This window comes from Mustela erminea, chromosome 12, assembly GCF_009829155.1.
Source record: "Mustela erminea isolate mMusErm1 chromosome 12, mMusErm1.Pri, whole genome shotgun sequence".
Lineage (NCBI taxonomy): Eukaryota > Metazoa > Chordata > Mammalia > Carnivora > Mustelidae > Mustela > Mustela erminea.
Genome location: NC_045625.1, coordinates 63,867,949 through 63,940,037, shown reverse-complemented (window position 1 = coordinate 63,940,037; position 72,089 = coordinate 63,867,949). Strand labels below are relative to the sequence as shown.

The 72,089-nt window shown below is 44.0% G+C and overlaps 1 protein-coding gene and 1 long non-coding RNA gene across 2 annotated transcripts; both read left to right on the top strand.

Annotated features, from left to right (window-relative positions):
- The first annotated feature begins 38,387 nt into the window (after positions 1–38,387).
- Positions 38,388–52,012, top strand: LOC116569994. Its single transcript, XM_032306502.1, has 7 exons — positions 38,388–38,591; positions 38,881–38,954; positions 43,871–43,958; positions 44,039–44,123; positions 44,979–45,092; positions 48,046–48,178; positions 51,796–52,012. Exons 1-7 carry the CDS (start codon positions 38,388–38,390, stop codon positions 52,010–52,012), a joined length of 915 nt encoding a protein of 304 aa, XP_032162393.1.
- A 2,319-nt stretch (positions 52,013–54,331) lies between these two features.
- On the top strand, positions 54,332–67,339 carry LOC116570522. The gene is made up of 3 exons (XR_004277465.1): positions 54,332–54,343; positions 56,167–56,175; positions 67,239–67,339. It is a non-coding gene; the product is annotated as an uncharacterized LOC116570522 (long non-coding RNA).
- The last annotated feature ends 4,750 nt before the right edge of the window (positions 67,340–72,089 follow it).

Genomic DNA, 72,089 nt, shown 5'->3' with positions numbered 1-72,089 from the left:
ACATAGTCAGACTAAAGAATGGTGAAATAAACTTGCTCACAGATGCAAAACTTCAATATTCTACGGAGTAGCAAATTGTAACATCTGGGGGTTGTTTGGGGTTATCTTCTCCATCAGATGGAAACCAAATGTATCTCTACTGGACAGCATTCATCTGTGTTGTAATGAGCTGGAATCATTTGCACTGCTCTCGAACAAGAATCATTTCTCATTGCTATCAGTGCTCTAGAAGTTAAGCTCTCTCCCTACAGAGCTGTAAAATAGTCTGGTCAATAAGAAGCTAGAGGGACATGACCAGCAGCGCTGCATTGATAAAAGCAGCCAGTAATTCCTCTGCTTTTTAAAACATTGTATTATGGGGCATTAATGCAAATGAGGTCAGAACACTCATTTTATGATGATCACCTCAAGTCTGATGGTCAAAAATTCACATCCTGCTACTGCACCAAGATTAAAGAGAAGTATTCATATATCTCATATTAGTAAGAGCTAGAAATTAGCACCAGAAACAGGTAACTAATTTATAATGAATTATTCTCATAGAACCAACTAGAAGGATCACTGCTTTTTGAACCACAATTTATTATCTTTAGTTCTTCTACCCTTGACTTTAAAGTTTCAGTCATAGAAAGTAAAACTTTTGTACTACCTTTAAATTCTTGGTAGTATGAAGGTAGCATCAACCTACTTGCATTTGCTTTCTTTTTGACTAGACAATTTTGTTAGACACGGGTCAGGGTGCAAGAAATAGAGGAAATCTTGGGCTTGTGGCAGGAAGCAGTATCTAAAGATGCCAATTCCAGGACAGGAGGTTCAAAGTAAAAGTCAAGGCTGGGAAGAAGCTTGATGGTCCATGAAAGAAAAATGGAGTGAAGTGCAACCAGAACCTAATGTTTGGGCATCCCAACAGGAAACATCAAAATCTGAGCAGAAGAACACAAGAGCCAGTGTTCAGGGTTGTATCAGCCAGGGCTCAGAGAAGTTGACCATGATGAATGTCACGGAATGAAGAATTTAGTATAGAGACTGGACCTTATGCAATTGTGGGCAGAGATGAGGAAGCATGGATCTGAAAATGGCAGCTGAAGGTTTGGTGAAAAGCCCGGATGCTGGTGAGTGAGTCAGAATTTGCAGGAAATCTTGAAGTGAAGCACATCTAGGTCCTGCATTGAGAATATGAAGAAGAGTCCCTGGCCCTTTGAGGCTACCAGGAATGTGAGCCCTTGGCAGTGTACCTGGGGAAGGGCATAGCATTGCCACTGAACATCCCGGTTGCATTGGGAAGGACAGATAGATATGGAGTGGGGAGGGGTGAGGAGGAATTGGAACCCACTGGCACTGCTCACCCCATACTCAGCAATGACCTTCAGGAAATAACAGTACTATTTCACTTCTATACTCTAAGTCTTGTGCAGTGTCAGTTTTGGTCAACCCTTAATTGGAACCATAAAAGAAAGGGGATTCAGGGACATGTAGTTGACAATAGAACCATCCAGGACACACTGGGCAAATCTGAAATCATCTGTTGGGAATTAAGTCAAACAAAAGGCATAAATGCCAGATAATTTCTAAGAATTCTTTTGGAGGGTGTTTATGGTAGACAGACTTCCTCTAAAAAGATAGACCCCACCAATAAAGAGAAGTCACCAAGAGTACTGAAGGACCCAGCAGTGACATGTATGGACACATGCACATGTGTCTACAGCTTCCTTGTAAACTGAAGAAATGAATATTTTGTGTCCATCAACGTGGGGTAACAGTTTGGACTACTTGAACTATGCATTAGTGGTCTGACGTGAACTATTGTGACCAGATCACAGCAGCTCATTGCTTGAGAGGGAAAACACCAAAGAAAATCAGTCTCCCTTCAGTTGATTTGCTTCCAACTTCCCTCCTCCAAATTGATGCGAAGTTTTCATTTTCCCTTCTCTTTTCTCACTTTTATTCTTCCTTCCTTTCTTTTCTCCCTGTCATTTTTTTTTCTCCTCCACACTTCTGCATTTATCCATAGAACACAAAATGGTGGATGGATTGATGGATAATTAATAATAATAATTAATCTGATGAATAACAAAACAATTTTAGGGTGCAGCATAATACAGTGCCTAGAGCAATGGGCAGAATCAGAAGGTGTGGGCACTGCAGTTAGTATGATGACAGACAGAGCTACTCAACAGCTCTGAGGTTCCAGAGATCAGATTTCCCCAAGAGTAAACAAAACAAAAACAAGAAAATAACTGTGTGTGTGTTCTATGAAAGAATTGCTTTGGAGACCTACAAGGCATCTTAATTTAATAAAAGCTCTGAGAACTCCTACAGTAAAGAACTCTTTCCACCTTTGTTTAATCCGGTGTTTCCCAAATTAATTTGATTGATTCTGGAACCCCTTTTTGTAATGTCTATTAATATTCTGCAGATGATATACACTTCGGGGAATGTTCCAGATGATGTCTAGGGTACTTCTTTCACCTCTGCAAGACCTTGAACATGCCCACTTTTCTCATAAAACTCAAACCACAATATAAATTCCATGGCTAGATGAACATTGATCAGCCTGGAAAGGGACACCACCATCCTTTTTTTTTTTTTTTTTTAATAAAGACTTTGCTGAGGACCAATTCAAGAGACAGTAAGATGTACTTGCTAATGTAAAAAATGGATGATCTGGATTTTTCTGCAGTCAAGAGACCCAAAGTTAGTTAGTTGTCTGTTTTTCAGATACTCACAGAGAGGAATCTCACTTGGGAATGTTTTTGAAGTCCAAGAGCAGCAATATACAGAAAAATATACCCTCCCAGCCTGCATTGGATGACATCAGATCTTCTACTGGGATGGTCGGCTGGGATTCTAATCTTCCAAGTGCTTGAGACCTTGGACAGATCAACTGGCGGAAGGTTGGACGGTTGGTTTATGCTGGGGATCAAAATTCAGCCATCCTGTTATGCAGATCTTTTGGGCTTACCACTAGGGGTCACTAAAGAGAGACGGGAGACTCAATTTTTTTCTAAGTAATTCCAGAATAGCCATGGCCTTTGGACAACTTGCGGATTAGGGCTTCTTCAGCTTTAATGTGCATTTGGATAACCTGGGGATTTTATGCATATTCCAATCCAAGTTTTGGGGTGATGTCTGAGATTCTGCATTTCCATCAAACTGCCAGGTGATGTTGACACTATTGGTGCTGCAGTGTAGGTTGTTTGGGGAGAGCTCAGGATCCAAGATGGAACCTTGCCTCTATTCAGCCCCCTTGTAGGAGACAGAGGTTACATCTCATCCTAGCTGGATCCATATTTCTTCTTATCTTACCCTCCTCTTTCTCCTCTCTCTCCCTCCTACTCCCTTCCCTCTCCCGTCTCCTCTCTACCTCCTACCCTTGCCCCTCCTTCTTCTTATCTCTTCCTTCCTTTACTGCCAGCTGTGTTTTGAGTTCAATCATCTCAAAGGATACGTTCCCAAACACTTGTTATTATAGCTTTTCTTCATGAAATCTAGCTTGGTGGCATTAATATTGATTTATTGAGTAAACATTAGAGAACCAGAGGCATCGCACACAGTTGCATGCATATTTTTTCCTGTAATTTCTCCTCCCCCCCCCTTCTTTTTGCCTAAATTACATTTTGTGTAGTTAGATGAAGATAATCTTGAGTAATTGGTTCTGGCTGAGGCAGGCCAGAATACATGGGGATATTATATGTCTTTGGTGTTTGGCTCTATTTGGTGTTATTCTTCAACCCCAGTTATGAAGTTATTTTCACCAATGGGAAAATCTATTTGGTTCTTTTTTCAGAGCTGAGATGAAAAGACAATTGCCTTTGTAGAATCCAGAGAGTCTCATTTTCCATGCAGTGTAGTAACTTAATGAAAATAAAAGAGAGAATATAGCAAATCCCTTTTGGTTGAGAGATTTGCAAATGGCCCTCTATATGGGTTAAGTGTAAAGATTTTGTTGACTTTTTTGTATAAGATGTCATTTTAAAAAATAGCACCAATGTACAACCATCCAGAGAAAACCACTGGTAATTCTGGGAGATCTTCCAGTCTTCTTTCGTCCTGGGATACTGTTTTATAATCTGATGCCTTTACTTCCCAATATAGAGTAAATGGTATCCTATTTCTGTAAGTATCTTTCTACACATTAATTGCTAACAGTTTTGTGATAACCTATCCTGTATTCTGCAATTTACATAGTTAATGCCCTTTTGTTGGATATTCAGGTCATTCCTAATTTTTTACATGAATGCAAAAAAATTTTTACGAGCAGACTTATATAGACATATTTGCCACATCTTTGGTTGGGTTTGGGAAAGTTCCAAGATGTAGCTCTGCCAGGTCCAAGGCTTTGAAACACGGACCAACGGATCTCCCAGGAAAGCTGCATGACCACAGGCCAGAGCGGCAGGTGGGACCCGCAGGCAGAGTTCCTGTGCTTGAACCGAGCCTGGAAGATTAATCTCTGTGCCTCTGTAGAACTGGATAGTACTAGTTCCTGCCACATGAAGTTGTTTTGCAGAACAAGTGACAGAATATATGTCAACCCTGAAATGAAAATAATTAACAAATGTCAGCTCTTATTATTATTGTTATATTTTTCCTTCATGCTCAGCAATAACTCCAGGGTATTTAAATGGCCAATGATTCAGAACCCTGCCTTCTATGTTTCTGCCAGGGCCACCTGCTGAGGTCAGGAAGACTGGCGAGGGCTAGGGCTAAGTCTCTTCTCCCCCTCACCTGGGAAGGCTCATTGCAAACCTTTCCCAGGAAGAGAGTCTCAAAAACAACTGCAGCAAATGGAGTGCTAACCTCTTACTTCATAACCAGCAGCCTTGGAGGATAAAATATAGTAAGAGACAAGCATTGGAGTTTCTGTGGGAGTGACAATCTCATGCTTTTCTGGAAAGAGGAGGTAGGTCTTTGAGAGGCAGGAAGGAACCTAGAAGGGAAGGAACGTAGGGAGCCAAAGTGCCTCTGGTTTTCAGTTACTGTGGGGAAGCTTTGAGGTGTCACTCAGGGCAGGAGGAGCGAATATTTCCCAGGATAATAAGGTTGTACCTCTGAGATCTGCTGAAGGGAGAAGTAACAAGTTTCACACTGGTTTGTATGGTGGTGGATGGACAGGGTCAGAAGGAACTTAAGTTTCCTGGAGACACCATATGTCTGATTTCAGGAACTTTGGGAGAGGGTGAGTTGCAGGCTAGCTTGGAGATTTGCCCACCCCGTGGCCCGCACTCAGATGCTGGGGCCAGAAGTCACTCCTCTCTGAAGAGGGGGTGGGGATGGAGGACCCCAGCCAGGAGAGCGCTCAGAGGAAATGCATGCTGGGATTGAGGAGAAGGGAGACCCCGGGCAAGAAGGGCACTTCCACGTGAGCCATCCCCCAGGCTGGACGCCTGGCACTTGGGGCCCTCCTGGGAGAGGAGAGGTGGAAAGGCCTCACCCCTACAGGGAAGACAGCAGCCAAGTAGCTGCTGAGGGACTCTGTCCCTGGCAGCATCTTTAAGGGGCAGCTGCACAGCCTTACTCTTCAGCAAAGAACGATTTCCACTTTCGGGGGGAAGCCTGCGTGGATTTAGTCTAGAGGCGGGGTGAGGCTGTTCTTAGGGCAGGTTAGGAGAAGTTTTTCTTCCCTGGGCATCAGCAGCCCCCAAATGGGGAGGGCAGATGGGGAGGACGTAGCTGGAGAAGGACTAAGTCCAACCTCCCTCCGTCTCTGCCGAAGGCGCTAGAGGTGTGCGACAGGCTGCACAGGGGAGGCCCCCACAAGGTAGAGTTCAAAATTACAAAGTGCACACTTAAGAATGGACACAGCAGGCGTGGGTAGGGTCTCACTTAGGAATGTGAAGTGTACTTCGGGGAGAACATTCTGTTTCCTCATAATCAGAGCAACGAAAAAGTACCTGAGAAAAACACGTCCCTATCACACAAACCAGAGGTCGGCAACATTTTTCTGTAAAGTGCCAGGCAGTAAATATTTTTGGCTTTGTGGGCCATACAGTCTGTGTTTCAACTACTTAACATGAAAGTCCCAAAGTAGCCACAGATAATACATAAACAAGTAGGTGTGGTTGTGTTCCAATAAAACTTTATTTACATACAAAGGGAGTTGGCTGGATTTGGTCCATGGGCTGCCATTCGAAGAGCCCTGAGATAACCTTCTCCAGCATGAGTCCCTTTTTTCCTTGGTTTTAGAAATTAATTCAAGAAGGCTGTGGGTGACAACCCTGTAGGCACTCTGTTGTGTTGACTTCAGATCGACCTTAAGGATTTGTCTTTGAGCCAATGTGAGCCTTGCCTCGGACAAAGCCTGTTGCCTCTCTGGATGCCAGCTTCCTCATCAGGGATGTCAGGGTCTTAGTGAGGCATATGATCTGCAGGCGTTCTCTTTGCAAATTCACTGATTCGTATAATGCAGCTATATTTGGAACATAATCCTATATAACATCGATCTGAGAACCTTAACTCACATGCCTTCTGAAAAGCTGGCTCAATAAATTTCGTGACCTAGTTTACAAGCAGATTATGGTAAGAAACAAAGTGAAATTTTAGTTTTTCAAAGAGAGAAAAGAAAAAAAACCTTTGCCAAAGATGTGTGAGACTGTAAAAGATGTTAAACAGATCCCAAACCCATGGCACATGAAAGACTCAGAAGTTCTAAAGACCTAGAACTCTGCCTGTGCTCCCTTTCCTTTCCCCAGAGAATATGGGAGATAAGCTCTGAAGTCACTTTTCTGTAGATATCTGTTCCCTACAGATCAACAGCAACAAAAACAGCTTAAACAAGATGGAAGTGTGATTTCTCCTGTGAAGGGGTTACTGAAATTTGACAGCCTGAGACCCATATGGAAGCCTGGTATGGGACTCAGGTCTTTCTTGCTTTGGCCACATTGTAAGCTTGTGACTTCCATCTCAAGGTCCAAGATGGCCACCCAAGCTTCAGTCATCATCTCCACTCTAGTCACAAAAAACAAGACGGAAGGGGAAGAAAACTTAGTTACCTGGCCACAAGCAGCCAAAGGGGAAAGTGGGAAATGTAGACTTTTCAGGTGGGTTACAATGCACCTAGATAAAAGTCAGAGCTCTTTTACTGAAGAAAAGGATAACGGATATTCGTAGGCCTCCATCGTCCACAGAGAGACCACTATGAATCCAAAATATAAGGAGTAACTGTGAGAAGTTCAGGGAAAGCGATAACTATCAGAGTGGGCCAAAGTCTGTGTTTGGGAGAGTGGAAGGGTTTGAAAAACGCTGCTCTTACAAAGTGACTCTGGGCTGGAGCTTGCTTGGTGAGTAGGCAGCCTCCAGGCCCAGAAGCAGGAGGAAAAGTATTCCCAGGCAGATAGCGTGGCCTTGGCGAGTTCCAGGAGTCTGGGAGAGTTTGGTTCTGCCATGGTCCAGCAGCCGAATACAGGCCTGTGTTGTTGGCCTGGAGTGTGAGCAGGGGAGAGAGGCCCACGGCTAGGCTGGGAAGGCAGGAAGGAACCAGATCACCGGAAGCTTTCGGAGTCATGTTGAAAATTGTGTTTTATTTTTGGAGCAACAGAAGGCCATTAAATGATTCTAAGGTGGGGGTGGGGAGGTGTTGGCTCCATCTGATTTATGTTTCAGACAGATCATCCTGGCTGCCTGCTGCGCAAGGAGTGCTGGCTGTAGGGCCCGAGGGGATGCAGTGAGAGAGGTGGTTCCCAGCGTAGGGGACAGATGGATGGGGACAGACAGTGGGGGTAGAACAGAGGCATGTTGGTAAAAGGCTACAGGTAGGGGATCAGGCAGAGGGGAGACTTCTGGGCAGAACGGCCAGGAAACCCTGTTTCTGGGGATATTACTTGCTGTGGGAGCCTCAACCCTTAAAAGACAAGGGGTTCTGAAAGCCAATGAGGCTCCGATTTTCCTTGGGATCAGAGCGAAGAGTCACAGACAGTAAGATGGGTTTCTCTGACCAGCTTCTTCTAGCATTTGCCCCTTTATCAAGTGAGCAAAGCCATAGGCCAGTTTATCAGCCACCCTGCCACCAGGTGGGAGGTGGGAAATGACGGAGTGAAAGGCCTGGCATTGTAAAGGTGAGAGAGGAGACTTGTTTCTCAAGTCCACACCTGTCTGAGGTGCTGTGCAGTCTTGGGGCAGGTGAGTGACTTACTTACACCAAACTTATTCCAACGTAATGAACCACCTTGGCCTTCAAACCTCCAGCCTGGGAATTTGGGAAGCTCAGGCTCATCTAAACTTCCTGCATTACAACTTGGACATGAAGCCTGTTTCTCTGAGTCACTGACCCACCCCTGATCACAAGAGTTGGCCTGTGCCTTTGAGGTCACTGCTGGACTCAAGTGAAAATTACAAGCTTAAGACAGAAACAAACTGTCACTTCCTTGTAAATCAAACAACACCAATGGAGCAAAGCCCAAGTTCAAAGGTCAACATGGGTATTACCGAAATATTTTCTTTGTTATATATTTTAATTATGCAAGTATAGCTGGAGACAAACCGTAAACACGCGGTAGTGAAGAGTTTTGTTTCTAGAGAGTTCTGGACGGTGAAATGAGTGACCCCATCCTATTCCTTGCAAACCTTGTCAAGACCTGCTGTTCGGGTCAAGGATGCTGAAGAACTGGACCGGAGCACACCGTACAGATGGAGCGTTTGAAAAGTCCAGATCTGTTACTGATGTCCGCTTGTCCCCTCTGGCCTGTGTGCACAGCCAGATTTAACTTCTTGCAACAGACATACACAAATATCGCATTCCTTTACCACTGAGATGTTACAACAGTCATCAGTGAACTCCTTGGGGGGCCTGGTTATCTTGGCTGAGGAATCTCTGACAGCCAGCTCAGAGCTACAAGGTTGAGGGGATGTCATTGTCCCATGATAACCCGGACGACTTCGTTCTCTGGCTGTCTCTAATCTCGGGCGTGTTTTCTGGCTGCCTTCCTTCTCCCTGAAAGCATTGATGTCCATAGAAATGCTTCTCGAAGTCACCAGGGCTCTAAAAATTAAAGGGAATGAAGGCAAAACCGCAGCTATTTTACCTACTTCTGAGAAACAAAAAATAAAAGCTGACATCTGGTAAGTAAGAAACTTCCCCGGGATCCCAAGCAACTAACTTTTATTTCCTCATCATGAAAGGGACGGCTCTCCATCGGTGGCCTTTCTTATTTACACCACACACATGGCGATGGCTCCGACATCCAGTCCCTTTAGTATAAACAGAAAGGGTGGCCTTTTTCTGTGGAAGTGAATGAATTGAAAAACAAAGCTGTTCTGTATACCCACTCCTTCCAAACGAATGAAAGAACTACAGTGCTCTGAGGCTTGTGCAAAATAGTTGCATTCAAATTAATTTTGCCCCCTTCTTCTTCCCTCTCCCCACTTCCCACCACTCCCCCCCCCTTTTAAGGAGAAAAAGGACCATTTAATCACCTTATAAGGGCAGAGAGCATTCAGGGAATAGAGCAAGAGTCAGGAGGCCCAGATCTTATTCTTGGCTCAGACAGGGGCTCTCTGGGCGATCCCGGGGCTGTCCCTTACCCGTGTGCCTCTGTTGATGCAGCTGTGATATGGGGACACGGATGTGTGTGTGTGGTGCCCATGTGGGGCCTTGGACGAAAGGTCCAAAGCGAAATGTGGGGTCCATTTTGCTGGTTGTGGGCTGTCTCCAATTTGAAATGGCTGTTTGCCATTCAGGAAGAGGAAAGGGACCCGGTAGGTCTCAGATCAGATGACAGGTGTTATAAAGGCACTAAAAACACAAGCACACAAATAAGCCCTGGGGGTTCCTGATCTCTTGTGTTTAGATTGCCATGGCAACAACAGCCACCAGAATCTGACATTATAAAGAGTTTATCACAATGTTGGGCCATTTTTATTAGTGAAGCATGGTGCCATTTGCCTCCAAAAAATTCGTGTGTTGTTTCCTGTGGTATATTCAAAGAATGAGGAAGGAGAGGAGTGGGCATGTTCAAGTTCCTCTGGGTGGCATCCAGGGACCCCTTTTGTGACAGAGATCTGGTCAAACTCTACATGTGGGCTTTGATTGTGTTCACCTGCCAGAGCCACTGAAAGCCAGTTGTGGTTCCTGTTGGCTTGTTACCTAGTGAGCAGAGCTGAGGCTGCTTCCAAGAACAAACGTGCTGATCCTAGCTTCTTCTGACTTCAGGGAATCCCAGGAGAGTTGCCCTTCTCATGGCTTTTCCTCCGGCCCTGAAGCTTTCCCACTCTTCTTCATGGTTGCCCAGACCTCAGTTGACCTGGAAATTCTCGAAAATGTCTGTTGGGAGCGGTGGAGAAGATTTGCAGGAATCCAGAGCATACACCTGAGAAAGGAGGTCCAAGAATTTGTCATCTTTACTATGATGGCAGTGGGTGTCTCTGAACTTGTCTTAAGTTAATCACCCTGATGGCAAAATGCTTGAAAGTCAAGTGTGATAACAGAGCTTCTGGCCAGAGTGAGACCATGGAATGGAGACCTTGCCCATCCTTGTCCCTCCTCCTCCTTCAGATGCATGGCTTAACTCCATCTGTGCAAAGTGGATTCACTCCTGTGACACAGTGAGAGACTTCATACTGGATTGGCTCCAGACACTCTGTGGAAAAGTCCTGTGCTTTTCAACTTTCCCACATTTGCATTTCAGGTGTGCCGGGGTTGGGTCATTTTTGTACCCAGTCCCTTATCCACCATACTTACTGCCAGAGGGAAATAAGAAAGTGGTCACATGGTCTTTATAAACATCTGACCTCCTCTCCATGCTTGCAGATGGGCTCCAAATTCACTTGCACTCCGAGGAGGCCCTTCTTGATTTGACTCTGACACAATTCCATCTCCTTCCCTCTCCACGTCTCCCTCTCCTTCTTCCTGGACCGCTTCAGATCTGTGGACACGTTCTTTCTCCTGCAACGTATTTCCTTCACTTCCAAGCATCCTTTTTCTTTCTGGTCAGCTCCTATGCATCCTTTGTGACCCAATTCAAAGGTGATATGTTAAGATTTCCTTGAGGCCCTTCCCACCTCTGCCTGCAGGCAGGGTTGACTACCCCTTCCCTTGGAGCTATCATTACCGCTTGGTGAGTGTCTCCTTCAGAGGCAGGGACCCATTGCACGGGAACTATAGGCTCATGTGCCCACCTCCCTCCCTAAACTATGGACTCCTTATGGTCAGGGGTAAGAGCTTATTCATCTTTATAATACTAGATCCAGGGTCAAGCCTAACAGATGCTCAAAACACAGGACAGGAACACATGCTTTCAACTCTAGGGGCTGATAAGTATATTTAATTATTTCGATTTTGAAGACACCTAGAAATTGACATTGCCAATAACTTGCACAGGTTTTCTATATTTTGGAAGATCAGTATTAATGTAAGCTCACTTTTAGAACCAAGCGAAGATACGCCTTGGGCTGAAGAGCTCCCCGTGACTGAAAGAGTCCTGTTTCAGACAGCCGGCTTTAACGGACAGGGGTTCTCACACTCTGGAGCAGGAACAACACTTCAGCTTTCCTCAGTGTTTTCTGTGCACCAGGCCCTGTTAAATCCTTCCTGTGCATTGTCCCTTGGGCCCCTCCAACTACCTTTCTAGGTGGGTGTTATTATGATTTCAATTTTGCAGGTGGGGAAATGGAAAACGATGTAAGTTGCAAAGTCATGCCCCTGTTAATAGGGATGAGAACCCGCTGGCAGATGCTGAAGCTTCCACATTCCACCCTTGCTAAACCCATTGCCCCTGACCGCCCCCAAACCCTCCTCTCCCAGCCGCTGCTGAACACCACTGCTCGCTTGCCCATCCCAACCCATCCCCCAGGCCCTGGTCCCAGCCACTGGCGACCATCTAATGAATGAGGGGAATCGGGGTTGGGCAAGTGATACTAAAAACAGTTTAAGGAAACACCATGACTTCATCACTGTTCTGTGTATTAACTTATTTAATCCTGATACTGACTCGGTGAGAAGGGTACAGTTATTATCCTCATTTCGCAGATGAGAAGACAGACAGAGAAGTTAGCAGTTTGCCCAGAGGCGACCCAGCTAAGTGGCAGACCTGGGATAGAGACCCAGACAGGCCGGCTCCACAGACCATGCTCTTAATGACCCTGCTCGGCAATCTCCCAGGAACCTCGTCCCCAGGGAACCGGGACAGCTGTTCAGACAGGATCCAGAGCTGCTGGAGCCTGAGGACCCTACCCAGGGCCCACTGGGAAGCCCAGCAGCTCCTCTGAAGTCACTCCCAATCAACAAAAACATCTAGGTAAGAACAGTGTTTTCGTGAGACAGGTTGCCGAGGAGCCGTGGGGAAGGCCAGCACTGCTTCTTCTTGAGGAACATTCTGAAATGGCTCACAAGTCTCTTTTCAAGGTCTCTGCTATCACCCTGCTCAGCAGAGTCCCTCTGTGGCCTCCAACTCCCCACTGCACTCCCCCTCAACCATCTGTGTATCCTGCTCCTGCTTCCCTCAGAATCTCCAGGTGGCAGGACCCCAGGCAGTTCCCCTTCCCTGAGGGCTTCCTCCCCCCGCCCCCCACTTACTCTGCCCACCTCTCTCCACTTCAGGGGCAGCTACCGATCATTTAACACTTCCTCAGATTTGTCAGGAAGGAAGACACTGACAGGTTTGGTTTGACTTCTTTTTTTCTTTTTTTTTTTTTTTTAAGATTTTATTTATTTATTTGAGAGAGCGAGAGAGAGCCGGAGAGGGGAGAAGGTCAGAGGGGGAAACAGACTCCCCATGGAGCTAAGAGCCCGATGTGGGACTCAGTCCTGGGACTCCGGGATCATGACCTGAGCCAAAGGCAGTTGCTTAACCAACTGAGCCACCCAGGTGGCCCCTGGTTTGACTTCTTGAACCAAGCGTGGCACAGGGTGCTGCCAGCCTAAGAACTCATTGTCCTTGTCCCAGGTATGAGGTTTTGAGTCAGCTTTGGGGAGACAGATGGGTACAAAAAAAAAAAAAAAAAGAAAAAGAGCAGAAACACATGGGGAAAGCAATGGCCACCCGGGGCTGCCTCTTCCTCAGGGGCTGAGGACAGGGTGGTCCCCTTTGAAGGGGCTATAAATATGACAGTGAGGGCGACGGATGTGTTGGGTATAATACCATGGGGCGTGAGTAGTCATTCTGTTCCACCTCGTAACCTGTCCCACTGCAGATCCAGGAAGTGTTACTCTAACTGCAGAAAGCAGGGCCCTCCCACCGGCGAGTATCTGTAAACCTAACTGATTCTGTCAGGTTCCAGCGGAAAACAGATGGCACAGGCAAGCAGGGGAACTAGAGAGAGTTCAGCAGAGGAACTATTTACAAAGCCGTGGGTGGGCCGGAAGAAGGGAAGCCAGCAAGGGGTGGGGACGCGCTGGAGACCCCAGGGCCAGCTTTAGGCTGAAAAGGCCAAGGAGGGCAGGGAGTGGTCCTGGGGTGCAGAGACAGAGACATCACTGTGACGGTAGGAGACCCTGCCACCAACAATTCTGCAGTTTTCAGGAAAGGAGCCTCTGCCCACCTATGACTCAGAAGGAAAGGAGTGGGCACATCAGTCCCTCCCTCTCCCCCGCCCCCTGCCCTTTGATCTGCTGCCAGGAACTACACTGCAGCCAGGGGGCAGAGGCCCGAGGGGAGACGTGTGGTGTCCCCCGGTGTCCCCCTGTGTCCCCGAGAGCCTGAACATGGTGGGGAAGACCCCAAAGGGAGCCAAGCAGAGCCCACGCAGCACACTGACTTTCTTCATCCTGCAATACTTATTTTCCAGAAGTAACCACACTGACTTGGGCCCAAGAAAGTAGCATATTCCCCTCTTATTCCATTTCACTTATCTTCAAGTGAAAGGAAATCAGACTATTGAAGTTTCCCATCCTGGAGCTTCAAATGTGTTTTTCTGGGATCTTAGGAGAATTTCCACTTCAGTGGAGAGTCACTGAGTATTCCTGAAACACCAAAAAAGAAGAGGTGTTGGGGAAAGGGGAACACACAGACTTGGGAAGGACAGTTGTTCCGCTGAGGGTTTGCAGCAGGAGGCACGAGGGGCCTGTCCAGCTGGAGGTGGGTGGGTGTGTGGCCCCTCAGGGAATGGCAGGATAACCTCAACCACAGCCAGGAACCCAGCAGAAGGCCTCCAGAATGGAAGCGACAAGCCAAGAGAAAAATGGGAAGCTGGAAAAGGCTGAAAAGAACTTATCCTGAATTGACAAGCGTTAAGCTTCTGCTGGGTAGTAGAATGAGGACTTTGAATAAAAATAAAGTTCTATGTAAAAAATAAAATAAAATAAGGGGGGCGTGCGTGTGTGTGTGTGTGTGTGTGTGTGTGTGTGTGTGTGTGTGTTTGTGTGTGGTGCACCTGCCTTTGGCAGTGGCATATTCTAAACTCACAGCAAATTCTACTGTTGCTGTTTGGGATAGAGGATAATGCTTAAATCCTCCACTATAGCCCAGCTTTGGCCCTTCTCATATCTGCATTTCCTTTAGGACAGAACTATTCCCAGAAGAGGAGTTTATCCTGAGTTAAAAGGTGTTAATTGATGTAGTGTGCAAGTCTATAAAAAAGTTGCTGATAGAATAAGATATGGCGCTCAGGGAAAGTGGCTTCATTATATCATCTTTGAAGGCCCAAATGAAGGCATGTTTAGATTAAAAAAAATACCTCCCAGGGAGTTAAAAATGTTCTGGCCTGAAGTATATCTCTTTCCCATCACTCATGCATGTTCACACAAAGAGGAAACCACTAAGGGATGCTTGATGTTTAGTTGTTCTAGATGTTAGTGGGAGGCGGGGAGGTTGAAGGTCCTGGCATGTGCCTCTAATTTATTTCCTTCTCCTTTCCCAAGAGTGGGAGAAAAAATATTTTGAACTTGGCGTTATTAAAAAGTTCATGCTGTCTGCTTTGCTCCTACCTATAATCCTCTCTTCTCTTGACGAAGAAGGAATTTTGATCTCCAGATTCACTCAACTAGCAGATTCTGATTTTGTGTGCTTAACACAAAGAGGAGTATGAGTAATTTCTTCTTTAGAAAGATTCTTTTGACATTCTGCTGCTTCCTCCCTGTCTTCCTCCTGCAGCAACTACCACTCCACTCACGACAGCCCAAGGAGGGCAAAGGCATGAAGGTTTTGAAAGGGCCTTTTCTCTCTCTCTCTCTCTCTCTCAATCTCTCCGTCTCTTTCCAACACACAGCTAATACTTAACAGATTCTGAGCACTGTTTTCCTAACAAGTGAGGACTCTGAGTCTTCATCACTTACTTAACGTTAATGGTGATGGGACACATGACAGTTGTCCATGGTTAACAACCTCCTATTTGGCTGTGAAACACTCCTCATCTCATGAAATGAAGATACTGTTTTTCTTCCATTGTCCTTGGGCGGTGATTTTCACACTGCAGGTCCTGAAATCAATGCAAGGAGTCATGACCAGCATTAAAAATAATAATAGGATAGAAAAGAACTGAAAATGTCAAACTATGTTGCATATAAGAAAATAAATAGGAGAGCTTGGTTTTAGTCATGCCTATTTGTGTATGTTTGGTTTGGCTTGTGGCATAAAATGTATTATTTGCTGTGGATCACTGCAAAGTTCTGAAGTCACTGAACTAAATTACTGCAGTGCAAAGTCTTTAGCTCACAGTGGAGTTTTGCCATGAAGGTTTAGCCTTCTGGACTGGAGGGTCTGTCTTCCTGTCTATCTCCATGTTTCTAGTTCCTCAAGACACTTCCATTCCAAAGTGCTACTGTCCCCCAACCAGCACCACACTCCTATCCCCTGACAAGACACCAGGCCTCAGAAATGGCATGACCTTCATACCCATGATGGTCCATTCTAGAGTCGACTTTGGGTTCTATTGTCCTGGAAACTGTTGCAGATGTGGTCCTGGAACTGGTCTCATAGAAAGACTTCTGTTTTTTCTTTTTCCTTCCAGCACACTCTCTCATTTTCTAGCCTGACCCACCAAATCATGGCTAGGGGATCTCTGAGATGGCCTTCCAACACTCTAGGCGGTCAGAAAAGGATGGTTACTGGTATTACAGCTTATTTACTCTTGGATAATAGTCTACTCACATCTACAAAGGGCCCAGCCCAAGAGAGAATTTAAACTTCAGTTGGAAAGATCAGTGAATCAATGAAACCCCATTAAATAATCATACATTACCTCCACAGGCATTTATTGAGCAACTATTTTGCCGTGTCAGGCCCTGTGCTAGGTGCTGGGCACTAGGCTGGCTATAGAACAGGAAAGGAAACCCAGTTGTTGGCCTCAGAACCTGGACTCCGGGCAAGAGAACTATCTTGAAAAAAAATCCTGAGACCTGTTTTCATTGATGTGGGAATAAAAAACTACGGTTCCTCAGAGTAAGGAAACAACACTTGACCTGGGAAAAGGTGGGAGAAGTTTTACAAAGGAAGGGACACCTGAGCTGAGTCTGGAGCTGCTGAGGGCATAGAGCCTGGTTGGAGAGGACACTCTCAAGTGAATGGGGGCTGAATTATGAAAAGCTTCATATGCCAGGTCGAAGGGGATGGCTTATCCCAACAGCATTGGTCCTGGCCAATAATGGTTTTATTATTTTGTTAAAGATTTTTAAAAAATCTATTTATTTGAGAGAGAGAGTACAAGCTGGGTGGGGAGGAGCAGAGGGAGAGGGACAAGCAGATTACCCCTGAGTGGGGAGACTGACTCAGGGCTCGATCCCAGATCCCGACCTGAGCCAAAGGCAGCCGCTTAACTGACTGAGCCACCCAGTCACCGCCCCGCATTACTGGTTTTAAAGCAATTCATTGATATGATTCATCTTATAAACAAAATTGTTCAATCCAGATTTGTTTGCAATAGCAAAAAATGAGAAAAAAAATTACTCTCCATAATGAGAGGACATCTTTGAATTATCTATACAATCAGATAATACATGGCTAGGGAAAAAAATGACATATTTGATATATATTAGCACAAAAAGAACACTCACTGGAATTTTATTGAGATGTTTGTTTTATATTTATTACTGTTAATACTTTCTCTTAGATGCATTTTAAATTCTGACTTTGAGTCTGGATATTTTGAAGATTGCCTAGTAAAAGTCCTGTGCAAAAGAAAAGAGTCTAACATAAAAGGACTAAAAGTAACTCCAGATCCGAATAAGACTCAGAATTTCTTCCAAGTCCACCATACTTAGGGCCTCATGGTGATGGTCACGGAAAGACACAACGTTTTCCTTGCATTTCCTAAATTTCAGTCCCAAATGATGTGCGTGGGATCTTGTATCTAGGTTGCTGTCCTATCGTTCTAGTTCTTTGCTCTTCCGTCCTCAGTACCGTGTCCCCTGCTCACACAGACCTCCTTCTCAGCCCGACCTGTCGTCTTGCTGTGAGCCTACGTGGTTCTGGCAGCCAGGCATGTGGGACCAGCATCCCTTGCTCTCCTCAGAGCAGCATGGTAAAGAGGAACAAAGAGTGCCCCTCTGCTCTCACCTCACAAGTCAGGTGTCATTTCCTGCATTTCTCAGACAGCCTTTTACTGGAGGTTAGATTCTACTATAATTTAGACGTCTCAGTCATGATGGACAGAGTCCCCTCATGGATTGGATTATGAAAAGTTAAAAATGATGCGAATTCACGTGCTAGTTCAAGTAGGCACAAAGTAGTACAGAGTGTAATCCACAGAGAGAGATCTAGTATGTTCAAGAATAAGTAATACATCCCGAGTAAAAGAATACAAAATCATGCATTTGTAAGGGAGGTACCATTCCAGATGTAACCCAAATATGTGTCCCATGTGGTCCAACGTTTGCAGTCACATTCAAATAAGATGTTTTCAACTTCATAAGCTTTGAAGAATGATAGACATTTTCCTATACCTTTTCTTAACAAAATTCATCTTTAAAGAAGTTTCCATGGGTTTCTAGAAATTTCGTATCTTCCAGAGCTCAATACTCAACCTCCTGAATCTCCCTCCTTCCTCTCATCCATGCAGCTTGATCACAGCTCCCCCACTCTCTCTCTCCTTCAGAAGCTCTCCCCCCTTCCATCCTATATTCCTGGGTATTACTCTCCGCTAGTGTTCCTTCTCCCAGATCTCTCTAGGATGGTCAGAGAATCCAGAATTTCTGTACTTCCTGATCATCCCTTGGTCCTTGTGAACAAAAGCACATGGCAATTCCTTGGAAACAGAGCTAGTTTCTTACTTCAATGAAGAACTCATGGAGCATTTTGAGGAATAAAATTCTCCACCTTGTTAACAAATCAGTAGCTCATGCCTTATGCTACTAGTTAACTGTTTGGGGGGAAAAAAAGTTAAATTTCCTAGCTCACACCAAAATGTGCTCCAGATGGCCTGAAGAGTAAAAAAGAGTAAAAATAAAAGCACCAATGAACTAGAAAAATACAGGTGGATATTTACCTAGTCACATAAGAGTGAAGAAAGGAATCATAAAACTAAAGACCTTGGCTATCACTTCATAAAAATGTAAAATTCTGCGTGTCATAAAATGCCACAGCACTTTTTAGAAATGAAAAGCTAAAGAAATATTTGCAACAGTTAGGACAGTTGGACATTTCTTTTTTGCTAACGTAGAAAAGCTCTTACACATCAAAATGAAAAAGACACAAGTTTTCACCGAAAACAGGCTAAAGTTGTAAACAGACAATTTACACAAGTCTGGAAAGCCAGTAGATAAGGAAAACAAAACATTCTGCCTTCCTGAAGGCCACATCCCTTTGAACGCTTGTCTAGCTCCAGGAGAAGGGGCGGCCTGAGGAAGCAAGGGAGGCAGTGGCTGTGGCTGTGACCGTGGTCTGCAGGTGGGGGAGGGCAGCTCTGCTCCCGCCTCTGCACTGGACGCTGGCTTGGACGCAGAAAGACGGAAGCGCAGGTTGCTAGAGGTGCATGGCCCAGGCTTGTCTCTCAGAAGGCCCTGGAGGCCTGCCATGCAGCCGAATGATCACCTTGTCCGTCACAGCTGGTGCAAAAGCTTCTCTTTGAGCAGTCCAAGTGGCTCCTCCAAGTATCCCTTGATTAAAAGGGGTAATCTTTTTTATGGAAAAAAAAGTTTTTAAATTAACTGTACATTCTTTAAGCTGAAAATCTTTTTTTTTTTTTAAATCAAAATGTGTGTGTGTGTGTGTGTGTGTATGTGCGTGCGTGTGCGCGCACTAATTACCTAGTTAAGCCTCAGAAGTGGCAAAGCTTGGTCGGCACCCGTAACAAAGGATGGTGGCCCATATCTAAACTAAAAATAATACTATGTTTGGGGAACGCTACTTTTCCTCTCATTATCCACTAACTTCATACTGAGGACTGAATGAAACATTTAAGCATAAGCAACTGAAAGGTGCTCCTACCATGTTTCCTATCATTGCTTTCTCTTTGGACATCTTTTTCATGACAACCTTTTATGGACCAAGGAGTTTTGTTTTCCCTAAATCACTGCATATTTTATACACTTCTAACTGTCAGGAAAAAATGGAAATCTTTGAAAGATCCAGATAATTCAACAGAAAAGTTAAGCTACTTATAGTTCTAAGACCAGAACTTGGTAGGCTTTCAACAACTTATTTGGCATTCAGAGCCACTGGGTCATAAGGGAAGAACCCTATAGTGATATCCAATACTCTGAACACTTCTGTCTTCCAGATATGTGTCCACCCTCCAACACCAGCCAATTCTACAACACCAGCTGGGTGTCCTACAATTGATCGTAATTCATACACTGTCTACCTGGACATGGACGTGGCGTCAGATCTTGCTGGGTAAGGGCTCCGTCCCACAAGACTACCTCCCCACTGCCCCCTCACACTCACACTTCAGATGCCAATCCCCTGTCCAGGTTGTCACCTGTGTCTTTGCCTGACTAGCTCTAAATTCCACAAGGCCCTTCTCAGATCCGCTTGATTTCCTGGAGATGCTCACGGAACCCAGGAAAACATTTATTTACCAGATTGCCAGTTTCTTACAAAAGGATAGAACTCAGAGACAGCTAGATGGACCAGATCCATTGGGCAAGGTCTGTGGGGAGGGACTGGGAGCTTCTCTGCCCTTTCCAGGCACGTCACTCTCCCCAGACTGCCATGTGCTCACACAACCTGGAAGCTCACCAAACCTTACCATCCTTTTGGATTTGTGCAGAGGCTTCATTACATAAGCGCGATTGATGAAATCGCTGACCATTGCTGACTGAGCTCAATCTCCAGCCCCTCTCCCCTCCCAGGAGGTTCCAGTAGGGGTCGGTGGGGAAACGGAAATTTCTAACCCTCTAAGCACTACTGGTTCTCTGGGCAACCCGCCCCCCATCCTCACCTTACCGGAGAGGCTTTCCAAAAGTCACTTCATCAATGTAAACTCAGTTTGGTTGAAAGGGGCTCATTTTGAATAACAGGACACTATTTTCATGTTTATGATCTGAAACTATTTCAGGAACTGAGGACAACAGACAAAACAACATAACAAAAGATGTTCCCATTGCACCTAATTAGGAAATTCCAAGAGTTTTAGGAGCTCTTTGTCAGAAACAGGATAAAGACCAAATATATATTTATTATAAATCACAGTATCACAATTCTGCAAGTGAACTTCTGTGTCTGTGAGTGTGCCTGTGAGAGTGTGCATGAGGCTGTGAGTGTGTGTGCCTGTGTGCCCTGCTCATTGGCCCACATGATTCTGGGGTTCACATTTACTTGTTCACCCCTCCATGTGGACAGGGTGTTTGTCACTTCCCTTATATCTAACTGCAGGCAGATCTGAATAATTTCTAGAAACACCAGGAAGCATGAGTTTATGGAATTTGCTCAGTCTTTCAGATATTTATAAATTAAAGTCAAACGTCCGTGAAATGTGCTTCTACCGCGAAAAGTGTTTTTTGCCAGCAAAATCCTCTTATCACTTCATGGCAGTTCGGTTCCATCCACTGGCCTGCTCCGAATGGTTTTTAGCTGATTAGCACACATGTAGTCATTCTAGCCTCTGGTAAACATCCTGGAAGATTCTGCCATTGTCCGCAGCAAACGAGCTAATGCTCTTTTCAAGAGACGGACAGAAAACACGTGCTGTTCTCAGTTAAACAGATGTTGAAGCAATAGGACTAAAAATGCTTGTGGTAGTTTAGGAAGGGCACCTTTTAGCTCTGGTCACAAAAGGATCTCAAATGGAGTCTTGGATGGCCAGCAAATGGCGACAATTCCTTGGGTCTTCAAAAAGTCCCCCTGGTCTTGAGAACATTCCTTGGCTGTGGGTGGAAATAGGTCCTCGGATAAAGCAAGTTTCCTGAAGGCTCTACGTATCCCAGCGGATGCTCCCGGAGGCCTGTGTTACTGTGAAGGTCACATGCGATCTGGGACTTTGGAGAGCTCTCTGGCAGCCCACATCCTCTCAGTGCTCCACTTGCTCCGCGGCCACAGGGGCTCCTGTGCGTCTGCCCGAGGCTTTCTTGGGGCAGGATCATGCTGAATCCCAGGTGGGACAGGGTAGAAGGGCCAGGGAACCAAGAGCCCCTTGGAGTCACCCTCTGCCAATCACAGAGAGGTTGGAAAATGACAACTCTGAGGCACTTGTAGTCCAGTTCCTGCGGGTCCCCGGCAGGCTAGACACCTGTGGCCAGGAACGGTGACCTGCTCCCCATCGACCTTCCTCTCCTCTCTGCCTCACTCCTCCTCTACTCCCCTGGGTTTCCAACCTTATCTTCTAAATGAACTCTGACACATCAATCCCGTGTCTCAAAATCACCTTCTGGGGAAGCTCAGACTAATAATGCCACCTTGCGCAGTTGCTGGCTTTTATTTTACTGACATGCCTTTGAGCATTGCCTCCCATAGGACGTCTCTCAGGTTAGCCTGAGTCTCTTGGTCTCTCTGACGTACAGGTGACTTTGAATTCCGCATCAGTGAGCAGGAGGACCTCATCATTACAGCTAGTCTTTTATGTTAGAGCCCCCCAGCTAACAGAGCCGAATTCAGTGAATGTGAAAAAGAACACACAAAGGTCACTACCAAGACAGGACCTTGACTCACGGAACTCTTGTTTCCTCCCCCACAAGATCCTCCTCTCCCTCTAGCTGCCTCATCTTTGTCAAAAGCAACCCCAGTGCGCATGGCAGAAGCCCCTTCCTGGGTGTCAGCCTGGACTCCTTCTTTCCCTCACACGCCCTGTTGGATCTGTCACTGAATTCTGCTGCTTCTACCATCAAAACACAGCCCCAGTTCTGCCAGCTCCCCTCGTCACCTCTGCTGGACGCTGGCCCAAGCCATCATCGTCTCTAGCTGGTTGGAGCAAGAACCCCTCCTTGGTCTCCCCACTTCCACACTCTGTGGTCCATTCCAGATGTTGACAATCTTTCTCTACAAAGTATTTACCAGATGGTAAATACTTTAGGTTTTACGGGTCTTATGGTTCTGTCATAATTACCCACCTTTGCCTTGGAGCACGTAAACAGCCACAAGTAGATGGATGGTGAAATTCAAATGTGTCATAATATTCACAAGTCACAAAAAAGCACTTTGGGGGGACATTTTAAAACTACCTAAAAATATAGAAACCATCCTTACCTCTGAGGCTGTACGAAACCAGGCAGAAGACTACATTTGGCTCCCAGGTTTGCATACTTCCCGTGATCTGATCATGTACGTACCAACAGCCCAGTCCCTGTGACATATGCCAGATCATGTCCTTTCTCAGCTCATCTCCCGGAGCTTAATAGGAAGAGGCCCTCAGTGGCATGTGGCCCACACACCTGACCCTATTCCTTCTCCGGCATTCTTCCCTGCCTCTTGCCCAGCTGTCCCTCCTCACCTCCCAGGAGGACCTCCACTGTTCTCAAGTACCACCAGTGCCATGGCACACGCAGGCCCACTGACTGAATTCCTCTTCCCTAGGCTTCAGGCTCTCTGAAGTCTTTTTTCTTCCCCTCCTTTGAGTGCCTGCTTCAGTTTCGCCTTTTTAGGGTGAGTCCTTCTCCAGCCCCAGTAATTAAACATGCATACCCACTCCCACCCAGATAGGTCCCACCTATGACCTAATATGTATTTTACCTGGTTGTGACTGTCTGATTCTCAGTACCCCTTCCCGGAACACTGGAATGGAAGCTTCACTAGGCTAGAGATGTTATGCTCCCAGCTTCCAGAACAGTGTCGGATATACAGTGGGAAGCCCTCCATGAAGATGTGTTAAATGAATGAGTGAGTGAATGAATGAATGAATGAATGACTAGTACCCATTCTTTGGCTGTTTGATGGGAAATGAGCACCTGAGTTACAATATGTCTCCGGAGAAACAGCATGTAAATGTTCAATTCAGCCAGGTAGCCCTCCATTGGGGTGCACACCACTTTGAGACCTGAAGGAGGAGACTGGCCATTTCCTACGATCTGAAATTCCAGATGTGATTAGTCGTGGTGATGGAGAGAATAAGCCTCGTTCCCATCCTTGGTGCTGAATTTGACTCCAGGTGCAGCATTAAAATTTTTAACCCTCCCCTCTGCACAGGGATATTATTTTAGGTGCTAATAATTCATAATCATGGTTGTCCTGATTTGTATATTAGTTCTAAGATAAGAAGAATATTAAGTTGCAATTTACAGATATGATTCATGTTCAGTATAAGAGTTCACAGATGGAGCAAAATCCATGCTTAATGAAAAGATATTACTCCTTGCAATCGGTGCCAAAGTTTTTAATTTCAAACATCAAAACCCCAAGTGATCACTAGGACTAACCAAACCGAAGAACGAAAACTGGGCTCCTTCATCTTCCCCACTGCTGGGCCAACAGTGTGTGCGGCAAAGCTGCTGCTCCCTTGAGGCGTATGGGGTGGCACGGGGACTGCTCCTGTGCTCTGGCCAGGACTCCAGCCCCAAGGACTCCAAAGCCCTCTGAACTTCATCTTGAACCGACAGTGTAGAGCTGGGCCAGTGTGTGCTGGAGGTCGGCTCTATCAAGGGAGGCACTCCCGAGTAACCTCATTTACAGTATAATGTTATTAAAGGATAAGTTCGAAAATGTGCTGACGGGAAGCTTCCATCTACACTATTAAAACCTCTATGATAATCATGGCAATTGTTTAGAAAGACCAACAGAATCTCTCCCCCTCCCCCGCCCTCCCAGGAGGACTGTTCAGAATACTCACCCTGGTGAAAATAAAAGCCAGCGGGACCCTGGGTGGGTTTTATGGTCGTTTTTAAACTTCTCTCAAACAAACCATCCCATTATGCACTTGGCCCGACCGTTCCTGTTGCCATGCCCTCGATAGGCTATTGCTTATCATTTCTCCCCGTTTGAGAAAATCTCGAATCCCTGGGAGTTGCAAGCTGCTTCTATACACACCTCACCTTCAAACTGCGTGGTCTAGCCATCCTGCAAATCTAGTAAATTACAGTGGAAAGGACCCGGGAGAATCTATTTAAAATGCTTCATTTTATGAAGAAAACTTTTATTTGTCATTTTTAAGATTTGCAAATGCTTTGGCTAGCATCATTTGATTTCTTTCTTGGGCAGGATAGACTCACTATCCTTATGCCTACCTGAAGACAGGCATGGGACTCTGGAAGTAATCTGATGTGTTCAAGGTCACACAACTCAACACTCCCAAAGTCTAGCCTTGAAGTCTCAAGGGCACATAAGGCTTATGTTTGCTTTTTACAATTATTAGAACTCAAAGCCGTTTGTATACACAACCAGGCTTAGACACCTTTCCTTTAGGAAACTCTGAGCTACAGTTTCAAAATCCATACATTAACTGAGGAAACAGCAGTTTCTTTCAGGTCAGGAAGAAGCCAGATCTGATTCCTCTTCGTGTTTCCGGGGTATGCAAGGGCACTAGGTAAGCGTGTTCAGTGAATAAATGGAATCTTGAGAGGCTGGTGCTGACCAGCACACACTGAACCCTAATGGGGTCAGTAGTCATAATGCAAGGACTCAGAGACCACGTCAACAAAAAGCAGTGTAAAGACCCGTGTGCTTTTAAAGAAGAAAAACCTGAAAACAGTCTCTAAAACTTTTCGTGATCATGAGAATTGCCATTTTCGAATACCTTCTATGGCATGCACTTTCATCACCAGCACGCTGCAGAAAACCCCACGGGGTTTTGATAATATATGCAAACGTCTTGTACCTACAATCCAGGCTAAGTGTGCCTTGTTCCGATGACGTCCGGAGGCCAGGATGTTAAGTTAGGCTGGTTGGGCGAAGAAGGGGAGGGTGAAGGGCACCTTTGGAGTGACTTTTCGAGTGGGACGTAAGGCGAAGCCTAGCCAGGAAAGGCGGTGTGTTCACTAGGACACACCAAAAGGGTAAGTATGGAAAACAGAGCTGTCAGGGTGGTGAAGAGGGCCACTGTGATGCCAACATGAGGGCAAGGGAAGCCAAGGGAAGACTGTATTAATTATGATTACAAGTTATCTTTCCAACTTTCCAAATTGTATCTTTTTAAAAACTGCTAACTTGTTAATCCTTTTGGATGTGCCAAAAAAAAAAAAAATTATAGTCTTCAAAATCCGTTCCTGTTTGAGAATGATGTTGTTGGGGCTTACACACACGTTATTTGTGATTCTTGGAATATTTTTTAAATGGATGCCCACCTTATAGATAAGAATATCTGCTCTTGTGGGTTTAAGAGCCTACCTCGACTCACGTTGTGGGTAACTGGGAGTTGTATTGAGTTTGGGTCAGATTCCAAAGCCACACACAGCTGGCTTCTTTGGTGGTCCATGCACTGGACCACCAAAGAAGGGCGCCAGGACCTCAAGACTGGAGAAGTCAAGCATGGGATCCTGCAGGAGCGGTTTTCCCCCAAGAGGGAACTTAGAGAGTGACCAGTCCTATCAGTCAGCCTCTGGATGGAAAGTCACAATCCGCAAGAGCTAGGCGCACAGAGATCGGTAGGGTTACTAGCGAGAGAACATTCTTCCCGTGCCCTTTCAGGGAAGACCTGTGCAAGTAGGCTGCTTTGGCTGCCCCTAGAGGAGATTTCAGTCATACACTCTGGCCTCTCAATCCCTATCAGGCCTGATGACACTGACCAAAGGATGGTGACTCCTTAGTGCCCTTACCAGTGAGACAAGCCTGAAACAGAAAAGGGAGGAGGGAAATAGGGGACAAGGAAGAAGAGTGCCATGGGAATGGTGGGGCAGTGACATGGGGTCCGACCATGAAGACCCTTGGCCCTAAATTAGGCTAAGGAGGAGTCAGAGGGACCACAGGGCATCTTGGGCTGAGACGGGCAGTGCTATTACCTGTCACCTAAGATGGGCTCAGGAAGCACTTTGCTGTGTGGTGGCAGATATTACTGGAGCAGAAGCATCCGGATTTTGGGTGCTTGGAAAACATTAAAGAACATTCTGGAAAGTACTTTGGGAACAGTCTTTCTGGAGCCTGAAGGGCTGCGTTGATTATGGCTCTGCTGACCTCTAGAAAGTCCCTTAACCTCTTGTGTTCCTTGCCTCTGAAAGTGGTCCTGCCTCCCTCAAATGATTGAGGGTTTAAGATAGAATGCTTGCAACACAATTAGCATGTGGTCTGCCTCCTAAAGGTAGCTGTTCTTATTATTTTTATTATTACTTTTTTTGAGGTTAGGATTTTTCTAAAAGCCTATCCCATAGTGCCCATTATCCATATACATTCAAACTCTTCAGCTCATTTTTGGATTCAGGGAAGAACAAATGATTTGGAGTTGAAGACCATTCTGGAAAGCACTTTGAGAACAGTCTTCCTGGACCAGGCTGATATCCTCATCTATAAAATTGCCATGAAAACAAGACTTAGCTCCTTTATGGCAGGTGGGATTAAAGAAAATAGTGTATATTTTATTTAGCACAGTGCCCCTGTTCCATAGAAAATCCTCAAAAATGTTAGCAATTAACTTTATTATTTTAACAAATCACCTCATCACCAGAGTCACTTTTTCAATTTGGGAGCATGAAGTTAGTTTTTTTGGTTTTTTTTTTTTCTGTATTTTGTTTTCAAATTTTATTACCAAGAATTATCTAGTTTTTGGTTCGCTAGCTGGTTACCATTTTTGGTTCGCTAGCTGGTTACCATTTTTTGTCAAGAGACAACATCATCAAATTTTATTGGTTAATTAATAAATATTTTCTGAGAGTCTATTTTGCACTGCTCTAGTACACTGCTCTAGTATTATTAAATCTCTCCTATCTTATCAGGGTAGTTCAGGCTGACTTACATTTTATCACGGACTTAACCCAGTGGGTCTTTATAATGTTGCCGAACTCAGTAGGCAATATGTGGAGGCATTTTTGTTTGTCAAAATTGAAAGGGGGGCGTCTGGGTGGTTCAGTCAGTTAAGCATCCGTCTTCGTCTGGGGTCATGATCCCAGCGTGCTGGGATCAAGCCCTGCATTAGGCTCCCTGCTCAACCGGGAACCTGCTTCTCCTTCTCCTTCTGCCTGCTGCTCCCCTACTTGGGCTCTCTCCCTCTCTCTGTCAAATAAATACCTAAAATCTTAAGATTTTTTAAAAAAGATTTTGTTCATTTATTTGATAAAGAGAGAGATCACAAGTAGGCAGAGAGGCAGGCAGAGAGAGAGGGGGAAGCAGGCCCCCCCAGGCCCCACCCCCCCCAGTCCCCTCCCCACCCTGAGCAGAGAGCCTGATGAGGGGCTCCATCCCAAGACCCTGAGATCATGACCTGAGCTGAAGGCAGAAGCTCAACCTACTGAACCACCCAGGCGCCCCAAATAAATACATAAAATTTTAACCCCCCCAATGCCCCCCAAAACTGAAGTGGGGGTTGTTACTGACACGTCTCGGCTGAAGGTCAGAGGTACTATGAAATATCCTGAAATGCATGAGAGCCCCGCCCAACAAGGATGGACCTAGCCCCAGACCTCGGTAGTACCGAGGTACCGAGTACCAAGTACCAAGTAAAGCCCGGTCTAACACCTCTCCTTCCTGCCCTCAGTGCCTGAGAGCTGCGGGGGTGGGGGAACCAGGGCCTGCTGACTGTGGTCTCTGGCATTGGGCACAGTTTTTGAGAAAAGCATGTTGCGCAGCCTTGCCAAACTTCTTTAAACCAAAGAAGACAATCACAGAAAGCCAGAGCCCTGCGAGCAACCCCTCCTTCTGACCGGGCACAGCCCTCTGGCGACCATGTCCTCGGCCAGGCTGTGGACCTCTCTTCAGCTAGGGCAACACTTTCCGTTAGAACCAAACCTCTTAAGGAATCCGTGGAACACGAGCACTGAGGTCTGTTTGACCAAGGCAGGAGGGGGAAGGGCTTGGGTTTGGGGGGCTGGTGCTGAACTTTCCACCCTCCTTAGCAATGTTCGCTGGCCAGAAAGCAAAGTCAGCTGTACTTGGACGGCCCTTTACACAAACAGACAACACAGACTGTTATCTTCCAAATTGGAGGCTTTCTACAATGTCTTCTCATGTGGGCACTGAGCTCAGGCAGGAAGACCACCCACAGGCAAGCGCACAACATCGCCCTGGGAGGCCCCGTAATCACCCACCGCTCTCGCCACCTGCTCGGGGCTGGGTTATCAGATGCAAAGGAGCCGGCTAATAACCGTTTATAAGCTATAAATGGAAGTGGCCATGGCAGGGAGCTGACAAACACTTGGGGGGCAAATTGTTTGTGTAGCTGACTGTCATTCGCGCCCCCTCTCACCTGCTTGAAAGTATGTGTTTCAGGTTACAGGATGTCCAAATGGCTGTTTGCGGGGAGGGCAGCTCTGCGGAGGGGCCGAGTCTGTGGCTAAAGACGGCAGCCCTCAGCAGCCCTGGGTCCTTTCAGCCTCCCTGGGCGTCAGATCTTTGTCCTTAACTGCTGGGTGGTCAGAAGGAAATTCCAAAGCTGGAACTTCCTCAGGCTCTCATGTGCTTTGGGGTCTGCGATCTAAGTTTGCCTAAAAAGTGAGCTTTTACAAACCCTGCTAGTTTGGCTTGTTTTCCTTTTTCCCCTACCTGCAAGAAAGGGAGGGTAGGGATGCTTCCTTTAGACGGACAGGGGACGGTGGGAGGTGGTTGCTGATCTAGACCGGAGCTTGCTTACAGGGGCCAGGGCTAAACATTTCAGGAAATGCCATCTGGTTATGGATGAACCACGGTCTTGCCCCAGGTTTGCAGCTATCAGATTGAAAGGCTAAAAAAAGGGGAGTTTCAGAAATGAAAATGGTGTGGGGAAGGGGGAAGAAGGGCCCTGGAGATTTAAATAACAAAAGTGACACCTGTCCTTTCACCAGCGGTGTGAGGGAGCAGCCGAGCCAGCTGACCCAGCTGGTTTCTGATTTCTCCCTTGAACTTCCAGGCAAGCCAAAGTTGGGAACTGGGCATGAAACCCAGCCACCACGGAGGTGCCTGGGGATGGCTACTTTCCGGCCATGTTAGGGTGCTGGGCAGGTACCCACAGAGCTGTGTTCTAGACCCCTCTGCCATCCCTTCCATATCTTAACTTCTCTGTAGCTACTTCCTTATTTGCCAAGATAAATCTTATGGTCCCAGGTAGTGCTGGAAGCTAAGGAATCTGACTAGAAACCGTCCTCATGGAATCCATCATCGGGCTGGAGGGTAGACCTCTCATGGACAAGCTCACCAGCCATTGGAGGCCATAGAGAATTGGCAAGCAATGGCCCTGAGAATAAATGTTGCCAATTGTATCAAGGGAGGGATAAGGAGCCCAAGAGCAGGAAGATTTGAAAAAGATTTGACTTGATTTGGCCTCCAAAGGTGGTCAAATTCAGATTCAAGAAGGGACTGATAGGAATTCCAGCAGACAGCAGAGGATGTCTACAGTGGCTTTCAGAGAGATAGTCAGATTATCTGTCCGGACAGAGCAGAAAGGAGCCCCATAAATTAACAGCAGAGGAAGGAAGTCCTGGTCAGAGGGTGAAGGGCTTGAGTCCTCTGTGAAGAGGCCAGTTTTCCCCTCGTAAGGCCTGAGCAGGAGAGGCTGGAAAAGGTCAGTCAGGCAAAAAGGTCAGACACTATGAAAAGGGAGGTTGCCTGAAGAAGAGGTAGGTGCCAGTCCAGGCAGCAGGAGTGGGTAGCTCGGAGGCGGCTGGAGAGCGGGATAGCCAGGACCCTGGAGAGACAGTCTAGGGGACCCCCTGAAGAGAATCAGCCAAGACCGGGGCTAGAGGTGAGGCCTGAGCCCTAGGGACTGAGTGACAGGAAACAGAAATACCTCTGACAGAAACCAACCAGGTCCTGAAGAACGAGCCAAAGGACAGCATTTCCTACTTTGAATTTGGAGGCAAAGCACCCAAATAGAAATCCCAGCTAGTACTTGGAAGTACAGAACTGGAACTTGGAAGGGGTCCATTTGGTTCTCTACATCCCTAAGGAGGCTGTGATCGCTTTGAGGGCAGCAGTGATGGCTCTGGGCAGAGTGGACATTATAATGAGGCAACAATTACGTAGTAAGTCATGAGCTATTGCTTTCTGAAAGACACCCTCTGGTGAGGCCACAGCCCTGAAGAAGTGGGGTTACAATGACCACAATGCGAAATTGTCAGAAACTCAGGTTCAAGAAGTTAGGCCATTTTTCCAAGGTCAAACACCTTGTAAATGGTTGAATCAGAATTCAAATTTCGGTCTGGTGGGGGGAAAACACCATGCCTTTCTCATTTTCTCCCTCATATCCTCTCTCGATTTCATAATGTATAATTCTTTCACGCAAGGTTTTTGCTTTTTTTCTACAAAACTGTGCCTTGAGCACAGAAGTGTTTTGATATATGTTAAATATTAATCTTTTTGCTCCCAAATTTCTCACAAACAAGTATCAAAATTCTATTAGTTCATTACTTCAAAAAGTAAAACAAAAACAAGAACAAAAAATCTCATCCTCTTTTTCTTAAAAGCATCCAAATTGATTACAATCATTTCCTAAGTTAAAAATTATACCCCCCCTTATTTTTTTGCAAAGCAAAGGGAATTTCTGCGATAAAGGAGATAACATACAAGGATTTCTTGTCTTTACTACAAAGTATTTCTCCAGAAGTTTTTGTTAACTGAATTCTTTGACAAAACTTCCATAATTTTCTAAAAGTGAAGTGTATAATCCTGTCTTCCAAGTAGCTCTCAGGCCAGATTCATCCCTGTACTTGTTAAAATATCATTTACCTGTTTGGGGAAGGAAAGTACATGGATCATACAAGGTCTCACAGTAACTAGAAGTTAGAATTTAAGATTAGTATTTACTGCTTCTGCTCTTAGAGGCATGCCAGAGCTGGGCTACCTCCCATATAGTTTCAGGGAAAAATGAAATCAGAAACCTAGCTATGGTGATTTTTACTGCGTTGAAGTTTTTGCCAAATTTGGGTTCTGGAAGGAATTTCTCTCCAGGGCATTTTGGCAGGGACTTTACTTTTTTTTTTTTTTTTTTTTTTTTTCAATTTTCACCTGGAGCTCTTAGCTGGGATCTTCTATTGTAGAATCAGTTTGCCTCAACTCTTCTTGCCCTTTTCTATAATTTCCATCATGAAACAGTGATCTCATGTGGATAGAGAAAATAATATTTAAGAGTACATTACAGCCTACCTTTGTTACCGATGTATATTTTTGTTCCTTCCTCCATAACAAGTTGGCAGGCATGAAAGGGAAAATCTCATTAATATACTTGGGAATTAGTATTTTTTATCCAGTAATGCTGCTCTTTTACCCAAAGAATTTCTCTTCACCAGAGAAATCCTAGGTAAAAGTTGCCCATAGGTGGTTTGATGAAGCCACTGTTTCTGTTTTAGTGATCCCTATACTCCAGGAGCCCAACATAAAAATCAGTATGTCCACAGAGGTTGAAAGCAAATTAGGTTAGGATGTAAAGAAACGGAAAGACATGACTTTTTAATTTTGTTTAATTTCGTTTTTAAATGAAAATGATAAAACTTTTAAATATGGTTGTTACAGACAGGGCTTTATGCCTCAGAGGGCCAGGAATGGGGAGGGGGGGAATGAAAAAGGAAGAGAAAAACAATGAAAAATGTTGGTTTGGATAATAAAAGTTGCAACCTAACTCAGAAAGTTGTGGGATTTCTTTTTTTTTCAGCCTACATATTAAAACTATAGCAGAGGAGTCACACACACTGTTTTTTAGACAACAAAAGATATCAGTTCTTATTGATAATGTTGCTGATATCTACTTTGCTATGCTCAATCCCAGAATGATGGGGAAACGGAAAAACTGAGCATGTGCAGGCCAACATCCCCACACTGCCCTCTGGTGGTGGTCTGCCTCGTGGCATTTTTGCATTGATAATAGAGGTCAGACCGCTGGGAGCCTTCTAGGGCCATCTGAATCTGATGGCCGCAAAGAAGGAGGTTACTGCGAATGCTTTACAGTTGTATCTCTTTGCGTGTACTTCACCTTTATCACACAACCTGGTTTTCAGGCACTTCCTGCCCACTTCCCCACTGGCCTGCTAGGATCCTGTCATCTTCGTTTGGTGTACACAGGGCCCACCCTTAATAGATGCCTAGTGCCTGTTGAATTGGCGTCAAATGTGTGAAGGAAGAGAAGCCTTATTAAAGTAGAGTGTGGCTGGGGTGAGTAGCTGGCTCGGTCAGTGGAGCATGCAACTCTTGATCTTGGGGTTGTGGCTTTGAGCCCCACGTTGGGTGTGGATATTACATTAAAATAAAATAAAATAAAATAAAATAAAAAAAGAAAAGGAGAGTATGGCTGAGTGATCGTCCCCACTTCCTCCAAAATAAGGGAACTGTGTGGGCACCTGCATGGGGGGCCTGGAGAGGGGCGTGTACATCGTGGCACCCACTTTAGACTCAGCCCCAGCTGCTGTGGCCTGACCGTGTGGCTGACATCGCTCTCCATCACTGATGTAGCTGAGATGACTGAGCCAGCAGGAATCAAACACAGCATTTGAAAAAATATTTGGAACATCGATGTTCTCTATACATTTTGAATGCAAGGATATTGAAAATCAAACGTACACAGGAAATAGCGGGCGATAGCTACTGTTCGACCTCCAGCACCTGTGCACAGCTGCACTGACCTCTAAAAGTGTTTCCGGTTGGGGTGACTTCTGTTCTTGTTCTGCGCATGCCTCTTCTGCGCATGCGCATATCACTCCACAGGACCACATCTGGGAAATTAGAGTGCTGATTACCGACCCAACTGGGGCATTCCTTGACCCTAAAGCAAGTCTCTTATGTATTTATCTTTTTATCTTATAGGAATTCACTAAAATTTTGTTTTTAAAAGGAGATGCTGTAGACATGGTCCGTGCTCTGCCCTGCTGGTCCTTTGTCCCCACCAGCATCTCTAAGAAGTCTGTCCTTGACTCTTGCCTTTACTGGAGATGGCCTTTGTGGAGATGGGCTTCCACGGTTAGTCTTTTTAAAGAAAGCTCCCATGTAGAAAAATATTCATAGTAACAGTGTTCCTAATTGCTCAAAGCTGTAAACAACCCAGATGTACCCTGTGGTGTGGCCATGTTCTGGAATATTATACTGCAGTGACAATGAATGGGTCTACCTATATGTGTGAAGTGTATGGTGTGATGATTGGCCTGTCCCAACACCAGAGGTGAGGGAGTTGCACAAAATGTACATCAAAGAGAAAATAGGGGAAACCCTTCACATTTTTGATTTCCATTTCTTTCCAAATGGAAGATTTGAAGAAAGCACCTTTTGAGACAAACCTTAATTGACATCTCAGTGCAGAGTTTCTCACAGTGAGACTGCAAAACCCATCAGAAGCATCTGGGGAGCTTGCTAAAAATGAAGAGGCCTGGGCCCACTCTGGGGTTCCTGCCTCAGAATCTCCAGGTGTGGCAGAGAGAATTGTGATCAAGTCCCTGGCAGGTACCTCTGCAGAGCAAACTCAGAAACTTGCTGTAAAGTTTGGTCAACTCCTAAAGAGGGTGGTTCTTCGTTAATCTCCCAGCTTTCTTGCTGTCTCAAACATCACAAATACCCTCCTGACAGTTGAGGGCAAGAGCAGAGCTCAGGAGCACTCAGAATTGAGGGGGACTCATCCCTTCCCCATTTTCCTGGGCAATTCAAAAATCAGATTTATGAAGGGCAGTTGGCTGAAAGGAGAGTGCCATCAGCCCAAGACCCCCGAGTAGATTTTAGAGTAGATTTTTTTAGGTCAGAGAGAGTTCAAGAATGCCCTGTTCACCTTAAGGAAAAAGGCTGTAAGCCAGGGGATGTGGCTGCATGTTCGCGATGAGCTTAATACGTGCTGAGTAAAAAAAACAAAAAACAAATAACAACAATCAAGATACGCTGATTGGTTTTCTGGTCCTTTCTAAAGACAGATTTCAACTCTGTCCAATGGCTGACCTTCAGGTCCCTATTTTATTACTGTAAGCCATATCCCCAGCCGTAGGAAATGGTGCTGTTGGCTGGAGGCGAACTCTCAGCAGAGGTCTTGTTAGTTTCTGCCAGGTACACAGGGCAGGGCAGAAACAAGTTAGGTGTGGTCTGTGTTCACTTAATCTCAACACTTGAGATCACTGATTCATCCTCTTAGACATGGGGACATCTTCTGGATCAAGACCATAAAATGAGTGACTAGGTCTTCATGGTCAAGGACAAGGGGGGGAAATTGAGGCAAACACTGGATCATTTTAGCAAAGGGTTAAAATCAACTTTATTTCCTCTGCAAGCCTCCAGTTTTAGTAGACCCACTTTGTTTTGTTTTGTTTTGTTTTTTGGTCATGTCCTTTGCTGTGTAAGATGCTTATAAAACCAGCCTTTGGTGTCTTCCATGCAGTGACAGTCATGACACTGGGGCTTGGATAACCCCTATGCTTCCCAGGGTGACTGTAACTCCACCTCCTGGTAGGGTAACCACAGACTCACCTGTGAGCCACGGAAGTGGGAGGGTATGGCTGTTTTGGAAAACAGGTAAGAGGGTCGTCACTGCCTGGGGCCTGGATAGACATGGGTAGAGAGAAGACCTGAGGGGATGGTCAGGGCTGAGGGAAGGGGAAGTCAAGCATAGATTTAGACCCTTGAGCTAGTGTAAAAACCATCTTGGCATAGGAGTCCCATCAGAGAAGGAAAAGGGAACAGATTTGTTCTTTGATCCTCCAAAGTTCATGGTGTAAAAAGAGAAAAGTATGATGGGAAGAGCATTCAATACTGAAAGGCAAACTGAGGCAATATGTTTGGCCAGTTTACAATAAATTCCCAGTTCATTCAATGCATCCAATAAATGAGCAGACATAGTTATTGAACATCTACTACGTGCCACATGCTAAGTGCTGCCTGCACTCGAGGTGTGTCCAGAACACAGTGGACGATGGCTTTCTGTTCTCAGGGGGACAGACTTCGGGTCCCTCCCTCAGCACGTAGTTATGGAGAACTTACTATGTGCTGTGCATTGTTCAAGGCACCTTGTGGCATTTACAGACTAATAAACACACGGACAGGAAAATATCAGGATAATGGGAGAGCAATATTGGCCAATGCTTATCGAATGTCTACTTAAGTCTGGTGCTGCTCAAAGAGCTTGAGGCTAATTATCTCACTGAATCCTCACTATTATCTGCCTCGTGTTAAACTAACTACCTTAATTCCTATTAAATGAGTGGCTGTATTTTCATAAAGATTTTATTTATTTACTTATTTATTTAGAGAGAAAGTTGGGGGACAGACAGAGGGAGAAGGAGAGGGACACTCTCAAGCAGGCTCCACGCTCAGCAAGGAGCCTAACATAGGGCTTGATCTCATGACCTATGAGACCATGACCTGAGCCAAAATCAAGATTTGGGCACTTAACCGGCTGAGCCACTCCGGTGCCCCCATGAATATATTATTAATAATTATTATTCTCATTTTATACATGAGAAAACTGAGGCGGAGATGAGAGTGAGGAGTGGGGCTCCTATGTCTACGCTTAACCACCACTCTACTCTGTTTCCCTAGCATAGTGCTTCTCAACTGGGATCAGTTTTGCCCCCCAGGGAGAATCTGAAAATATCTAGGGACACTTTTGATTGTCACAACTTGTCTAGTGTATACAGGACAAACATGGTGCTAACATCAAAGTCAATAGTGCTGAGGTGGAGAAGCTTTGTTCTAGAATGTCTGGGAAGAGGGCAACATCACGTGGGGCATCACAGAAGGACCTGTAATCTTCTCTATTTGAGCTGAGTCCATGATAGGAAGGCATCAGAAGGCATCAGACATGCACATATTTGGGAATAGGAAGTGTAAAGTCCTGAGGAGGATGGACACTGGGTGTGTGCAAACAGGCCAGTGTGATGGGAGTGAGTGACCAAGGAGGTGTGAGAGAGGGAGAAGCTCAGATCAGGTAGGGAGTTATAGCTGAAATAAGGGGCTGAAAGTTATGCTAAGTACAGTCAGAAGCCACTGGAAAGCCAAAGTTGTGATTCTGTGTGGCTTTTTATCTTCTTTTTCCTTATCTGTATCTTATGGCTGTTATGGGCTAAATCATGTCCTCCCTCCCCCTCCCGCCACAAAACTCACATGTTGAAATCCTAATCCTAGTACCATGGAATGTAACTGTATTTGGAGATGCAGCCTTTAAAGAGGTGATTAAGTTAAAATGAGGTCATTAGGGTGGGCCCTCATCCAATCTGACTGGTGTCCTTATAAGAAGAGGAGATTAGGACACAGACACACCCACAGAGGGAAGGCCTTGTGTGGGCACGGGGAGAAGACAGCCCTTTGCAAGCCAAGAAGAGAGGCCTCGGAGGAAACCAATCCCGCTGACACCTTGATTTCAGACTTCCAGCCTCCAGAACTGTGAGGAATAAATTCCTGTTGTTTAAGCCACCCTGTCTGTGTACTTTGTTATGACAGCTCTGGCACACTAACACAATGACTGTTTTCCAGTGAGAGGAAAGTGTGTACACAAACGAGTGATTAAAGAAAAAAAACACGCAGTAAAATCTTTTAAAAAGAATAACTCAAGCAGACATTGTCAACATGTCTGAGACTCCAAGTAGAAATGAAAGCTTTCTTTAAAAACCAGCTATAAGGATAAAAAAAGAAATCATTGAAAAAAATGGGGGTACCCCAAGAAGTATGGAAGTAAGAGAACATACCAGTGGCATCCTGCCCCAGAAGGCCGGACACACTAATCTTGGAGTGAAGGCCGCACAATCTCAAGGCACCCAGCTCTCAAGGGATTGAGTTTGGCGAGAACTTACCAAGGGCTTGAGTGAGCCCTCACCTGAGGGCTGTGGGGAATGCATTGTAGTCACTACTTCTCTCCTTCAGATTAGTTAAAAACTGCTTTGGAAAAGTCCAAAGTTGAGTTCACAAAGGCATTCAAGGTTATGAAAGGCGTGGCATCATGGCTCTAAGAGAAAGAAAGAAGGAAAGAAGGAGAGGAGGGAAGTGGAGAGACAGGGAAGGAGACAGAGAGGGGAGGAAGGGAGGGGGGAGGGGAGAAGGGGCGGAAGAAAGGAAGGAAAGAAGACTAAAGACCCAAGTGACTCAAATGTTTTAGCACACGGAGTTTCAAAATGGCCACTATGGGTAGATGCCAAGGTAGAAAAGGGGAGTTTTAAAGAACGTGTATCATAAAATATGGAAAATGAACTAAAGAGGAGGGGCAAAGGAAGGGTAGTTAGCACACTGAACTTCTCACCTGCATGTGTTCAGAATAGTGTTGGTTTGTGGACCACAGACAGCACTGTGCTGTGTTTCTCTGTGCCCCATTATGAACGGACCATGAGAGCCACTCCCCAAATCTGTGCCCTATCAATTGTGGAATTGCCTTATTTAGATATCAGAAGACGAGCTCATTTGTGTTTTCTCGACAATGAAATCTGGCCTACATAGAGAGGGCTGGAGCAGAGCTGTTAGGATTTTCTTTATTTAGAACCATCCATTACCCTCATTTATCTGCCAGCTTGTGAGAAATGGTCCTCTCAGCAAACACCCAAGAGCCATGAACATGGACCAAACGTTTCCCCTGGTCCTCCCTGTTGGGGCCTCACTTCTTAGTCCGACAAATGCTTCCTGTTCCAAATTCCTTGTGGGGAAAACCCCTTCTTCCCAAGTGTCTCAGTGGGTTTGGTGGGTGTTGGGACTGGCTGGGGCTACGAGGTTTGCGACGCAGTTAAAGCCAGCTGAGTAAGCGAGAGGCGTCTGGCCATGTGGACCTGGCTGAGGTGCAGTCAACTTCTGAGTGAGGCCGCCTTCTCGGGGGAGCTTCACTGAGAGAAGAGAAACCTGGAAAAGCAGTTGGAGGGAGGGAATGAAAGTGTGCCCTGGCATTCAAAACCATTCTGTGGTGGGACTGGCTGTGTCATCACTTGGTAGAAACAGAGTGTGAGGAAGAAGGAAACAGGACAGAAAAATCCTGAAGGAGGATCCCAGGGTCCTTGGAGTAGGTGACTTTGAACATGGCCCCCAGTAATTCCTACCTCCTGGTAGACATAGCCCGATGCCATCCTTGCCAAGGTCAGGGCAGGACCTCTGACTTGCTCTATCATCAGGTTGCAAAAAGATCATGCCTTCCCTCTGGTTAGCAACCTCTCTCTCTTGCTGGCTTTGATGAAGAAGCTGCTGCGTTGGAGAGGCCTATGTGGCAAGGAAATGTGGTCCTCGGTCCAACAGACTTGGATGAACCAAGTCCTGCAGACAACCACCCAGAGAGCTGGGGAGCGGATCTTGTCCCAGCGGAACCTCTGTTACAAGTTCATGGGCAACCTTGGAGCCAACACCTCGATCGCAGTCTATGTAAGAGGAACCCTGGAGGTCAGGACTCCACTAATGCCACGCCCAGGTTGCTGACCCACAGAAACCGTGACATTTTAACAAGTCATTCTTACATGCCACTGAATTGTGGGTTGATTTATTATGTAACAAGAAACAATTGGTGTAGTCCCCAGCTGAGACTTACATCCCCTTACTCGAGACCTCGAGTCAGAGGTGAGCCTGGTGTGTTAGATCTACAGCACAAGTGAATGATTTTACCCTAGAGAGTTCCTTACAGGTGTGACGTTCAAAAAGGTGATGGCTTGCCCATATCGGTATTTGATACTAGCTATACTTCTCCTGGGCAGAAGTCTTGCCCTTCCTTGCCACTGTAGACCGGGATTTAGAGCTTAGAGCTTCCAGGTATGCTGTGATGCCCAAATGTGGCCACTGACATCCATTGTAAGTGAGGTAACTTTTCTGGTCTCCTGAAATTTGTAGACAAGGAAAGACTCTGAAACTATTTGAGACAGAACCATTTCTTTAATTTTTTTTTAAAGATTTTATTTATTTGAGAGAAAGAAGAATGAGCAGGAGGTAGGGGCAGAGGCAGAGGGAGAAGAAGGCTCCCCGCAGAGCAGGGAGCTCAAGGTGGGGTTTGATCCCAGGACCCTGGGATCATGACTCGAGCCAAAGAGCTGCCTAATGGATTGAGCCACCCAGGTGGCCCTCTTGAATTCTTTTTGAAAGAGTTTTCTTTGGCTCTACTTTTATTCTTTCCCTAATACCACCTTCTAATACACGTTATACTTTACTCATTTATTCTTTCTATTGCTTATTGTCTGTCTCCACCTACCTACATATACTCAAAAGAATTTCTGCCAGATGAGGATCTTTGCTTTATTCAAGGATGTACTCCAAGGGCTTAAAACTACCTGACACACAGCAGATGCTCAGTAAATAATCGCTCAGTAAGGGATTGTTTGTTTAGAGGTAAGGTAGGGTGTGGTGACAAGAAAAGGTATTAGGGTAGTTAGCAATAAACTTAGAACTGTGCCTGCAATAATAATTCTTTTTTTTTTTTTTCTTTAATGGCCACACTGGGCCTTAAGTACCGTATTGTGCCCAAACTTAGAGTCCCAAAAGAACGCAATACAAGTTACTGTTCTTCTCAGGACTTGGGATGTCTGGAATCCTGGCCAGGGGATCAGCAGGCACTAGGGGGTGGATCCCAAATCCTAACTTCCCACCCCCCAGGCTGCCTACACACATTATACACATGAGAACCAAGACATACAGAAGTTTGGGAACCCCTGCTCCAGCTAATTTAACCTGAATGGGAAAGTTCAAAATAGAACATTCTGTGAATATTAGTATGTTGGTAATTATATAGTGAATTGGACACATTTTTCTTCTTGTCTAGGGTTATTTTCCTTTCCTTTAATCAAAGAATCCATAGTTTTCTGGAAAACCTCTTACTTCTCCACTCTTAAATCCCTGACTATATTTATGTCTGAATCTGCCATGGGCACCTGCCCCAGACCTGAGAAACAGGTTTCCCCTGTTGGAGTGATTGGTCTAAATTCCTGTGTGTGATCCAAGTCCTAATAAGAGTCAATTAGGGGATGTTTGAATTGTTATGACAGAGATTCTTCTTTTTATGCAGTTTCAAGAGGATGAAGCATAAGCCTGAATCTCCTAGTATCTGTCTCGAGTCCTGGACCTGCCTGATAAAAGAGCCAACATGGGAAAGCTGAACTGAGAGGGGAAGAATGAGGCTAAGTTCAGATGGCCTTACTGGAGTTTCTGGATCCAGCTATGCCTGAAGGAGGACTTTAAGTTACATAACTCAATATATTCCCATTTTCTTACTTTACACTGGTTTGAGTTCAAAGAGTCCTGACCAATCAAATAAAATATAGAGGATATAGTACAAAAACCAACACATCTCATTTTCCTTACCTTTGAAGCAAGACAACAAAAAGATGTAAACATGCATTTTTTTTCACATTTAGCAACATTTTAGTCTAGAATTTTTTTTTATTAACATATAATGTATTGTTTGCTCCAGGGGTACAGGTCCATGAATCATCAGGCTTACACATTTCAGAGTACTCACCATAGCACATACCCTCCCCAGTATCCATAACTCAGCCACCCTCGCCCTCCTCCCCTACCCCCCAGGCAACCTTTTGTTTTGTAAGATTGAGAGCCTCTTATGGTCTGTCTCCCTCCCGATCCCATCTTGTTTCATTTTTTCCCTCCCTACCCCTCACAACCCCTGCCCTGCTTCTCAAATTCCTCATATCAGGGAGATCATGTCTTTCTCTGATTCACTTATTTCTCTCAGCATAATACCCTCTAATTCCATCCACGTCATTGCAAATGGCAAGATTTCATTTGTTTTGATGGCTGTATATTATTCTATTGTATATATACACCACATCTTCTTTATCCATTCATCTGTTGATGGACATCTAGGTTCTTTCCATAGTTTGGCTATGGTGGACATTGCTGTTCTAAACATTTGGGTACACGGGCCCATTCAGGTCACTACATTTGTATCTTTAGGGTAAATACCCAGTAGTGTGATTGCCGGGTTGCAGGGTAGCTCTATTTTCAACTTTTCTTTTTTTAATATTTTTTAAATTTTCAACTTTTTGAGGAACCTCTATGCTGTTTTCCAGAGTGGCTGCACCAACTTGCATTCCCACCAAAAGTGGAGGAGGGTTCCCCTTTCTCTGCGTCCTCAGCAACATCTGTCACGTAAATGTGCATATTATTGATGATTAAGCTAATATTGCTGTACTTGTGACACTTTTTTTTAAATTTAAGAGTTTATTTGAGCAAAATTTGATCCAAACTGGGCAAAATTCAATATAGCAAAGAGGAGGTCTTAGTTGTTGCACAAAATTGAAGACTTTTATAGGCATAGGGGAGCAAGAACAAGGAAGTTATGGTAGGTAAAAAAGTGGGTTATTATTACAAGGTTTTTTCCTTTTCTCTTCCTTTCTTTGGGGAATGGCAAGAGTCTGCTAGACAGATTACCTAACTAGGGCTGATCATGTGATTCCTAATGGACTGGTTTAAAATTTCATTTCTGGGATGCCTGGGGCTCAGTCATTGAGCGCCTGCCTTTGGCTCAGCTCATGATCACGGAGTCCTGGGATTGAGTCCCGCATCAGGCCCCCTGCTCAGAGAGGAGCCTGCTTCTCCCTCTGCCTCTGCCTGTCTCTCTCTCTCAGACTGTCTCAGTAAGTAAATAAAAATCCTAAAAAATAATAAAATTTAGGGGTGCCTGGGTGGTTCAGTGGGTTAAAGCCTCGGCCTTCAGCTCAGGTCATGATCTCAGGGTCCTGGGATTGACCCCCACATCGGGTTCTCTGCTCAGCGGGGAGCCTGCTTCCCCCACTCTCTCTGCCTGCCTCTCTGCCTACTTGTGATCCCTCTCTCTCTCTCTGTAATAAATAAATAAATAAAATAATAATAAAATTTCATTTCTGTAAGAGCTGAGACTTCAATTAAGTCAAACTCACTTTGGTGACGTAGGGCTTAGCATAATTGACTCCATTTTGAACCTGTGGTCTTGTTTTTACCGTAAGTTTCATTGCCCTGTAGAGTTAGTTGGGTTTTTTAAATTTTTTTTAAGAACTCGAACTATAGTTAACACAGAGTTACCTTCGTTTCAGGAGTACGACATAGTGGTTCCCCAAGTTTATACTTATGGTATGCTCAGCCCAAGTGTAGCTACCATCTGCAATGATAGCATCTTGACAAAAAAAAATTTCTCTGTGCTTCCCTTCTATAAGGGGAACATTTTGGGCAAGGATGCTTCTGTTATCCTACTGCCAGAAGAACTCACCAAGATGCCCATTTATCTGGAATTTATAACTATCAGGTTCTTGGTGCTACTGACCCACTTTGGAAACCTCTAGAACACAGGGTCCTGTTGGGTTACTCGCCTCAGTCTGCAAATGTGACAGTGACAAGCTCATACCGATTTCCCCCGCTTGACTGTATTCCCTGTGCTGTACCTTTCCTCCCCCGACTTATTCATTCCATTACTGAAAGTTTGTGCCTCCCACACCCCATAACCCCTTGGTTACTGCCAGCTTTTTCTGTTTCTCAATTATATATAAAATTGAGATGGCACAAACACCGAGTAGGAGCGCTGAATGGCCCTACTTCTCTAGATAAGCATATAAGCAGTGGGTTTTGCTGAACATAAAATGTAGTATGTTTCTCTTCTGCCACTTTGGGCCCCTATAGCCAGAGCCACACACAGGCCAGGATCCGAAGGAGAGCAAAGTGGAAAGTCTGAGCCGGAGTGTCTGCGTGGTGGCTCTCCGCCTGGGGAACCTCGTGGTGTGTGGTCCGGGAGCTCCAATTACACAACCCCCCGGCCCCCCCCCCCCCGCCCATTCTGACAAGTCCCCAGGGGGCAAACGCTTTGTAAAGCTTCCTGGGGATTCCCCCTCGACCCCCACTCTAGTCTGAGAATCAAAGCAGGGCTTCCTGCCGAAAAGTCCCATCTCCCAGGCTCTTGTCAGAGGAGATGCTGGGCTCCAAATACAGCGATCTTATCTCAAGCAGGAAAGCACCCTTCTGTTGGTCGAAGTAAGTAATGTGTTCATTATAGAAGAAGATACGAAAATACCAGGGGACGTTAAGAACACAAAAACCCACATCCACCTGCTCTAGCCGTGGTTGTTCCACGGGGTGTGTGGGATGGTACCTGCATTTTCCCCAGAACCCCCCCTCTGTGGGTGGTGTGCCTATTCCAGTGTAAGAAGCCCTGAGCTAGATAATCCCACAATTACACTTAGGTTCATTTCCTGGAGGCTTCTATCCGTTTACTGAAGTTAGGATAAATATGCAATCGTTAAGATGGCCATGGTCAACTTCTAAAATGTTGTTTCAATTTTATTGTAATATTATTCAAATATTCAGCTTAGTGTCCTGCTTCTTTTCCTTAAGAGCATATGCTAGACACTGGCTTTCTTGAAACCCAGTGTCTCCTTTCATTCTCCTGTGAAGACTACAAAGGCAGGCAGCACACAAAGGGTTAATGTCTGCCCGTTGCTTGAATACCCACGGAAAGACCCTGTGGCCACCTCCAGCCAAGCCCATATTTTGCAATGTTTGCCGTGTGTGCGTATGCTTCATGTTGAAAGATGGACTGAATGGAGATTTCTTTTTGTTTGCACGTATTTGTGTGTGTGTGTGTGTGTGTGTGTGTTTCTTTGCGCACAGTCTCCGTGTGTGGCCTTCTCTGGGTGAAAGCGCTGTGTTCCCACTGTTGCTTATCCTGAAGCCTTTCCAAACCTCCCTCCCCGCAGACAGACAGCTGGGGGTGGGGTGGGGGGGCGCGGCAGGGGGAACATCTCTCCAAAGAGAGGAACAGCAGCGAGCTGCAGAGATTTCTGGGTCTGTTCCTACCCAAGGAAGGTGAGGTGGGGGAGCCCTCATTTTAAAAGGCCTCTTTTACAACTCCTGTTTCTTTTTAGAGGCATAGTTTTGAGAGGTGCCCAAAGGACAGTCTGGAGCGTCCCAACCTTCTTCAGCAGTGTTGGGCAAATGAAAGTGGGGTTTGTAAGTATGGATGAAGGGCTGAGTAATCCCTGGGGCACTGGGGGCCAGGAAGGTGGCAGGGATGGGGGGTGGCAGGGTGGGGGTAGTTCTTGGCAGTGGCTGACGGCAGAGACTGGCCTGAGTGAGAGAGGAAGTAATGTGAGCCACTCTACAGGGCCAACAGCTCACCTGGTTGTCCCCCTCCCTCACAGGAATGGTCTGATCTCTCTCTCTCTCTCTCTTTCTCTCTCTCTATTACACACACACACACACACACACACACACACACACACACACACATTCTTGCGAGGAGCTCATTGTCCCCCAGCTGCTGTCACTCCCTCACCCCATGTTCTGCTCTGGGCTGGTGCTGTGGCCTGGCTCTTCTCTTTCTTGTCAGCACTACTCTGGCTTTAGAAGGCTGTTTGGCCTCCGAGCCTGAGCTAGGCCCCACGTCCCCGTGTTGCTCAAGTCTGTGGCCCGTGGCCCTGCGGCCTGGAGAGCAGGCCAGCCAAAGCCCATAAGCTGCTCCCGAAAACAACCCACAGCTCTGGTGGCTGTCATCTCCACGCTTGCGTTGGCTCTCCCCTGCCAGCTCAGTCCCCAGCAGTGTTATGGTCGTCCTGAGCAGCGGCCTTGAGGGACTTCCCAGAAGGCGGAGGCCAAGGCTGGACTGCCATTGCTCACAGCCCTGTCACCCCCCCTTCACCCTTATGGACCCATGGGCCCCCAAGATACCCAGGACAAAAACTCCCTGTTCACTTCTGGTAAGCTCTCAACTCAAAAGATCAGTGTCCAGGTGAATGGGCTCTGGATCCAACCGTCCTGAATATTGAGAAATAAAAGACAGGGCATTTCATGTGTGTTTGGCACCAGTGGAAACCAGCATCCCGTGGGTGTCCGGCGCCTGTCCCTGCTGGCGTCACCGCGTGGCCCCTGCGTCGCTGGCTTCCTGTTACCTGGATCTCATCCACCCTGTTCTCTGTGAAGGTGGGTAAGCAGGAGACTTCTCAGCACTCAGGACGGTTTGTCAGATGTGGACTTTGGCCAGACCCTGAAGGTACTAAAAAACTGTAGGTAGCTTGGCCACCTAAGTGAAAACCATGGTTGGTATTTCTCTCAGTCTTGGCTGAATTCACACCACCACACTTTGTGCCTTCTATAGTTTTCCTAGCTATGGGAACTGGATGCCTTTAAAAAAATTTTCAAAATAATATTTCAAAACTTAGCATTGTTTGTTTTTCTTTCTGGAAGGGCTAATACCTCTTAATTTCTGCATAGCTTATTTCGAGGAAGGGGGTGAATAAAGGACAGATGAGTGTTAGCCTGCTACCTAGGAAGAGCACGAGGCACGAAGGGAGCAAAAGTCCTGGGTTCATATCCCTATTCAGCCACTTACTGGCTCAGTCAAGAATCTTTGGGGGTCTCCTCCGGAGAATGGGAAGAATAATATTCTAAGCCTGAATGTATTACAGGCTTAGAATGGTTTTATGAATCAAGGGAGTCAGGGTTTGTAAAAGCATTTATTCACCAGAAAGTACAAGTGTGAGTTACTTTGCTTTAAAAAAATAATTTGAAATAGTATTAAGTGTTTCTGGAAGTCTGGGTATCTAGAACCCTATCTGGGCCATTTGCTCTCCAGTGGTAAACAGTGGTCCCTGCATGATCTGCGACAGCTGCTTTCTCAAGAGTTTTGGGGAGATTTCCCAATGCAGCAAATATGAAGAGAAGAGTTCCAGAAACACATTCTTCACTTAGCTATTTCTTTGTCTTAAACCATCACAGTGAGCACAATGGTTAGGTTTGCAGGTGGCATTGGAATAAGACTGACAGAGATTTGAATCTGGCTCTGCCATTGCCAAAGGCAAATTACTTAGCTTCTCTGAGCCCAGTTTCCTCATCTGTAAAATGGGTATAATAAGAAAAATTAAAATAAAAAACCCACATAGCTTATTAAATTCATGTGAGATTAAAAGATAATGCATGCAAATTGCCTAATATTACGGGATCTAGCACATTGATTCAATGAATGTAAGATGATGATGATAATTATTAAAGAATATGAGGAAGAAAATTTCCATCAACTGGTCCTTTGCATTTAGTGATAGGATTTTCTACTGGTCATGGATTCATTTGACAAACATTTACTGAATACCTTCTATGAACTCAAAACATTTTTGGTTCCCTTTATTTTTTATTATTATTACTTTTTAAAGATTTCATTTATTTATTTGTCAGAAAGAGAGAGCATGAGCAAGGGGAGCAGCAGGCAGAGGGAGAAGCAGTCTCCTTCATAAGCAAGGAGCCTGATGCAGGACTTGATCCCAGGACTCTGGGATCATTAACTGAGCTGAAGGCAGATGCTTAACCAACTAAGCCACCCAGGTGTCCCATTTTTTTTGTCCTTTAATGAAGAGCTGCCGCCCTAACCAAGTAGTACCCAGTACTCTAATACTGAGAACTCCAGTTGCAGTGCACAAAAGGAGGATGAACATAAGGAGAGTTAAGACTTGGTTGAGGTTAATGAAGGAGTTCAGTGGTATGCTAGGAAGGTGGTAACAGAGCTCTGGCATTTGGAGTAGATTTTGAACACAGTAAAAATGATCTGGAGTAGTGCTGCATTCAAAGACAGGATAGATTGCAGAGAAAAAAGACTCAGAAATTTAGTGGCTAAAAGACAGAAGCTTATTTCTTGCTTACTCGAGGATTGGGTTGGGAGTCCAGGTCTGCAGTGGGCCTGATGGTGTCAGGGAGTCAGACTCTCGCCACCTTTTTACTCTGCCTTCTTTTAGGGTGTTCATCTGGTTCATTTAGCTCCCAGACTCCTATGATGGTTTTGCATTCCAGCCAGCAGAAAGGAGAAGAGGGAAGGCACAACCATTCCCTTTAAGGACATGAGCTGGAAATTACACATATTCCTATAATAACTAGGTCATGTGATCACAGCTAACCAAGATTAGTGGGAAATGTAGTCTTCATGCTAGGTTACCATCTGGCCAACTAAAATTTGGGGACTTTTTTGCTGCAAGGAGGAGAGGTTCTTGGGGGAGCGGCTAACCTTCTAGTGGGTAGATTGAGAAGGATAGTAATATAGTAGACAGCATAGCAGATGAACACAGTTTTGCCAAATAAGGGAGAGTGGTGAACAAGAGGGCAGTAACAGTGGCTGATTGCCTGGGGGAGTTGAGCCATTGACCACAGAGGCCCCTGTGGACTGGGAGGTTGTAAAGAGGACAGCGTGGTAGGAGGTGGAGTGCTGTGTGTGTAGCCATGTGGATGGTTGGCACACCAACTCCATGGGATTGTAGGAGAAGGTGTGACTTGAGGACTAGCACATCATCCCCACGGTGCCTCTTCTGGCACAGCCTGGCTCTGTATGGGATCACAGCTCCTAGAATCATTTGCCTCATTCATTTTGAACTCACTTCACTGACTTACCACTCAGGTTTTGACTTTCTTCTCTGAGCTCTAGCCACTGATCACTCCTGCCTACAGTCTGGATGTAATATCAGCAAGGAAGGACGTAGGATTGGACTAAAGACTTCCAAGCGGTCTAGAGGCTGTCTCACTTGGGATGAGAAGGATGGATGCCGCCATCTTTCATGGTCTAATCCAAATTTACAGTCCAGAGATCTCCACAGAGCTCTTGACAATTCAAGAAGTCAGACAGGCTTGAACTTGCATGAAACAGAGTAGGGAAGACACATCAGTATGTATGTTTTAAGTTAAATTAATTAAGGAATTATTTTACGTATTTTTAATTTTAGGTTTCCTATCTCCACTCTCATTTTGACATGACAGCATGAAGCCAGAGGTGGTCTTTACAAATGCGTGTATCTTGTGTTTACTACAGTTTGAAGTATTGTGCCTAAAATACACATTTAGCTGCCGTTCTTCTAGGCTAAATGCGTCTGAATGTGAGTTCCTATTTGTTTCTTTGTGGACAAAATGTGCACTGAACCAACAGCATGTTTGGAGTGGTGTCTTATAAGATTTCAAAAGCCTCTGTCTGTGGTCACCAAACGGGCATTCGTGGTGGGCATTCGAACTCTCAGCTTGAACCTAACATTACAGAGGTATGGTTCTTCAGCTCAAGCATGGTGCTTCCAGGGTGCCCACTGTGGGGCTAGAGCCCCCAAGACTTGGAGAAAGAGAAACATGCTAAATGTGTCTATGCAAGCTTTCATCTGCCAGGAAGTAATATAGCTGATGGTATTAAAGGAGAATGTGAGCTTACCTATTGGTCCTCCAACACTGACTTTTCAAGAAATCTTCAGGAGCAATGGATAGGAAGTAAATTACTAGTGTTTTGGTTCAGTTTTATCACTCAAAACACTTTGGTCATTCATTAAGTTCCATATGCCAGACACTTGTGTGTTCCTAAGGATAAAGGACCTGGACGTGATAGACAAGCAGACACATAATTACAATATCCTATGTGAGTTCTATATTGAAGGCTGTAGGACTATAGCCAAATTAGAACACCAAAGGTAGGATTTGGCACCCAGAGTGAAGCCTTCTACATTCTGGCATTTCAGGGTCCAAAAGAATCAAGGCAGGCACCCCTCACTCTAAAATGAAGCTGTCAGTCAAAGCATGTAAATGGCACCAACACTGACAATGGAAACTCAAAAACAATGGAGACGGAGATGGCAGGAGGGAAGTGGAAAGACTTGGTGGTAGATGGGCTCATGACCTCCTCTACAAAGCAGGGGACAAGAAATTTCACCTTTAGTAGTGCAAATAATACTACATTTACAAACACAAGTAATAGAGAAATCCAAATAGCAATGAATCTTTATTGACAGGAAGAAAAGGGAATGGAGGAGTGGCTCAGTGAGCTGAAGTCAAGAGACGGTGTCTGCCACAGACAAATGGAGAAATCAGAATCGAACATTATTTAGGGATGTGGAAGTAACTAATTAAAAGAGTTCAAAGTGCTGCTCTAGCTGGGGCTGAGGAGGTACCGGGCTTCATTTTAAGCCCTTCTATACTGTTTGCTTTTTGTCTTGTTGTATTGGTTAGGATTAGGTTTAGTTGAAAGTGACAGAGTACTGGAAATAACAGTAGTGCCAACAAGAACAATGTTTATTTCCTTCTCATATAAATTTAGTCCAGGGTAGGCTGTCCAGGACTGCTGTGGCAGCTCTTCTTTGTGCTGTCTTCAGGCTGCAAATTTCATCCAGCTCACACCTCCACGATGCCATCCCTAGGCTGGGGTCCTTGTCCACGTGGCCCAAGATGGTGACAGCCATGTTCCAGGCAGCAGGGTGGTTGAAGGCAAATCAGGAACAGGCACTGGCATGCTGCCTCTTGGAAAGGTCCTGAAAGCTGTCACACGAACATTTCCTATTGTATTTTATAGGTCAGAATTTAGACACATGGCTGTATCTAGCTGTAAAGGAGGAATGTTGTTTTTGTACTGAAATTCCATACACATGTTTAAAATTCAGTTACTATGGAAATAGGGGAGAATATATATTGTAGGACAATTAGCTGTCCCATTCTACACTCACCTTGATACAATAAAATAATGAGCATTTAACAATAGATCTATGTTTTCATAGGAAAATGCTGGAAACAAAATGAATTGATGTGTGATCAAGCAAATATCATGGAATAATCAGTACAAAAGCTAGGTGGTGGGAGTACTCAATGTATGATTTTCAACTTCTCTATATATTCGAAATGTTTTATAATAAAACGTTGAGAGAACATAGGGTTAGGGAATACAAAAGAAAATCAATTATTTTTAAAACTTCTTTTACATTTCATAGCATGTCTAATCTGAAAGCTTGGCTTTTCCCATTCTTCCAGTCAAGTCCTCAGGTTTTATACAAAATTCATTTAATTCTTCATATTCTACACATAATCAGGTCAGGGCAGAGCCTATGGGGAGAGGTCCAAGCAGGCAGCTCAAGCCTGAGACAGCAGAAGCCATGCAAGACCCAGGCATAAACAGAAAAAAATATTTTTCCAAAGAAGACATACGGATGGCCAACAGACACATGAGTCTAATTTACCATCAGGGAAATTTAAACCAAAACCACCATGGGCTATCACCTCATACCAGTCAGGATGGCTAGTATCAAAACTACAAGAAATAAAAGTGTTGGCAAGGATGAGGAGAAAAGGTACACTGTAGCTGAGAACAAAAATTGGTGAAAACAGTACGGAGGTTCATAAATTGGTGAAAACAGTACGGAGGTTCCTCAAAAAACTTAAAATAGAAAGATCATACAAACTAGCAATTTCTAAGATAGCTACTGTCTGGACAATCAGCATAACTGGGAACATCAGACCAAATCTTACATAGGTCACAGTTGAGATCGTAGTCATTCATACATTCAGGAGATATTAAACACCTACTATGAGCCAGACTCCATAATGGCTCTGGTCATGGATTCTTCCCAAACACCAATCATTTGTCCCTGCCCAGATGGGTCTTTCATTACCCTGAGACTTCCCCTGTTAGCTTTTCCTTTATATTTTGGCTTTGAAAGCAGTGGTTATGAATCTATTCAGTGTGTGGCCTTTGTGTGGTGCTTTCTGCTTAAGTATTTCCAAACTTCCTTTCTGTAGAATCAGGCGAGGAGTGGAGAGAAGGGAGAATAAGGAATGGAAGGTGGAAACAAAACCAGTTCTGCTGAGAAGCAGAAGGGTCTGCCACCATTGACTACTGGGAGCCAGACATCTTGAATTTTCTTGTTGTTTTGACTTTCCAGGCTATAGTGGATAAAGGTGGTGAGGAATGACTGGGTGGATCCTTAAGGTCTCTGCCCTTTCAATCTGGCCAGTGGCCTCTTTACCCCTAAAAATAGCTTATAATCAGAGGAATTTAATGTCAATCAGGATGGATCAGTTACTCTATTTCTTTGTAATTTCTTTGAGGTAGAAAGGGACTGGAATGAATAAGCACAATAATAATTAGTGATAACAACAACAACAACAATTCAGGTTCATTGTTCCCTGACTTCTTGGAGCTTCTCAGTTCTGGAGGGCTAAGGGGATAACCCCTCCCCCTCCCTCCTCTGACCTGAGTAAGAGAGCTGGGCGGTGGCCTTCCTGGTAATCCCTTGGGTACAAACTGGCAAGATATATGAGAAGGAACTGTCTCTGAATACATGCAGGTGGCTTCTTGCCTCGGGTAACGAGTCTCATTGTCCCTTTGTGTACTCGCATTCATTTAGTCTCTGGCGAAGCAAGGAGTGACACTGTAGAAAAGGTAGGAGGGCAAACAGGGAGCCCTAAACAAAGAAGCTAGTTTGGAAGGAGGAAAAAAAAAAAAAAAAAAGAAAGACAGACAATCCCTTGAACCATCTTAAAAGCAGCCAAGCCTGAGCACGATCATATGAAACAAACATTCTCTTTTATTTCACCATGTTGAGGCAAATTTAGTTGCTGGCTTCTCCTTTTTAAGAGATTTCATGGCACAGATGAAGCAGCTTGTGAGATCAAGTCCATGGGCATTTTCAATGATCCATCGAAAAGGACGGTCCACTTCAAGCAGACACTTCAGACTCTTATTTTCTTAATACAGGCTGCATGGTAAAATCAAGGAGAATAATAGTTCAGCAATGCTTTGGTGCCTTCCTCCGAAGAGCTCACGGTAATTTGCAAGCACTGGTAATTCACAAGGCGAGTATGTCGTCAGCTGGTTAAGCAAGCAGTAATGACTTATTCTTCCGGGCAGATGGGGAACCGAGGACCCACTGGATGCCCTCAAGCTACTGGCATCTCCGCTTGAATGTGCAGAAATGGTACAGGCCAGTCTGACTCTGCTGGGACTTGCTCCTAAGCTGAGGGGCCACAGCTGCCACCGACCAAACGTTGTCTTGATGTCTCTTCAGCTGCAGGCTAGTGGCTCGGGGAGGCCCCGCTGGCCTGGCAGAGGAAGGTCGTGGCCTTAGCTACTGGAACCTAGACTCCTCTGCCCATAATCATTCTGTATTTCTCAATTCTGAATTTGCTGCCAAATCTAGCTTTGTGATGTCACCTTGCCAATTAACCTCTTGAAACCCTGGTTTCCTGATTTATTAAATTGGAGCAAGGGCAATAACAAGCACTTCTCAAGATGGTTGTAAGAACTTGAAGAAAAATGTGTAAGGTACATAGCCCTGTGAATCTCATAGAGGAGATGTTTGGAAAATGGTGAATTTACATATTTCTATTTTGTTAGTAAGTCAAATTGGTACTCTGATGCCTTGCAAGCATCAGACAAGCTCTCCTTTTAGAAATGTTTCCTTTGAAGCTTGCCCTTAATGTGAGTTCTGAGGTGGCTTTACCTAATAGGGGGAAAATGTAATTACACCCCACTTTCCTAATACATACAAATGCATAGACACCAAATCTTCCCCAAGGAGGGCTTGGTTATACTTTTTAGCAATTTGTACCAAGCCCAGCCTTAAAAATTAAAAAAAAAAAATTTCTAAGATAGCTATCATATGATCTCCCTGATATGAGGAAGTGGAGATGCAACATGGTGGGGTTAAAGGGGGTAGGAGAAGAATAAATAGCAAGATGGGATTGGGAGGGAGACAAACCATAAGTGACTCTTAATCTCACAAAACAAACTGAGGGTTGCTGGGGGGAGGGGGGTTGGGAGAGGGGGGTGGGGTTATGGACATTGGGGAGGGTATATGCTATGGTGAGTGCTGTGAAGTGTGTAAACCTGGCGATTCACAGACCTGTACCCCTGGGGATAAAAATACATTATATGTTTATTAAAATAAAAAAAAATACAACTTCTAGAAAAATTTCTCTAAAGCAATGAACAGATTTTATTAGCCATGTGGTTACCCCTTCATGAAGGAAGCTGGTGAGCCTAGGTTTACTTCCAAATAGAAAAGGATTTACCCCGGGTCTCTCCCAACCATAGGCAGATAGGTCATCTTTCCAGCAAGCCCTCAGGCTTTATGGAGCGCACAGGCTTTGAAGTCAGGCAGACCCAGGCTTGGTGTTGTCAGCAAGACTGGGGTTGATAGTCCTTCCTGGCTAACAGCTTGGCGGAAGAATGGCAGTCATGTAGGTGAGATGTTTAGCACTGTACCGGGGTGCTGCCTGGTGAGAGCCATAATGGTTCGCGATCACTGTGCCGAGGTGAGAGCATTTCTGAAACCTTAGCTGATACACGTTGAAGTTTGCCTCTGAGCCTGAACTGTGCAGCTTTTCCTAGCTATTTCTGCATGTGCACCATGGCCTGGCTCCTGGAAGACAGGAAACTTAAATAGCTAATTCGTTTGAGAGAAAAGACAGAGACACATGGCACTTACACACGATGAGCGTGGCATCCGTGGGTGGATGGACTTGTTAGAACATTCTAGCATAGCTGCTGGAATTCAAGTTTAAGGACTTCATCTTGCCTTTTTTATTTTTAAAACTTTGAAGAGTTTTGTCGGGATTGAAAACATTTCAGGATAAATGTCTAAACTCAAGGCTTTTGGCAGAGACCAAAAAAAGTCGTCATTCTGAATCTAAGTTTGACTTGGACAGGGAAAGACTTAAGAAAACATCAAGAACACAGAAATTTACGAAAATTGTATTTATTCAAGGTTGAGGAGGTTTCTGTCTAGCCTGAAAGTGATGTCATGCAGATGACGAAGGGAAATGCTGAGGGGACACACTCGGCAATGTTTCTCAAAGTAGGCTCCATAGAACCAAGTCTCATGGGATGCTGAGTGACAGAACTGTTCTGTGGTCACATAAGTTTGGGAAACTGTATGTTAGCTTGCCCCTTGAGACAAACAGTACACATATAAGACAAATAAACATATACACAAATAAAATATAAAACATATAAAAAGTCACATATAAAAGCTTTCAGAAGTCCCGGAGCAAAGACATCTATCATGGTAGACCCCACTAGTAATCCCCAAATAGCCATTCCTCCTTTTTTGCTGTCAGAACTGAGAGATAATGGGCCTGGGCTCAGCGAAAGGCAGGTCACAGGACTTGTGGTCTTCTTTGCCACAAAGCAAAGCATATGACTTAATTCTTCTGGTCAATGAGACTTACTAAGGGGATGGGGGCTTCTGGGAATAAAAAGATAAATGCAGGAATGGTATGCTTCCTTTTTTGACACCTCCTTGCTGTCTGCTTTTACATGAAGCTGTGTGAGTACAGGATACCTAGAGCTCTGGCCGCCATCTTGTGACTAGGAGGGGAGGGCCATGAGAATTGAGACATAGTGCCTGATACATGGAGCTGTCCCCCCACACCCCGCTTCCTGCTGATCAACAAATGTTGATCTGTTTGAAGGGTTTGAGCCTCTGGTGTCTGAGAATGGAATACAGCTCAAAGAAGCCACCTTTTCCTTTTATTTCCCCCAGTGTTTCCCAGTTGGTGGCAGGCCATTCATAGTTTCTGAATAGCCATGTTTCCCTGTCGGTGAAGGTGCCTTGTTTCTTTCAAGAGGCAGTGTTACTCTGCGGCTGTCTGACCACAGGGTCCATTGTTTAGAACAGCTAGAGCTGTCTCTCACCAAGGGCACATACCAGATGGAACACACCTTGAGAGATGCTGGTGGGAGGGCACCGGAGAGAGAAGCCGGGCAGTTGGGCATGAACCATGTTCCTCCATTCCCTGACTAACTCAGCTCTTTGTTCCTTAGTTTTAGCATCTGGAAAATGAGGGGCTGGCCTACACCACCACTCTCCTTTGCCAGCTCCCTGCACCTGGCATCGATGGGCCCGGGCCCGGGGACCACAGCCGTTGCCATTTGCCTCCTGCTGTTTCATCGGATCTCCGCATTTCCAAGGTTTCAAATGTATGTACTGCTTAAACGAGACGAAAGCAGTGCTGAAAATATACCCAGGGAGCCATTCATTATTTGACTTCACTTTTTGAAAGTTGGCTTTCCTGATTTTCCCACCGGCCTTCCTTGGGAGCGGGGTGGGGCCCGAGGATGGCCCTGGGCGGTCCTTGTAAGTCAGCCCTGCTCAGTGCCATCCACAGGGCTGACTTCCGAGGACAGCCCAGCCAGCAGGAAGGAATGGAGTGGCTTGGAGGGCCAGCGTGTGGTAATGCGACCCAGGCCAGCTATGCTGGCATGTCGCCGGGTCAGCAGGCTCCCAGGTCGCCTGTTACCAGGCCTGTGTGAAAATCCCACGGCCGAACTCAATAGCACACTGTGTTTCAGGTTTCCCTGGCTGCTGCGCTGGTGAGCTGGGCTCCAGGGGAAGGGGCAGAGCAGTGGGATGAGAAGACCCCTTCTGGGGCAGGTCCTTGAAAAGCTCCACACTTGGGCTCCGTAGGGGCTCCAGGACTTAGGAAGCTATGCCCCAAGCAGGCGCAAGATGTTGAGGCTCTGTTTTCCTACTTTGCTGCAAACAGATCCTCTTCACCCAGACAGCAACCCCTTCTTCCCACCCAGAAAGCAACAACAGTGAAATGATATGAGGGGGTTTTCTCTCTGGGGAATTTCCTGCCTTATGCATATGTGTGGAGGGTGGAAGAGGAGGGGAGCAAAGAACCATGAAAAGAGATTTGTTCCCCTAATTTTTCTCAGTTATCCTAAAAGCACAAGCAGCAGGTTTTACTACATTGCTTCTTAGAAGTGTAGAAACTGAGGCTCAGGGAGATGAAGCAATCTGGCTAAGGACACAGAGCCATGCTCTTGATTCTACTTTGAACCCCGTCTCTCTGAAGACAGAGCCCCTGGGCTAGGAAATTCCCCCCAGCTTGTTCTAGGTTTGCGAGAGCCTTCAGAGTTATAGAAGGGCCAAGAGAATGACAAGATGTTTTAGACTGAATGTGCTCAGCACTGGGGCGATCTGGGTCACAGCACTACTGCTCATTGCACTAGAGAGGGAGAGGGGAGGACAGGGAAGGTAGAACCCAATCATGGCACGGCCACCATGTGGACAGTTCCGGGCCATAGACCTGGTAGGATCAGCCTCCCTCTGACTGAGGCCGCCTGGCAGCAGTGCTGTGACTGCTCCCTTGGGGAGGTAACCCCCCAAACTGTGGCACAAGAGCCTGGCAAGGTGCGTCACCCTGGTGCTGGACAGATGACCTCATCAGCTGAGGCCATCCACCAGGCACCTTCTCATGAATGCTGGGGTAGCTTTAAAAGGTGATGGGGCAAAGGCAAGGGTGAGAGAGGACTCCTCTTCATGAATCCTGTGTTGACAGCCATCTATGACCTCCAAGATGGGAACTGACTTCTGTAAAATTGTATGTTTAATATTAAAGGAAAAATAGGCAAGCTTGTGTGGGCCTAAATGAATTTCCAATGGTTCAGCAGAAAAGTCAACAAAAGGTCGTGTTTCTTGTTCTAATCCCTTCACTTATTTCACCAAATGGTTGTCAGATGTTCAACCACACTGAAAGTCAGGGGAAGCCCACACCAGAAGGTTAAACTTTTGGCTGCAGTGAGGTGTCTTAAAAGCAACGGTGTTACGTATGGTCCTGGAACCGGTTGAAAAGCCTTGAAGAAGAGTGTACCCTGTGTGTTTTATGGTGCCTGGGGACAAGCAGGAGGAAGGAGGACTAAAAGGCCAGCTCATTGCTTGGATAAAAGGAGTCAGTATGAAAACCCAGGTTCTTTAAGCAAAGCTGTGAGTTCCACAGGGTTTTTTTCCCGTGTTGGAGGGCAGGGGTGTCCTTCAGAATGAGTTTTGGATTCTTTCCCCTGCCTTCTAATAAGAAATGAGAGTAAGAGTATTGATTCTTGACGTTTACCAAAGGGCTATTTGCAAATAGATTTCCACTTATTTTCTAGCCCTGACCAATTGGTAGTGCTTTCATGGAACACTGTGTTAAGGATGGCTTGGGAAGCCGTGTCTGGCCTCAAAGGATGAAGGATCAATCATCGAGGTCTACCATGGGTCCTCATAGAGGAAAGACGGAGCACACAGGCCAGATATTTGCGTCCTGTGTGGGTGAGAAGAGTGGAAACCAGCCAGGCTTAATCACCTTGCTTATTTTCAAATCCTGCTGCACATTTGTGACTTCTGAGGTTCACATGTTGTGGGGCTCAGATTTACACACACTATTTCAGATGAACAAAAAAAAATAAGTCTTCTTTATTTTCTAAAGGGATCTAGTATTCCTTGCAAGCACTCACCTTGCTGGGTAGCTGGAAAAGATGGGTGGCAAGAAGAGGAAGGAGGCAGTGGGATCTACTTCTATTTGCCAATTTTGGGGGCACCTGGTGGGCTCAATCAGTAGAGCATGTAACTCTTGATCTTGGGGTTGTGAGTTAGAGCCCCCCATTGGGTGTAGAGATTACTTAAAAAACAAAATCTTTAATAATAATAATAATAATATCACCAATAATAATAATAATGATGATAATTTGCCAATTTTTGTATTTCACTTTTTTCTCATTGAAATAGTCTTTCTGGGGTTGGGTGGGTAATTTGGCCTTCCGTATTTCTTCTTCCTCACCTTGCTCTTCCACAGAGGATACGTGGATAGGTAAGGGTGGGGGCAGATATGGTGATGACCTGGCAACCGAGAGGAGGAGCCTGGTACGGGAGCTGCCCTGGGATTTGGGTTTTGTGCTCTCCACATCAGGCTGTCTTCTGGCCCTGGAGCCCTTTGAGTTCAGAGAGGTAACCACGGTTTGTTCTCCTGGCTTGGTGAAGATCCCATAGTCCTCCTTGATTAGACTTCTTCTCCGTTCTCACTGATGCCCCAGATGCTTCTGAACTTCTGCCTACCTCCCATCTGGCCCCTGGATAGGATGCTCCATTTGCAGCCTCTTATCCAACATCCCTGTATCAATTAGAATTTCGGAGCTTCAAGTCACAATACAGAATTTCAATTCACACTGCCTGAGGCGCTGAGGTAATGTATTATCTTTCAACAAGTCCAATGGCAGGCTGTTGGTACATTGGACTCAAGAGGTAGTAAATTCTCTCCTTCCCTCTGATCTTCACCGTGAAGCTGCTCTCCCTTCTCAGACCCAGTCACATGGCTGTCACAGGTGGTCAGCGGGCTCGCTAATGGCCCAAAGGCAATCAAAACCTCTCCCCAAGCAAAGATGCTGAGTGCCAGGCCTTCATTCTGGTTGGCTTTCTTTTTCTTCTTGGCTGAACAAAAGTCTTCCTACACTGTACTTTACTTCCCTGGGGCAATGTGGTGTTGCCTTCCCTTACCACCGGAGAGTCTCTGTGCTCCAAGTCTACTGGTCTTGGCTCCTGCTTTTGGAGCCATAAATTCATTGATTTATTATTCCCCCAGTACTCTTCATCTGTAAACTGGGGATATTATGATACCTAATTCATGGGATTATTATGAGAATAAAAGGAGATAATTTATGCAAAGTTACCTAGTGTAGCTCCTGGCACAAGGAAATATTCAATGTTAGCCTTTTTTTCTTTTTCTTTTTTTCTTTTTCCCCGGTTCTTACAAGAAATGTCAAAATCTTCCCTCTGGCAAAATAAACACTGACATTCTGAAATTGTTTTGAGAGCACTGATGTTCCTAACTGGAGCCAAATTGTCCCATTTTGAAATGGACATTTGTTAGTATTTATTAGTGAATGTATATGAATTATATTTTATGATTCTTCTAAGTTTTGAAAGGTATGTAATCAGAGGCCTGTAGGAACAGGAGGTTTTGTCTGCTCAGTTCCTTGCTATGTCCCCAGCACCTAGGAATAATAGCTGGGTCAACTTATGGTAATGCATGTTCTCAAGTAGAACTACTCTTGGAATTGTAGAGGATACCTAAAGTGAAGCGTTAGGTCCCGGATGACCCTCCCAGGGGGCATTGCTGCCTGTGGAATGTCCTGGGTGTTCTCAGAGAGAATGGCCCCAAACCCTTCAGCCTCCACTGAGTACTCAAGAGCTTTATATGTTGACACCTCCCTTGGCTCTTGGCAAAGACTGACTGAAGCCCTAGGACAGTCTAGCTTGCCATGACCTATTCTACAGATAGTCATGAAAGGCCGGTTTAAGACCCTCATCATGTTAGTGACACCAGCGAGTCCTCTTTGCAAAGGTCTACATTTTCAGATCACAAAGTGCTCGGGAACAGCATATTGCATGTAATAGTCTTGGAGAATTGATTCAATAAAGAACCAAAGGGGTCCAGAAGCAGGAAAGGGACTGACTGAGGGCAGTTTCCAGTTTTCAGTGTGTATGAAATGAACGCAGAATGCTACATCTGAGGCTAGATTCTGGGGCAGGATTTTATTGAGTGGATAGACTTCCGCAAAGTTCCAACTGCTGCCATGATTTAGCTGGGGCCAAAAGGGACTCAGATGACTTTCATGAAGAGATAGGTGGCTAGCATGCCCATTTTGCCTCTGCAGATGAACAAAAGTTTCCTCTGCAAGGTCACCACGGGAGACGTTGGGACCAAGGGGAGAGCCCCAGTTCAGCTGAGTACTATGTAACATCCTCATTAGAAAAGAAAGATAATTTTGTCATTGGCTGTCTGCTCAGTGCAGCTGCTCGTGGTATGAGGCACCTTTGATCCACTGGCACAGGTGGTGATGTCAAGCCCCTGTCACTGCCCATCCAGATTAATCTCAACAGGCAGCTTTGTTTTGAAGTTTATTGGTTATTGTCATTTGCAACACATGCAAACAGAGCTCCATCTCTCCCTCTCTGACCCTTTTTCTCTTTTTCCTTTTAGCCCTCCTGGAAGTATTAAAAAACCTAGACTTTCTGAATGAGGGTGTATATTTTTGATCATGAAACACTCTAATTCTGTGTTGTCCAATAGGGTATCTATGAGCCACATGTGGTTATTTAAATTTGAATTAATTAAAATGAAATATCCAGTTCCTCAGTGGTACTAGCTATGTGTGGCTAGTGGCTCACATTGGACAGTGTAGATGATAGAACATTTCCGTCTTCGCAGAAAGTTCTATTGGAAGCACTTCTCTAGATTCTTGTTATTTCAAGTGTGGTCTGGGACCAGCAGTATCAGCTTCAACAGAAAGCTTGATGAGCAGTTCCAGCCGAGACCTACTGAATCAAAAATCTATATTTTAAGAGAATGCTCAGATGGTTCATGAGCACATTGAAATTTGAGAAGCATTGCTCCAGTTCACCTGGCTACACCCTGCCAAAGACTTGAAACTTGGGCTTTGAAAGGTGCTAAATTTTTACTTTTTCCTGGGCTCATTCCATGAGAAAATAGTGCTTATTTTGTCCCCGTGACAAATTTTTCTTCTTGACCTCTAAAAGGTTTGGTAATTATTCTAAGCTACCCCATCCTATCAGGGGCTGTGAGCTAGTTAACCATTGTTATTTTCTTGGTTTTGACAAATGTACCATGGTGACATAAGATGCTAATATTAGGGAGAGCTAAGTAAATAATATTTAAGAGCTATCTGTATTATCTCTGCAAATTTTCTACATGTCTAAAATTATTCCAAAATGAAATGTTTTGTTAAAATAAAGAACATTAACCCAAAGTATTTTTTGCAACAGTTTTCATGTTTCCAAATTCAGTCTCAGCCAAACTATACTTTGGGGGACTGTTTCATAACACTTGACCATCCTAAAGAATTTGCCAGAGGGGTCTTCTGGGGTAATGTTTACTGGGGGTGCCAGTTTGATGTGGAGAGTCTTAGGCCAGGATTCTAAGGATAATCAGGTGCCAGAGCAGCCAAGGATGCCTCCAGGTCCCAGGATTCCAAGGGTATATGTTTCCCTCTACTTTTAGAGCGTTTTTTAAAAAAATAATAGAACCCCAGTTTTGTTGACATAACTTTTTCAGTTCTCCACTTGATGAATGCACGATTTCAATGGGAAGACAAAAGATAAACCAAGAATTCTTCTTGTTCTTTACATTCTACAGTGTGACAAATTTCTGTGGTTTCTTCTTAAGACTTAGGTTATTGAGATGCCCCATCTCCTGAAAGTCCTGCCAATTAGTTACTGGTTTTTTTTTTTTTTTTTAGTTACTCTTTTTGACCTTGATGAGGCAACATACCTCCCCTGTAAGTCCTCTTAACTATATCTCAAACTTTTATTTGAGCTAAATTTCCTACCTTCAGACTGTTACAAATGCAAATTTAACTGCTAGTTTACCTTATTGCCTATTGAGTATATGGCCAACCTTGAATTATTCTGAAACCTAAAATCTAGCATTGCTTCACCTTTATTTTTGTTCTTTCATGTTGGTTAGTACTTCCCACTCAGGAAGAACAAGGAATATTTTGTATTGTGGAGATGGAACAGATCAACCACCAAAAATCTTACTTATCTTCTCTGGTCTATGGTATAAAACATACCAAAAGAAATAGTAATGCAGTTAGCCTTACTGAATTTCAGTGATTATAACTCTTGAAGCTCACCAGAAAGAAAAAAAAAAGTGTTATGCAAATTTACCTCTTTCTCTTCTTTATTTCCCTTCCCCAACAAAAACATTGTAAATTGTTAAAAGTCTTCTTGTGACTTGTCATATTTGGCACTAGTTTAATTGGTCTTGGCAAGTGTATTTTAGTGACTCATAAGAGAATACTTTTAGACTCTTTACTAACAGATGCGTGTGCTAAAAGCAATGACAACAATGTCACATGGCCATAAAACTGCAGGAATTTGCTGCTGGTGGTCCAATAAAAACAAACTTGTATGAAAAGAGAGTCAAGAGAAGATAAGATTTAAAATATACATTGTTATAAACATTTAGTCATAAAAGATCTGACCTTTCTTCATTTATTTAACCACAATATGTTGAAATGGGGAATCTGCACGAGACATCTTAAGAATCACAAAGATTCTGCGTCTGATGACGTGCTTATAATCCTCATATTTCATTGGAAGCAGTGTTCTCATTTCTCGCTCAGGAGTGTTTCTGACACCATATTCAGGTGATATCCTACTCATATTTTGCTTCTCTAAAATTCTTTTTGAAAAAGTATGTGCTATCGGGCTCTGCTCAGCGGGAAGCCTGCTTCCTCCTCTCTCTGTGCCTGCCTCTCTGCCTACTTGTGATCTCTGTCTGTCAAATAAATAAATAAAATCGTAAAAAAAAAAAAAAAAAAAAAAAAGAAAGAAAAGAAAACGTATGTGCTATGTTTCTGGGTACCTAAAATCATTACCATTTCCCCATGCAGCATCTGATTTGATGGCCATTACAACCACATGTGGTACTCTCATCTGAAACATGCCAATATTCAGGCAACAAATGTTTGAGTGCCTGTTTGTCTGCCATGAATGCTGCTGAGTACTGGAGATACAGCTCTGAACAAATCCTTGTCCTCAAGGAACCTACAGCAGAGGCAGAAGAAGGAAGAAAAGGTTTGTACTTATTCAGAGCTATGGTAGGAAGCCATGCTAGAATCACAGAGATAAGATTCATTTATGTGAGACAGTCCCAACCCAAGAAGAATGTTGGTCTTTGCCTATTGTGCTTTGCCTCCAACCCATTACTCTCAGGACCTTCTGTCGTTGCCAGCCTTGATTATGGCTTTTTGTACTTCGGACTCAGGAGAATGGGTAGAGACTAAAAGGATGTGAGGAAAGAGGGGCCAATGACTTTTTCCTAGACTGTTTCTTGGTATCGCCATTACAAAGAATACTTGGGCAAAGAGAAAGGACACTTTTTAAAAAAGGAAGATTAGTGGCTAAGCCATTATACATAAAATCAGATTCATCAGGTTGTAATGGCTAACTTAAGTCTAGACAAAAGGCATGTTCATGAGCAATTCTCTCTGACCTGGGGTCCAAGCTTATGCCCCCAATCCCAGAGACAGCAATATTTTTTCTCCCCATCTGAGTTCTTGGCTAGTCTGTGATCCATACAGGCAATCATGAAAAATAATGGTATATTTCTCAAAGTTTGGAACATTCAGTTCAATCCAACACTATAGAAGGGCATCTGTGTAATGTCTAAAATTCTCCAAACTGATGTAAACAGATCTAATAGATTCTAAACAGATTCTAATAATTCCTATTAGAATCCCTATTGGTTTCTTTCTAGAAATTGAGCAGCAGATCCTAAATTCTTTGTGGAAGTGAAAGCGGCCCACAATAGTCAAAACAATAAAAAAAAGAAAAAGGTGGAGGACCTACACCTTCTGACTTCAGAAATTATCACAAAGTTATAATAACCAAGACAATATAGAACTGGCACATGGATAGACATAGACATGAACAGAATAAAATTTGAGAGTCCAGAAGTAATCCCATACAATTATGGCTAATTGATTTCAACAAGAATATCAAGGCCATTCATTGAGGGAAATTATAGTCTCTTTAACAAATGGTGATAGGACAGCTGGATAGCCACATGCAAAAGAATGAAGTCAGACCCTTCCCTCATACCATAGACAACATGAATTCAAAGTGGATGAAAAACCTAAATGGAAGAGCCCAAACTGTAAAACTCTTAGAAGGAAATAGGGATGGGGCACCTGAGTGGCTCAGTCGGTTAAGCATCTGCATTCGGCTCAGGTCATGATCCCAGGGTCCTGGGATCGAGCCCCACATGGGACTCCCTGATCAGTGAGGAGCCTGCTTCTCCCTGTCTTCCCTCTCTTCTCTGAGTCCAGGAGCGGGCTCTCAGCTCCAGGTTGCCATAAACCATGGGCACAGCAGGGGCCCAAAAAAGCAGCAGATATGGGGAGACTGCCCTTCCTCCCCCAGGAGGAACATCCTGTAGTAATCTGCTGGTTTTGGAGACTCCAAACAGGGCCATGTGCCAGAGATAGTAACATTCAGTCACAAGCCAGGTGAGCACAGATTTTGGCTAGAGACGAGGGAGACAGGAGGGATTGATTACTTTTCCCTGAGGGTGCACTGAGGAGTAGGGCCCCAAGCTCTCAGCTCCTCTGGGGCCAGAGATTGTGAGGCCACCATTTTCATTCTCATCCTCTAAAACAGCACAGAAAGCCTTTAGGGAACAAAAGCTACCCAGAGCAAACCTGAGCAATTACTTAGCCTGGCTCTTGGCAAGGGTGGTGCAATTCTGCCTCTGGCAAAGACATTTGTGAATCACTGCAACAGGCCCCTCCCCCAGAAGATCAGCAAGAACATCCAGCCAAGACCAAGTTTACTGATCAATGAAAACTGCAGAACTCCAGCACTAGGGGAATACAGCACATAGAATTCATGGCTTTTTCCCCGTGATTCTTTTGTCTTTCAATTTCAATTTTTAAATTTTTTCTCTTTCCTTTTTCAACCAATATTTTATCTCAACTCTTTTCTTTTCTTTTTTTTTTAAGATTTCATTTATCTGACAGAGAGATAGAGAGAGAGCACTAGTAGGCAGAGGGCAGGCAGGGGGAGAAACAGGCTCTCTGCTGAGCAGGAAGCCGATGTGGGGCTCAATCCCAGGACCCTGGGATCATGACCTGAGTTGAAGGCAGCCACTTAACTGACTGAGCCACCAAGGTACCCCTCATCAACTTTAAAAAAAAAAAAAATCTCTTTTAATTTTCATTTTTACAGTTACAGTTTATATCTTCATTGTATTTAATTTTATTTTTCTTTATATATGGTTTTATATATGTTTTGTTTTGCAATGCAGTTTCTTCTAACAGACCAAAATACACCCAAAATCTAGTGTATGGCTCTGTTCTATTCATCTTTCTGATCAATTCTCTCTATGTTTCCCTTCCTTTTTTTGGTTTGTTTTTCATTTTGTTAGAGTCTTTTTAAATTTTCATCTTTATAGTTACATTCTCTCCTTTCAATGTATATATATATATATATATATATATATATATATATATACATATACATATATATATATATATATATCAGTTTTTCTTCCTTTACAATTTTGAGATGTACTTTCTTCTAACAAACTGACCAAAATACACTCAAGATATAGTATATTGCTCTGTTCTGTTCACCTGTCTGTTTATATCCATTCCTTTTTGTTGTTGTTCTCTTTTTTTGTCTTTTAATTTTCATTTTTACAGTTACAGTCTATCCTTCCATTGTGTTTTATTTTTGTACATATGTAAGTTTTTCTTTCTTTAAAATTTTGGGATCTAATTTTCTAACAAAGAGACCAAAATACACACAGCATCCAGTGTATTGCTCTATTCTGTTCACCTGTCTGATTATATTCTTTCTTTTTCTCTTAAAAAAAAAAAAATTTTTTTTTTTTTTTTTTAGTTTCTGGTCTCTTCTGATTTGTTTAGTGTATATTTCTCTGGGATCATTGTTGTCATTTTAGTATTATATTCTCATATTCATCTATTCTCCTCTGGACAGAATGACAAGATGGAAAAACTCACCTCAAAAAAGAGAAAAAGAGACAACACTGACTGCCAGGGACTTAATTAGTATGGACATAAGTAAGATGTTGGAACTAGAGTTCAGAATAATGATTATAAAGATACTAGCTAGGCTTGAAAAAAACATAGAGGACACTAGAGAATCCCTTTCTGGAGGAAAAAAAAAAAAAAGAACGAAAATCTAACCAAGTCAAAATAAAAAGGCTATTAATGAGATGCAATAAAAAAAGGAGGCTCTAACTGTTATGCTAAATGAGGCAGAAGAAAGAATTACTGATATAGAAGACCAAATGATGGAGAACAAAAAAGCTGAGAAAAAGAGAGATAAACAACTACAGGATCACAAGGGAAGAATTTGAGAAGTAAGTGATACCATAAATCAATACAATATTAGAATAATTGGGATCCCAGAAGAACAGGGAAGAGAGAGAGAGGGGCAGAAAGTGTTTGGGAGCAAATTATAATGGAGAATTTCCCTCTAATTGGAGAAGGAAACAGGCATCTAAGTCCAGGAGGCACAGAGAACACCTCTGAAAATCAATGAAAATAGGTCAACACTCTGATACATAATAGTGAAACTTACAAATCTCAGAGACAAAGAGAAAATCCTGGAAGCATCTCAGGATAAGAGATCCATAACCTACAAAGGTAAAAACATTAGCTTGGCAGCAGACCTACCCACAGAGACCTGGCAGGCCAGAAAGGACTGGCATGATATATTCAGAGTGTTAAATGATAAAAATATGCATCCAGCAATACTTTATCTATCCAGATATGATGCCATTCAAAATAGAAGGGGTGATTAAAACCTTCCAGGACAAACAGAAACTGAAAGAATTTGTGGTCACCAAACAAGCCCTATAAGAAATATTAAAAGGGATCTTTTAAGCAAAGAGAGAACCCACAAGTAACAAACCAGAAAGCAACAGACACAATATACAGAAAAAGTCACTTTACAGGTCACCAAATGTCAGTTTAAATGCCACTAAATTCATATCTTTCAATAGTTACTCTGAATGTAAATGGGTTAAATGCCCCAATCAAAAGCCACAGGTATCAGATTGGATAAAAAAGCAAGACACATTGAAATGCTGTCTTCAAGAGACTCATTTCAGACCCAAAGACACCTCCAGATTGAAAGTGAGGGGATGGAAAACCATTTATCATGCTAATGGACTTCAAAAGAAAGCCGAGGTGGCAATCCTTATATCAGTCAAATTAGATTTCAAACCAAAGACTGTAGTAAGAGATGAAGAAGGACGTTGTATCTTAATTAAAGGGACTATCCAACAAGATCTACCAATTGTAAATATTTATGCCCTTAACATGGGAGCAGCCAATTAATAACAAAATTAAAGAAACATATTGATAATAATACAATAATGAGGGACTTTGATGCCTGAATCACTGCAATGGACAGATATCTGAGCAGAAGATCAATAAGGAAATAAGGACTTTGAATGACACACAGGACCAGAGGGCCTTCACAGATATATTCAGAACATTCCATCCTAAAACAACAGAATACACACTCTTCTCAAGTGCACATGGAACATTGTCCAGAATAGATCATATCTTGGGTAACAAATCGGGCCTCAAATGGTACCAAAAGATTGGGATTTCCCTGCATATTTTTAGACCACAAAACTTTGAAACTGGAACTCAATCACAAGAGGAATTTGGAAGGAACTCAAATATATGGAGGCTAAAAAGCACCATACTAAAGAGTGAATGGGTCAACCAGAAAATTAAAGAATTAAAAGTTCATAGAAACAACTGAAAATAAAAACACAATGTTTCAAAACCTTTGGGATGCAGCAAAAGCAGTCCTAAGAGGGAAGGATTAGCCTTTCTCAAGAAGAAAGTTCTCATACACCTAAAGAAGCTGGAGAAAGAACAGCAAATAAAGCCTAAAGCCAACAGAAGAAGAGAAATAATAAAGATTAGAGCAAAGAACAGTGAAATAGAAACCAAAAGGACAGTAGGACAGATAAACAAAACTAGGACATAGTTCCTTGAAAGAATTAATAAGATTGGTAAACCCTTGGGCAGACTTGTCAAAAAGAAAAGAGAAAGGACCTTAATAAATAAATAAATAGGACCTTAATAAATAAAATAAAATAAATAAAATAAATAAAAAGGACCTTAATAAATAAAATGAGTGAAAGAGGAGAGATCACAACAGACACCAAAGAAATACAACAATTATAAGTACATATTATGAACAACTATATGTCAATAAATTAAGCAATCTGGAAGTAATGGATGCATTTCTAGAGATGCATAAACTACCAAAACTGAAATAGGAAGAAATAGAAAACCTGAACAGACCCATAACCAGCAAGGAAATTGAAGAAGCAATTAAAAATCTCCCAACAAACAAGAGCCCAGGGTTGCATGGCTTCCCAGGGGAATTCTACCCAACATTTAAAGAATTAACACCTATTCTTCTGAAGATGTTTCAAAAAATCGAAATGGAAAGAAAATTTCTTTTTCTTTTAAAGATTTTATTTATTTATTTGACAGATAGAGATCACAAGTACGCAGAGAGGCAGGCAGAGAGAGAGGAGGAAGAAGGCTCCCCGCTGAGCAGAGAGCCAGATGCGGGGCTCGATCCCAGGACCCTGAGATCATGACCTTAGCTGAAGGCAGTGGCTTAACCCACTGAGCCACCCAGGTGCCCCTGGAAAGAAAACTTCTAAATTCATTCTATGAGGCCAGCATTTCCTTGATCCCAAATACTAGACAAAGACCCCACCAGAAAGGAGAATTACAGATGAAAATCCCTGATGAACATGGATGGTAAAATTCTCACGAAAATACTAGCCAACAAGATCTAACAGTATATTAAAAGGATTATTCACCATGACCAAGTGAGATCAATTTCTGGGCTGAAAGGGTGGTTCAGCTTTCACAAATCAATGTGATACACTACATAAATAAAAGAAAGGACAAGAACCATATGATTTTCTCAATAAATGCGGAAAAACCATTCAACAAATTACTTTCTTGAATAAAACTCTTCACAGTGTAGAAATAGGAACATACCTCAATATCATAAAAGCCATATATGAAAAGCCCACAGAGAGTATCATCCTTAATAGGAAAAAACTGAGAGTTTTCCCTTAAGGTCAGGAACATGGCAGGGATGTCCACTGTTCAACATAGTCTACAAGTCCTAGCGTCAGCAATCAGAGAACAAAAAAAAGTAAATGGCATCCGAATTGGCAAAGAGGAAGTCAAACTCTCACTTTTTGCAGATCACAGTATACTTTATGTGGAAAACCCAAAGACTCAACCCCAAAATTGCTAGACTCCATATAGGAATTCAGCAAAGTGGCACGGTATAAAATCAATGCACAGAAATCAGTTGCATTTCTATACATTAACAGTCATACAGAAGAAAGAGAAATTAAGGAGTCAATCCCATTTATAGTTGCACCCCAAACCATAAGATACTTAGGAATAAACCTAACCAAAGAGACAAAAGATCTGTACTCAGAAGACTATAGAACACTCATGAAAGAAACAGGGGGAAACACAGAAAAATGGAAAAACACACCATGCTCATCTCATGGATGGGAAGAACAAATACTACACATTCAATTCAATCCCTATCAAAATACCATCAACTTTTTTCACAGAGCTGAAACAAAGAATCCTAAAATTTGTAAGGAACCAGAAAAGATCCCAAATAGCCACAGGAATGTTAAAAAAGAAAACCAAAACTGGCGTCATCACAATTCTGTGCCTCAAGCTCTCTTACAAAGCTGTAATCATCAAGACAATATGGTACAGGTGCAAAAACAGACACATAGAATCAATGGAACACAACAGAAGCCGAGAAATGGATCCTCAACTCTAAGGTCAACTAATCTTTGACAAAGCAGGAAAGAATATCCAAAGGAAAAAAGACCATCTTTTCAACAAATAGTGTCTGGAAAAATATTGGACAGCCACATGCAGAAGAATGAAACTGGACCATTTCCTTACAGCATACACAAAAATGGAATCAAAATGGATGAAAGACCTAAATGTGAGACTCTATCAAAATCCTAGAGGAGAAAACAGGCAGCAACCTGTCTGACCTCAGCTCAGCAACTTCTTGATAGACACATCTCCAAAGGCAAGGGAAACAAAGGCAAAACTAAACTACTGGAACTTCATCAAGATAAAAAGCTTTTGCACAGCAAAGGAAACAGTCAACAAAACCAAAAGACAACTGACAGAATGGGAGAAGATATTTGCAAATGACATATCAGATAAAGGGCTAGTATCCAAAATCTATAAGGAACTTCTAAAACTCAACACCCAGAGAACAAATAATCCAATCAAGAAATGGGCAGAAGAGGGACGCCTGGGTGGCTCAGTTGGTTAAGCAGCTGCCTTCGGCTCAGGTCATGATCCCAGCGTCCTGGGATCGAGTCCCACATCGGGCTCCTTGCTCAGCAGGGAGCCTGCTTCTCCCTCTGCCTCTGCCTGCCATTCTGTTTGCCTGTGCTCGCTTTCTCCTTCTCTCTCTGATAAATAAATAAAAATCTTTATTAAAAAAAAAAGAAATGGGCAGAAGACATGAACATATATTTCTCCAAAGAAGACATACAAATGGCCAATAGGCACATGAAAAAGTGCTCAACATCACGGGCATCAGGAAAATACAAATCAAAACCACAGTGAGACGCACCTTGACATCAGTCAGAGTGCCTAAAATTAACAAATCAGGATATGACAGATGTTGGCAAGGGTGGGAAGAAAAGGGAACCCTCCTACACTGTTGATGGAATGAAAGCTTGATACAGCCACTGTGGAAAACAGTATGGAGGTCCCCCACAAAGTTGAAAAAGGAGCCATCCTACAACCAAGCAATTGCACTACTGGTTATTTACCCCAAAGTACAAATGTAGTGATCTGAAGGGGCACGTGTACCCCAGTGTTTATAGCAACAATGTCCACAATAGCCAAACTATGGAAAGAACTCAGATATTCCCATAGACAGATGAATAAAGAAGATATGATATATATGCAGAATACTACCCAGCCATCACAAATTGAAATCTTGCCATTTGCAAAGACATGGATGGAGCTAGAAGGTATTATGCTAAATGAAATAAATCTATCAGAGAAAGACAATTATATGATCTCACTGATATGTGGAATTTAAGATACAAAACAGAGGATCATAGGGGAAGAGAGGAAAAAGTAAAAGAAGACAAAACCAGAGAGGGAGACAAACCATAAGAAAGTCTTAATCATAGGGAAAAACTTAGGCTTGCTGGAGTGGAGGGAGGTGGAGCAATGGGGTGACTGAGTGATGGACATTGGAGTGGGCACATGATGAGCACTGGGTGTTATATAAGACTGATGAATCTCTAACCTCTACTACTGAAACCAATAACATTATATGTTGATTAATTGAATTTAAATTAAGAAAATGGAAAAAAATAATATTATCTCAAAAAAAGAAACTAAAAGTACAACTTACAGAACAGGAGAAAATATTTGCACATCATATATTGGATAAGACTTGTATCTAGAATATAGAAAGAACAGTTGGTTACAAGTCAGTAATAAAAGACAAATAACCCAATTTAAAAATGGATAAGATACCCAGGTATTTTTCCAAAGAAGATATTACAAATGGCCAATAAACTAAGATAGCAAAAATCATGAAGTCAGACACTAACACCTGTTGCAGAGGATGTGGAAGAATTGGACCCCCATACACTGCTGGTGGGAATGTAAAACAGTGTAGCCACTTTGGAAAACTTGACCCAGCAAATCCACTGCTTGTTATGTACATTGGAAAAATGAAAACATATGCCCAGACTAAAACCTTTTCATGAATGTTCATAGCACAATTATTGATAATAGCCAAGAATGGAAACAACCCGAGTGTCCATCAACTGATGACTGCATGAACAAAATGTGGTTTATATATAATATATAGTATAATATATATGTAGTATAAAAATATACTATTATTTGGCAACAAAAAGAAATGAACTACCGGTACATGGTACAACTTGGAGGAAGCTTGAAAAAAATACATTTAAGTGAAAGAAGCCAGTCACGAAGGACAACATTATTACTCTATTTATATGAAATTTCCAGAATTGGAAATCTATAGACAGAGAGTTAATTAATGATTACCTATGGCTGGGAGAAATGGCGCGGGGGCGGGGGGTGCGGGTTAGGCAAGCGATGGTTAAGGGAGTTTCTTTTTAAGATGATGAAAATGTTCTAAAATCAGTTAGGCAAAGATGCACAATTCTGGGAGTAACTGAAAATCTGTTGAATTGTACACTTCCAATTGGTGAAATGTGTGGTATATGAATTATATTTCAATAAAGCTTTTACAAAAATCATATCCTTTTTACATTTTACTTCGATGAATATGCTATTTCAAATTCTAAACATTTTTGAACAGCTTTGGATAAAAAACAGACCATGACTGATGTCCTCCAGCAAGACTGCATCCAGCATACATCCCTACCAAGAGCATATACAGATGCCGTCCCTGGGACGACTAAGCACCAGGATGGACATGGGTTATTTTATGACTGCCATCAGTCCTGAATGCTTGCTGCCGGCTATCCTCGTTGTTAAAATATTTTGAATTTCCCTCCTACTTGTTCCCCACACTCTGGCCCACCTTGGGAATCACCAAATTTTGTAAATATTTGCAAAATTGATAATTTGGAAGTGATTCGATTGAATTCCTTTAATTATGAGTGAGGTTGAATCTGATTTCTTTTTTTTTTTTTTTTTTTTTTGACAGAGAGAGATCACAAGCAGGCAGAGAGGTAGGCAGAGAGGCAGGCAGAGAGGAGGCA

Bases quoted from the DNA above. Each gene is read 5' to 3' on its own strand.
- LOC116569994 (XM_032306502.1), top strand. From the start codon at position 38,388: ATGAAGAAGCTGCTGCGTTGGAGAGGCCTATGTGGCAAGGAAATGTGG. The intron at 38,592-38,880 runs GTCAGGACTCCA...ATTTGATACTAG, and splicing joins ATGTAAGAGGAACCCTGGAG to CTATACTTCTCCTGGGCAGA. The intron at 44,124-44,978 runs GTAAGTATGGAT...GTTTGGCACCAG, and splicing joins GGCAAATGAAAGTGGGGTTT to TGGAAACCAGCATCCCGTGG.